This window comes from Eucyclogobius newberryi, unplaced genomic scaffold (genome assembly GCF_026437365.1).
Source record: "Eucyclogobius newberryi isolate DKJ021-1_F unplaced genomic scaffold, fEucNew1.0.hap1 SCAF_12, whole genome shotgun sequence".
Classification (NCBI taxonomy): domain Eukaryota; kingdom Metazoa; phylum Chordata; class Actinopteri; order Gobiiformes; family Gobiidae; genus Eucyclogobius; species Eucyclogobius newberryi.
In genome coordinates, this window is record NW_027315746.1 from 2,206,045 (window position 1) to 2,277,311 (window position 71,267).

The 71,267-nt window shown below is 47.5% G+C and overlaps 3 protein-coding genes across 3 annotated transcripts in view; 1 reads left to right on the plus strand and 2 right to left on the minus strand.

Annotated features, from left to right (window-relative positions):
* Positions 1 to 3,201: 3,201 nt before the first annotated feature.
* On the minus strand, positions 3,202 to 7,422 carry fam110b (family with sequence similarity 110 member B). The gene is made up of 4 exons (XM_072440569.1): positions 7,109 to 7,422; positions 5,611 to 5,999; positions 4,560 to 5,424; positions 3,202 to 4,046 (listed from the first exon to the last, which is right to left on the minus strand). Exons 1-4 carry the CDS (start codon positions 7,232 to 7,234, stop codon positions 4,032 to 4,034), a joined length of 1,395 nt encoding a protein of 464 aa, XP_072296670.1. The 5' UTR covers positions 7,235 to 7,422; the 3' UTR covers positions 3,202 to 4,031.
* A 19,095-nt stretch (positions 7,423 to 26,517) lies between these two features.
* LOC140355921 (tissue factor-like) lies at positions 26,518 to 49,631 on the plus strand. The gene is made up of 7 exons (XM_072440571.1): positions 26,518 to 26,694; positions 35,690 to 35,801; positions 39,141 to 39,230; positions 40,839 to 40,942; positions 41,325 to 41,503; positions 46,376 to 46,538; positions 48,379 to 49,631. Exons 1-7 carry the CDS (start codon positions 26,622 to 26,624, stop codon positions 48,537 to 48,539), a joined length of 882 nt encoding a protein of 293 aa, XP_072296672.1. The 5' UTR covers positions 26,518 to 26,621; the 3' UTR covers positions 48,540 to 49,631.
* Positions 49,632 to 66,065: 16,434 nt separating this feature from the next.
* The window catches only part of LOC140355682 (uncharacterized), a 201,693-nt gene continuing 196,491 nt past the window's right edge, over positions 66,066 to 71,267 (minus strand). Inside the window, exons 4-5 of the mRNA XM_072440341.1 lie at positions 70,918 to 71,267; positions 66,066 to 66,123 (exon numbers count right to left, since the gene is read on the minus strand). The exon at positions 70,918 to 71,267 is cut by the window's right edge and continues 1,053 nt beyond it. Coding sequence (XP_072296442.1) covers positions 66,088 to 66,123; positions 70,918 to 71,267 — 386 coding nt within the window. The 3' untranslated portion in view covers positions 66,066 to 66,087. The remainder of the gene's footprint in view (positions 66,124 to 70,917) is intronic.

Sequence of the window (71,267 nt, forward strand, 5' to 3'; positions counted from 1 at the left end):
GTTAGCATTAGCTCTAAACTTGTGAAAAGCGCCAATTATCTCATAGCTGCAAATGGTTTAAGTGAAATAATTCCGTCTTTCATGTTTATAAGACGTACACTTAAGAAACAGCGACTTTAAGGAACAAACTGAACAAAGATTGTGTTTGTGACGTTCCAGACGGAGGCGGAGCCAGAACTACGCTAAAATAAAAGTCCCTGATTGTGTTTTGCGAAAAGCTCGTTTTTTCTCCGGCCACAGCACAAGATGAGCAGATTCAGCACAGACATTTGACATTCTGAGTTTACGTGAAAATTATTGAGAGAGAAACCCCCAAACCTGAGCAAACGTGTGATTATGGTTCATACAAACAGCATCTGATAAAAGTGCTTCATGTAAAGATCAAACTGTCACTCCAGAGTGTAATAAACACTTTGTATGGAATATTACACAGTTATAACAAAATACAGCTTCTAATAAAGTCTTAGTAATAACAGTAGTAATACATGTGTTTACTGCGGTTAGACTGATTTAGTCCTACACGGGGCTAAACCTCTGGGTTTGAGGGCAAGTGCTGAGCCACTGAGCCACTGAGCACAATGATCACATTTTATTATTTTGGTGGAAAAACTGTTGTCCAAATGTTAATTTGTCTCAAAATGAAACAACTTGTGTTTATTACATAAAGTAAATGACACGATGAAGTGACAGTTTGGATTGTTATCACACAAAGCGGCAGCTCAAGGTCAGTTTAACAGACTCAAACCTTCTGAGCATGAACTGACCACAGACTGACCACAAACTGACCACAGACTGACCACGAACAGCATCTGTGATTCTGTTAAACACACAGCAGACTTTACAGCTCCATAGTTCACGACACAAACTTGCTTTTCAAACACAGCAGTTCAACAGCAGAACGTGGGGCGGGACGTTAGCAAGACGTGGGCGGGGCATGGGCGGGACGCGGGCAGATTGACAGATAGAGTTCAGTTTGTCCGTTTGTAACAGCAGAACACGAGCGGGCCTTTCGCGCGGGCGGGCCTTTCGCGCGGCGGACATCTCACGGACAAAGCACACGTTACACGACCCTTTTGATCTGAATAAAATCTCTTAAAAACGTGACATATTTGAGTCAAATTCACGTTATGCAAATGAGGAACGACAAATCTGATCCTTCAAACTCCATTTCCACATGTTCAGCACAAAACAGCAGCAGCTTCATCAGAAACGGACCAGTTTATGAGTTTATATCGGGGTTTTCAGATCCTGCGCATCGATCATTTTGACACAGATTTTTTTACAGTAAAAATCTGTTTAAATCGAGGTTAATACTTTTAATTGGAGCGGCTCGTTAACGCAGCCTCGTTTGTCCTCGTCCCTGGTTTAGTTTGACCTGCAAATACTGAACGATAATGAAGAAAAAACAATGATTTCTACCGAACACTGAGACGTTTTAAACACGTTTTGAAGGTGTAAAGCCTGTTCTTGATGAAAAACTGAACCGCTTTATTCTCTTTCTTTTTGACATTTTGGTTTAATAACGCCACCGTTTTTTGTCATAAAAGGTCTCTTCGTTTGTGTTTTAGACTCGGTTTAGTCCAGACAAACCCCGGGACGTTAAATCTGATCGTAAACATGAGCCTCGTCTCGTAAAGAGCGTGAACAAAAGCATAAAAACACTTGGAACGACGATATGAATCCGCTTTATAATCATCTACTTTTATGAAAACCTATAAAATACAATGTTTGGGATAAAATGGTATAAAACGTGTGGAAATAACGCGAACAGTCCGAGTCGGCTACAGTTTCACCTCGTGGAGAAAAGATCGAGGGGAAACGGCAAAATATTTGTAGAAATTTCGGCGCTTTTTTTGGCAATTTGAGACGAGCTCGTGCGAGAGTTTGTCCCGGTTTGAGCCGGTAAAACCCGTCTTTGCGTTTACTGCAAAGGATCATGGTCGTTGTAGTTCTCGACGCCGCGACAAATTTGAATTTATTCACACAAAAACGAGCGGCGAACGTGACTGCGGGACTTTGTTTGTGAAATCGCCGTTTCCGTCCTTGAATTGCACTTTTCGCTCCGACACATTTGAGCTTTATTGAAGGTTTAAAGTGATTTATTTTCCCGCGTGACACTTCCATACGAACAAACGAGGTCGACGTTTTAAAAAAATACATGTGCGTACGCAGAGTGTCGTTTATTTTTTTCATATAGAGTCCACGGTTTTAAAGGCCCGGTCCGTGAATGTGAGGAAAGAACTGGAAGGAGACGACCAACTTTGAGTTTTTAAACATTTTCACTCAATTCTGACACTTTTCAACGACGTACGTCTGCGAAAAACGATGATATCAGACACACGATGGCGTCTACTGCACGAATGCGACAAAAGAAGGTGTGAACGTGGCGACTGGAGACGTCAAGATACAGAATATATGCAAAAAAAAGCCGTCAACCGTATTTTCCGGACTATAAGTCTTTTTTCATAGTTTTGGCCGCGGTGCGACTTATATGTGATATTATTCATTATTTTCACACTGACAACCACAAGAGGGCGCTCTAGGCTCTAAGCGACGCAGAAGAAGAATCTGCACTTCCTCTGGAGTTTGTGGAGTTGTTTAGAAGTGACACAGAGGAAGAAGAATTCAATGGATTTAGTGATTTGGGGTAAAACTGATGCTTTGCTAAACTTGTTAGCATGTTCTTTATGCTATAGTTATCTGTTAGCATGTTCTTTATGCTATAGTTATCTGTTAGCATGTTCTTTATGCTATAGTTATCTGAATAACTGTTCATATGTTACGTTAACATACCAGACACTTACCACAGTTCTGTCTGTGCCTCATGTAGCTGAAGGTGTTAGCGTTAGCATACGTCATGTAGCTGAAGGTGTTAGCGTTAGTATACGTCATGTAGCTGGAGGTGTTAGCGTTAGCATACGTCATGTAGCTGAAGGTGTTAGCGTTAGCATACGTCATGTAGCTGAAGGTGTTAGCGTTAGCATACGTCATGTAGCTGAAGGTGTTAGCGTTAGCATACGTCATGTAGCTGAAGGTGTTAGCATTTGTCATGTAGCTGAAGGTGTTAGCGTTAGCATTCGTCATGTAGCTGAAGGTGTTAGCGTTAGCATACGTAATGTAGCTGAAGGTGTTAGCGTTAGCATACGTCATGTAGCTGAAGGTGTTAGCGTTAGCATACGTCATGTAGCTGAAGGTGTTAGCGTTAGCATACGTACACCTCTTCACCATGTTCTCATCTGTTATTATTTTAAACTGCATTTACAGATGAAATGTCTGTTCTAGGTCTCGGATTTTATCAAATAAATTTAACCCAAAAATGTGACTTATACTCCAGTGCGACTTATATGTTTTTTTCTTCTCTATTATGCATTTTTTGGCTGGTGCGACTTATACTCCAGAGAATACAGTATTGACGAAAATGTCTTTTTTGACATTTTGCTTCGATGACGCAAAAGGTCTTTTTTCTTACGTGTTTTAGAGTAAAAAAAATATATACTATTACGTGGGAATTTGAAGGTTATCGGTTCACGTGAAAGTCCAGAATTACAAGAATCATTAACACTTTCCAGCGTTTGATGGTCAAATTTGAGCGGAAGGATGCGCCTGCAAACGCATTAGTGACATGTGGCTCGTTCCGCTCTCTCATTGGTCGGTCTAGAGACTCTCTTGATTTGAAAAAGGTCGCGTCTCCATCCAGTTCTCGGACACATATCTGGTTTGTGAGTTGAATGTTTTGAAGAGACAAACTATGTAACAATCATAGTGCATTTGACTCTTCTCAGTCCCGTGAGTTCCATCGTCCGACGCGCTTCGGCAATAGGTCGTTTCAAGTTTCACACAAGACTTTTTTTTGTCCAAACTTGACATTTCCTCTTGCGTTTTGTTCGTCAGCTTTATTCCTTCGTGCGTTTTATGTTTTGATCGGTCAGCAGTCTTTTCCCCCGTGAGTTCCGACCTGTGCGGCGAGCGGTCGGAAGCCCTCGCGTGATCGTCTACACGTGCGAGACCCTCAGAACCTCTTGCATAACGGTCTAGACGTGCGAGACCTTCATAACGGTCAAGAAGGGCGAGACCTTCATAACGGTCTAGACGTGATAGACCTTCAGAACGGTCTAGACGTGATAGACCTTCATAATGGTCTAGACGTGCGAGACCCTCATAACGGCCTAGACGTGCGAGACCTTCAGAACGCTCTAGACGTGATAGACCTTCATCACGGTCTAGACGTGCGAGACCCTCATAACGGCCTAGACGTGATAGACCTTAATAACGTTCTAGACGTGATAGACCTTCATCACGGTCTAGACGTGCGAGACCTTCAGAACGCTCTAGACGTGCGAGACCTTCAGAACGATCTAGACGTAATAGACCTTCAGAATGGTCTAGACGTGCAAGACCTTCAGAACGGTCTAGACGTGTAAGACCTTCAGAACGGTCTAGACGTGATAGACCTTCATAACGATCTAGGCGTGCGAGACCTTCAGAACGCTCTAGACGTGCGAGACCTTCATAACGATCTAGACGTGCGAGACCTTCAGAACGGTCTAGACGTGCGAGACCTTCTGCGTCTCCTTGGCCTGCTTGATGCTGTACAACCATTTGATCACTCTGGCGTTCCGCTCCACGGCCGAGATCCCGTACGGGACCCTCTCTCCGGCCCCCTCCTCCTCCTCCTCCGCCTCGTCGTCGGCGTCCGAGAGCCCGTCGTTGGAAGACCTCCTCGACCGGTCGCAGTCAGACGAGATCATGGACGCCGACTTGAAGTTCAGCGAGACGATGTCGGAGTTGGCGCGGGCGAAGCTCTCCGGACCCACCGACTCCAGCTCCTCGGGGTCCAGGCCGCAGTAGTTGAAAAAGCGCTCGACGTCGGCGCCGGCTCGCGCGTAGCGATCCGACAGGTCCGACTTGGAGCGGTGCAGGGACGAGCGGCGGGTGGCGGACGAGCCGGACTCATTGTTGGCGTCGGAGGAGTCGGCCGGGTCGCACGGCAGGGACTGCGGAGTCGTGTTGTCGTACGATAAGGGCGACTGCATCGGGCGCGGCGGGGGTAAGGACAGGGAGAGCGCGGGCGGCGGGAGCGACGCCAGGTTGGGTTTGGGCGGGATGGGCGGCGCCGACGAGCTGCTGGAGCGGGCGGCGCGCAGAGGTTTGCCGTTGCAGAGTCTGAGCAGGTCGGAGGAGGAGTGCGAGGTGAGCAGAGGAGGCAGCGGCGAGCACGAGCGCTCGGGGAGGGTGGAGTCAGCGCGGCGCCGGCTCAGGTTCAGGTTGGCGCCCAGCAGAGGACTACAGCGCCCACTGCTGGTGATGGGCAGGACTTTGAGCGAGTGCGAGAAGGAGCGCAGGGAGTGAGAGGTGCCCGGGCTCGGGGCGGAGTCTGACGGCTGCTCGTTCAGGGTCATGGTGGATCTGTAGGTCAGCGGCACGCTGTGGAGAGAAGCAGCTTTAAACCACTGATATCGACACAGCGATATATCGATACTCACTCAGGTATCGATATATCAAAAACTATTGAGGAGCTCTGCACCAGAGGATATAAAGTGTGTGTGGATATAAAGTGTGTGGATATAAAGTGTGTCGATATAAAGTGTGTCGGTATAAAGTGCGCCTCACCCGGACGGGGTCCAGCTGCGTGCCATTCCCCCGGACGACCTCAGCACGGCGCTCTTGGCTCCGCCTCCAAAGCCCTCGGCCCCGGGCCCCGAGTTCAGCAGGTTCTTCAGGATCTCCAGGTTGAGGTTCTCCCGTTTGGCGCCGCCCCCTTTGCCGCAGTGCTCCGCTTTGGCGTTGTTGTTGGAGGCCTTGAAGGGCAGCGCCCCGCCCGGCCCGGCCCCGGGGCCCCCTCGCTCGCGGCGGGACAGCAGCGCCGCCGTGGGTTTGGCCAGCACCGGGGGCTTGATGGGCTCCTGCCTGGCGTTGATGACCTCCTGGCTCTTGACATACTTGGCTTTGTCCGCCTCCAGACGCTCCACGGCGCTCAGACGCTTCGGGTTCGGCTCCACCTGAGGAACGCTCCACACTTTAGATCGCTCGCCGGGACGAGGGCCGCCCAAACACGCCTCGGACGCCATTTTGACGCGACGGAAAAGGAGTGACAACGGCTTCGGGCGTCACAACTACGACCCGACCGATTTATCGTGACACTTCTAACGCGCCAATGTTCGATAGCTCTTAATAAAACCCAGAACTTAACTCCAGCAAACCTGTTTAAGGACAAATATGATGCATTATTTGTGTCGTTATTGGTCTTCAAACGCTCTATTGATGATCTTTAGTTTTAGAGTTTAGAACAAACAAAATGACATCTGCGTCTGCCGTTTCCGCCTGGACTCACTGAGTTTCTGCTCCATCTACTGTCTGCAGAGGGAACTACACCTCTCATGTCCTGGTCTCAGCTCACAGTCGTCCTGATGGTGACTCAGTAGTTCTGTTACTTTTATATTTCATTGTGATAAAAATCCAGACCATTCTTATACTATTAATTGGTTTTATTTTTGTGAATTTGAGTATCTGTTTTTCTAAATTCGATGAGTATTGTTTTATAAGGCGACTCTTCATAACGGAAGTCTGAAAACGCAAACATCAAGTAGTAAATATTAAAGAAGAAACTGTGAATAAAAATGCAAGAAATTGTGTCCAGAAGTGAGTTTAGACCGGTCCAGATAATGACTAAGTCCAGTCCGTACTCCAGTCCCGTCCGTACTCCAGTCCCGTCCGTACTCCAGTCCGGTCGGTCCGCACTCCAGTCCCGTCCGCACTCCAGTCCCGTCCGCACTCCAGTCCCGTCCGCACTCCAGTCCCGTCCGCACTCCAGTCCCGTCCGCACTCCAGTCCCGTCCGCACTCCAGTCCCGTCCGCACTCCAGTCCCGTCCGCACTCCAGTCCCGTCCGCACTCCAGTCCCGTCCGCACTCCAGTCCCGTCCGCACTCCAGTCCCGTCCGCACTCCAGTCCCGTCCGCACTCCAGTCCCGTCCGCACTCCTGTCCCGTCCGCACTCCAGTCCCGTCCGCACTCCAGTCCCGTCCGCACTCCAGTCCCGTCCGCACTCCAGTCCCGTCCGCACTCCAGTCCCGTCCGCACTCCAGTCCCGTCCGCACTCCAGTCCCGTACCGTTCTCCTGAAGTAGTCGGGCCCTTTGTTGAGAATGCGCAGAGGCACCGAGGCGCCGAATGGGGGGGCGGGGCCCGGGGCCTTGTTATCTGCCAGAGAGGGCGGGGCCAAAGTCTCCGTGGGCATGGCAACCAGGTGAGCGGGCGGTGCAGCCGTGGTGCAGGCGGGGGGGTCCAGCAAGGGCGGGGGCACCGGGGGGCCCCCAAAACATGAAGCCTGAAGAGGAGAGAGGGTCCGCGGCGAAACGTGCTCGTCACATGGTCCGAGGCCGGATCTGACTCGTACCCTGCCAACTGTTCACCTGAAGGTTTATTCTGAGCTCTACGTACTTTAAAATGTGTAAAAACGACAAATAAACACGAGCAAAACGTCCACAAATGTGATTATAACACTAAACTCTCCATCATTTTACGCCTTCTTTTACACTTTTCTTGTACTATTTAATTTAGAGGCACTATTCTTAAGAAAGTGCCGTTTATTTGACCTAAATAAACTTGTATTTCACTTTTATGATACTTTTCTAGTTCTTTCAGTTGTGTTCTTTAAAAGGTGCTAAATTGTACAAGGCCAATTCAAGTTTTATATTTTTGATTTTAAAGTGGCTTGTATAATAATTACTCCCCAAAATCAGTGACAATTGCAATGGTTTTTCACTAATAATTGAAAGATTTGATGCAGCAATAATAATAATAATAATGTGTTTTCAGAGTGAATAAGGCACAGATGAAACGCTCTCTCTCCAGCTCAGAACAGCACCTGAAAGACACAAGAGGGAGAGCCAATCAGGAGAGAGCAACGCCGTGACGTCACAGGCCCAGCAACCACACAGTGTTGTCCTGCTCTACAGAGTGTGTGGCTCCTGCTCTACAGAGTGTGTGTCCTGCTCTACAGAGTGTGTGGCTCCTGCTCTACAGAGTGTGTGGCTCCTGCTCTACAGAGTGTGGCTCCTGCTCTACAGAGTGTGTGTCCTGCTCTACAGAGTGTGTGGCTCCTGCTCTACAGAGTGTGTGGCTCCTGCTCTACAGAGTGTGTGTCCTGCTCTACAGAGTGTGTGTCCTGCTCTACAGAGTGTGTGGCTCCTGCTCTACAGACTGTGTGGCTCCTGCTCTACAGACTGTGTGGCTCCTGCTCTACAGAGTGTGTGGCTCCTGCTCTACAGACTGTGTGGCTCCTGCTCTACAGAGTGTGTGGCTCCTGCTCTACAGAGTGTGGCTCCTGCTCTACAGAGAGTGTGCGGCTCCTGCTCTACAGAGTGTGTGTCTTGCTCTACAGAGTGTGTGTCCTGCTCTACAGAGTGTGTGTCCTGCTCTACAGAGTGTGTGGCTCCTGCTCTACAGAGTGTGTGGCTCCTGCTCTACAGAGTGTGTGGCTCCTGCTCTACAGAGTGTGTGTCCTGCTCTACAGAGTGTGTGTCCTGCTCTACAGAGTGTGTGGCTCCTGCTCTACAGAGTGTGTGTCCTGCTCTACAGAGTGTGTGTCCTGCTCTACAGAGTGTGTGGCTCCTGCTCTACAGAGTGTGCGGCTCCTGCTCTACAGAGTGTGTGGCTCCTGCTCTACAGAGTGTGTGTCCTGCTCTACAGAGTGTGTGGCTCCTGCTCTACAGAGTGTGTGTCCTGCTCTACAGAGTGTGTGTCCTGCTCTACAGAGTGTGTGTCCTGCTCTACAGAGTGTGTGTCCTGCTCTACAGAGTGTTCCATAAAGTGCAGATGAGTCACCCACAACATCCACATTTAGGGCTGACTTTACACATATCAAACACTGGGCTGAAGACTGCCAGGAAAATGAGGGCGGAGCCAGCGAGGGGCGGAGCCAGCGAGGGGCGGAGCCAGAGAAGCCTGAGCGCTCATTTCTGGAGCTCAGTGTTCATCGTGTGGCATTTTCTTTGAGCGTTTGAGTACCGTATTTTTCGGACTATAAGTCGCACCTTTTTTCATAATTTTGGCCGGGGTGAGACTTATATTTATACTTATACTTCGGAGCGACTTATACGTGATATTATTTGTTATTTTCACACTTGCAACCACATTTCATACTCCAGTGCGACTTATATATGTTTTTTTATCTCTATTATGCATTTTTTTGCTAGTGCGACTTATACTACAGAAAATACGGTAATAGTTTTTGCACATTATAGAGAAAAAACATCACGATTTAACGACTATTCACGATTATTAACGGTGAAATGTGTCATTTTCTTTCATCCTCGAGGTCTGACTTGTATTATTTACTAAATTAAACTTTCTGAATGACAAAATGTGACAAAAACAGATGAAAAGAAGACTTTACATTTAGGTGTATTTTGGGGTTGAAAATGTTACCAAAAAAACCCTAAAAGTGTCACGATTATTATTATTTCTGGTTCTTATTATTACCGTATTCTCTGGAGTATAAGTCGCACCAGCCAAAAAATACATAATAGAGAAGATTAAAACATATATAAGTCACACTGGAGTATGAAATGTGGTTGCAAGTGTAAAAATAACAAATAATATCACATATAAGTCGCTCTGGAGTATAAGTATATAAGTATAAGTCGCACCCCGGCCAAAACTATGAAAAAAGGTGCGACTTATAGTATATACGGTACATTGTGACCTGAATAACATGTGAAATGCCACTTACGGATCATTACACATACAATAAACATGGAACGCCAAGCTCCGCCCCCCGACAAGTTCCCTCAGAATCGCCACGGCGACAGTTCTTCTTAGAAAAGTAAAGGCGGCAGTAAAGCTATGACGTCTAAAACCAGACAAACCGAGCGCGTAACCGTAGAAACGAGCAGTGGCGCTGGCAACGTTCAGGCAAAATGCAGGTAAATTCCCTGGTAACGCGGCAGGTGTGAACGGGACACGATCTCCAGCTTGGACTCTTTCATTCCGTGGTGGGATTTACGTCCACTTTGAACATCATAAAGACTTTGAACCATTTACTGCACATTCTTCTCCTTCAGGTGTTCAACCTGAACATCAGCGTCAAACACACTCCACCAGAACCAGGTCTAAACCAGGTCTAAACCAGGTCTAAACCAGGTCTAAACCAGGTCTAAACCAGGACTAAACCAGGACTAAACCAGGACTAAACCAGGTCTAAACCAGGTCTAAACAAGGACCAAACCAGGTCTAAACCAGGTCTAAACCAGGACTAAACCAGGACTCAACCAGGACTCAACCAGGACTCAACCAGGTCTAAACCAGGTCTAAACCAGGACTAAACCAGGTCTAAACCAGGTCTAAACCAGGACTAAACCAGGTCTAAACCAGGTCTAAACCAGGACTAAACCAGGACTAAACCAGGACTAAACCAGGTCTAAACCAGGTCTAAACAAGGACCAAACCAGGTCTAAACCAGGTCTAAACCAGGACTAAACCAGGACTCAACCAGGACTCAACCAGGACTCAACCAGGTCTAAACCAGGTCTAAACCAGGACTAAACCAGGTCTAAACCAGGTCTAAACCAGGACTAAACCAGGTCTAAACCAGGTCTAAACCAGGACTAAACCAGGTCTAAACCAGGTCTAAACCAGGTCTAAACCAGGACTAAACCAGGTCTAAACCAGGACTAAACCAGGTCTAAACCAGGACTAAACCAGGTCTAAACCAGGACTAAACCAGGTCTAAACCAGGACTAAACCAGGTCTAAACCAGGTCTAAACCAGGTCTAAACCAGGACTAAACCAGGTCTAAACCAGGACTAAACCAGGACTAAACCAGGTCTAAACCAGGACTAAACGAGGACTCAACCAGGACTCAACCAGGTCTAAACCAGGATTAAACCAGGACTAAACCAGCTCTAAACCAGCTCTAAACCAGCTCTAAACCGGGATTAAACCAGGTCTAAACCAGCTCTAAACCAGGTCTAAACCAGGTCTAAACCAGGACTAAACCAGGTCTAAACCAGGTCTAAACCAGGACTAAACCAGGACTAAACCAGGACTCAACCAGGACTCAACCAGGTCTAAACCAGGATTAAACCAGGACTAAACCAGCTCTAAACCAGGACTAAACCAGGTCTAAACCAGGACTAAACCAGGACTAAACCAGGTCTAAACCAGGACTAAACCAGGACTCAACCAGGACTCAACCAGGTCTAAACCAGGATTAAACCAGGACTAAACCAGCTCTAAACCAGCTCTAAACCGGGATTAAACCAGGTCTAAACCAGCTCTAAACCAGCTCTAAACCAGGACTAAACCAGGACTAAACCAGGACTAAACCAGGTCTAAACCAGGTCTAAACCAGGTCTAAACCAGGACTAAACCAGGACTCAACCAGGTCTAAACCAGGTCTAAACCGGGATTAAACCAGGTCTAAACCAGCTCTAAACCAGCTCTAAACCAGGACTAAACCAGGACTAAACCAGGACTAAACCAGGACTCAACCAGGTCTAAACCAGGTCTAAACCAGGTCTAAACCAGGTCTAAACCAGGACTAAACCAGGACTAAACCAGGACTCAACCAGGATTCAACCAGGTCTAAACTAGGACTCGGCCAGGACTCGGCCAGGACTCGGCCAGGACTCGGCCAGGACTCGGCCAGGACTCGGCCAGGACTAGGACTAAACAAGGACTAAACAAGGACTAAACAAGGACTAAACAAGGACTAAACAAGGACTAAACAAGGACTAAACCAGGACTAAACTAGGACTAAACTAGGACTAAACTAGGACTAAACCAGGTCTAAACCAGGACTAAACTAGAACTAAACTAGGTCCAAACCAGGTCTAAACCAGGTCTAAACCAGGTCTTTCTGGAGTAAATATATTCAGCCTCTTCTAATAGTATAGTATTGGGGTAAAAGTGTCTCCTTGAACAGGCCTAAACGAGACGTCAGAAGGACGAGTATTTAAAGAACTGTTTACAATAGATTTACATTTTCAAGGTTGTAACGTGTTTAACAGCGTCACAGTCTGGTCCTGGTGTAAATGCTCTGTGCCATTCAGTAAACACAGTACAGCCAAAAACACAAGTAAAAAACACAGTACAGCCAAAAACACAGTACAGCCAAAAACAGTTCTTTCATTAAGAGGCTGGTTGTTTGTGTTTGTTATTGTTGGAGTCGTTAGCGAGCGCGTCATGTGATCATGTTCTGTAACTCTGGTGTTACTCTCATGTGCTCAAGGTGTTTCAACGACAAAACAGTTTGTGATGTTTGGAGGCTAACGCCAACTCTGAGGCTAACGCCAACGCCGCCTCTGAGGCTAACACAACTCTGAGGCTAACGCCAACTCTGAGGCTAACGCCAACTCTGAGGCTAACGCAACACTCTGAGGCTAACGCAACTCTGAGGCTAACGCCAACTCTGAGGCTAACGCCACCTTTGAGGCTAACGCCACCTTTGAGGCTAACGCCACCTTTGAGGCTAACGCCACCTTTGAGGCTAACGCCACCTTTGAGGCTAGCGCAACTCTGAGACTAACGCCAACTCTGAGGCTAACGCCACCTTTGAGGCTAGCGCCACCTTTGAGGCTAGCGCCACCTTTGAGGCTAGCGCAACTCTGAGGCTAGCGCAACTCTGAGGCTAGCGCAACTCTGAGGCTAACGCAACTCTGAGGCTAACGCAACTCTGAGGCTAACGCCAACTCTGAGGCTAACGCAACACTCTGAGGCTAACGCAACTCTGAGGCTAACGCAACTCTGAGGCTAACGCAACTCTGAGGCTAACGCCAACTCTGAGGCTAACGCCAACTCTGAGGCTAACGCCAACTCTGAGGCTAACGCAACTCTGAGGCTAACGCCAACTCTGAGGCTAACGCAACTCTGAGGCTAACGCCAACTCTGAGGCTAGCGCCAGCTCTGAGGCTTACGCCAACTCTGAGGCTTACGCCAACTCTGAGGCTAACGCAACTCTGAGGCTAACGCAACTCTGAGGCTAAGGCTAACTCAGACCTGGCTCCTCCCCCTTAGAGTCTCATCCTCCTCCTCAGACCTGGTCCCTCCTCCTCAGACCTGGCTCCTCCCCCTTAGAGTCTCATCCTCCTCCTCAGACCTGGCCCCCCCTCCTCCTCCTCAGACCTGGCCCCCCCTCCTCCTCCTCAGGCCTGGCCCCCCCTCCTCCTCCTCCTCAGGCCTGGCCCCTCCTCCTCCTCAGACCTGGCCCCTCCTCCTCCTCAGACCTGGCCCCTGCTTACAGTTTGAATCCTTTGCTCCTACATTTCCCAGCATGCAGCAGCAGCACAGACGGCCTCAGAGCAGGGGCCCACAGCCGGGGCCAGGCCAGCGCCAACAGGAGCAGCTGCCACAAACACTGCAGTAATGTTGTGTGTGACATCATGAACGAGCGGCAGAAGAAGTACAAGTACACGACAAATACAAAGTAACTGCATTTGAACCTACACCTACACAATACGCCTACACCTACACAATACACCTACACAATATACCTACACCTACACAATACACATACACCTACACAATACACCTACACAATATACCTACACCTACACAATACACATACACCTACACAATACACCTACACAATACACCTACACAATACACCTACACAATACACCTACACCTACACAATACACCTACACAATACACCTACACAATACACCTACACCTACACAATACACCTACACAATACACCTACACAATATACCTACAACGACACAATATACCTACACCTACACAATACACCTACACCTACACCATACACCTACACAATACACCTACACAATACACCTACACAATACACCTACACAATACACCTACACAATACACCTACACAATACAACTACACAATATACCTACAACGACACAATATACCTACACCTACACAATACACCTACACCTACACCATACACCTACACAATACACCTACACAATACACCTACACAATATACCTACAACGACACAATATACCTACACCTACACAATACACCTACACCTACACCATACACCTACACAATACACCTACACAATACACCTACACAATACACCTACACAATACACCTACACCTACACAATACACCTACACAATATACCTACACAATACACCTACACAACTATCAACTAATCTCGAAGAATATAACAAATGATTCACGTCAAATGATGATTTTCAAAACACATTTTTAACAAACTGAAGTCTTCTAGACAATAATACACATAAAATATGTGTATTATTGATGAACATTTGACTTTATTGACATATTGATTGAACAATGCCACTGTCTGTGAGAAAAAGCTCGTTTCATGTGTTTGAGTCTGTGGATCTTTATCCAAACTCAACTAGTCACAATTATTATTCACATCCATTGTTTACATGGAGTTTTAAGCTTCAGAATCAGAAGATTTTTATTGCCATTGAACAAAATTCACAAACAAAAAATAATCATAGTAATAGTAAAAAAGTAAACTAAAATAAGGGCAAGCAAAATAAAAAGTGTAGAATAAATAGACTGTGTACATCATGAAAGAAATATTTAACCAAAATGTCTAAAAGGAATAAACAACTTCTGATATATATATATATATATATATAATTCTCTGGAGGCTTCTCTCTAGAAGCCTCCAGTCTCGCCGCCTCTAATCGATAACACATTCCAAAAGTGTCACTGCACAGAACAAATAATCGTCTGACTTACTAAAACCACCGACAATTCAATCATTTATCAATTTAAAGCAAACAAAACCTGCTCATGCTGCTGCTCGTGCGCTGCTCGTGCTGCTGCTCATGCTGCTGCTCGTGCGCTGCTCATGCTGCTGCTCGTGCGCTGCTCGTGCGCTGCTCATGCTGCTGCTCGTGCGCTGCTCGTGCTGCTGCTCATGCTGCTGCTCGTGCTGCTGCTCATGCTGCTGCTCGTGCGCTGCTCATGCTGCTGCTCGTGCGCTGCTCGTGCGCTGCTCGTGCGCTGCTCGTGCGCTGCTCGTGTGCTGCTGCTCGTGCTGCTGCTTGTGCTGCTGCTTGTGCTGCTCAGTGACGTCTCTTGCGATGGACCGGATTAAAAACACGGGAGCCGTATCTGAGACGCCATATGCCCGACGGGATTTAAACCGACTTGTAATCTGCCCTTTAACGGCGCTAACTTGAGCTAATGCGGCGCTAACCTGAGCTAATGCGGCGCTAACCTGAGCTAATGCGGCGCTAACCTGAGCTAATGCAGCGCTAACCTGAGCTAAGACCAAAAAAAATGTTTGCGTTTCTGGTAATCCGACTGACCTGAATTTCAAAATAAAAAAACAAAACATTTGATCGCATATTTACCGGCCGTACGTTTCGAGAATGTCAAATTGTGAGAGCGAATACAAAAGCTGCGGACAAAAAATCCTCGTCGTAAGATATGAAAATCGCTGCACTTTTGATTGGTTTGGTTTTACCTGCGGGCGTGGCCATGTATACGCAGATTTGATCAGCGTGCAGACCGGCTGGGTCGGCACAAGATACTAGATCATACACTCCTAACTCATTCTGACTTCCGTGAGTTAGGAGTGTATGATCTAGTGCCAACCCACTGGCTGCCATGGCGACAGGCACGCGCCCGGGGCAGCAGCGGTCAAGTATTTTGCGTGATGGGCAAAAAGTGCTCACATCACGTAGTGACTATAAGAAAAATAGTGCAACGCCGACACTGGCCCCTGTCACGGGTTCAATCGCCACGCCGACACTGGCCCCTGTCACGGGTTCAATCGCCACTTTCAAAGTTCCAACTACTGCTGGAAACGCCTTTAGCAAGTGATGCATGTGGTCAATGAGACTCCAGAATACGGCTGGCATCGACCACGCGCGCAGGGCAACAGCGAGGGCCACGGGGCGGGGCCACGGGGCGGGGCCACAGCGAGGACCACTACTAATGTCTCTTTTCCTGTGGTTGGTAGTTTAGATGTAGAGAACTATTCTAGTCAATATCTGCATAACAATAAGACCTTCAATGTGAAGCGCTCACTTCTGAGAAAAGAAAACTGTGCAAAACCTGTGCCAGCATTTTAAAATATTAAAATAATAATAATAATAAATCCGACCGACCCGATTTATTTTTTTTCAATATTACCTGAAACTCACTATTTATTTGATTTGGCCTAATGCACCCGACTCACTGCTTTCCAAACTTCAACTTTACGTAATAAAACCTGAGTCACAAAATAAGATCCAAGAGCCAAGAACACTCCAGAGAAGGAGGAGGAGCCAGCTGATGCAGATGGTGGCTAATCCGTGTTTGCTAATAGCGTTAGCACACGGACAGTTCAAATCAGGCTGAATTAAGGTTAGCTTTATAGCTTGTTAGCCTGTTAGCCCAAAGGATCTTCTTCAAGGAGAACGGTAAAGGAGAAACAAAAGAGTTTTAAGTCTTTCTCCTCTCAGTGAAACAAAAGAGTTTTAAGTCTTTCTCCTCTCAGTGAAACAAAAGAGTTTTAAGTCTTTCTCCTCTCAGTGAAACAAAAGAGTTTTAAGTCTTTCTCCTCTCAGTGAAACAAAAAAGTTTTAAGTCTTTCTCCTCTCAGTGAAACAAAAAAGTTTTAAGTCTTTCTCCTCTCAGTGAAACAAAAGAGTTTTAAGTCTTTCTCCTCTCAGTGAAACAAAAGAACTTCAAAGTGAGAGAAAGACAAAGATTTAGAGCCTCAGAGTCTAAACCTCCCCATTTCCGTTCATTCACCAACTTTCACCAATAAAACAAAACAGCTAGCATGTTGCACTAGCATGTAGCGCTAACATGTTGCACTAGCATGTAGCGCTAACATGTTACACTAGCATGTAGCGCTAACATGTTGCACTAGCATGTAGCGCTAACATGTTGCACTAGCATGTAGCGCTAACATGTTGCACTAGCATGTAGCGCTAACATGTTGCACTAGCATGTAGCGCTAGCCTAAAAAAAATAAAATCCTTCATATAAATAACATTAATAGATATGACATAACATTAGACATCAGACTGTTATAAACGGAGCATGTTTTGATTTCTACGGTAAATATTTTGAAAGGACGTTTGCTATTGGAGGATTTGGATTTGTGTCAATAATATTTTAGAAGTTTGTGATTATGTTCGAGTAATCCATGGGAAGCATGTAGCGCTAACATAGCATGTATTGCTAGCATAGCATGTAGCACTAGCATAGCCTGTAGCACTAGCATAGCATGTAGCAAGTCAAAGGTCACGCACACAAACTCATTCTTTTTACAAACTTTTCTCTTCCTTATTTTAAAATGAGAAGTTTAATTCATTTTTTTCATTTAGTACAAACTAATTTATTCTACTTAATTATAGTTAGTGTTTTCTGCTCGTTTCCATGGAGATTATAGAGTAGTCTGTTTAGTCCAAAGAAAAAAGAAAATACAACTATGATTATTTGTACAATGAACAAGTCATAAGTTTCACCCCCAAAACAGTGACAATATTACTATAAATATATATCTAAAACAAAACTATAAAAGACTTTAACGAACTTCAAACTGTGTCTGAATAAATACAACTCCAGACAACAACAACAACAACTAAAATATAACAAACAATTAAACACAAGTTTGGACTAAAAGCAATAAAAATGACATGTTTACATTTGTCTAAAATATATGAATAAATCTGAAATGAACAGACGTGGTTACCTGCGGCGATGACTCCAAATACTGCGATATCCATACACTGATCCACCAGCGAGTACTGCACTAGTGTGTACTGCACTAGTGTGTACTGTGCTGCACGAGTGTGTACTGTGCTGCACTAGTGTGTACTGTGCTGCATTAGTGTGTACTGCACTAGTGTGTACTGCGCTGCTCTAGTGTGTACTGTGCTGCACTAGTGTGTACTGTGCTGCACTAGTGTGTACTGCACTAGTGTGTACTGCACTAGTGTGTACTGCGCTGCACTAGTGTGTACTGCACTAGTGTGTACTGCGCTGCTCTAGTGTGTACTGCGCTGCACTAGTGTGTACTGTGCTGCACTAGTGTGTACTGTGCTGCACTAGTGTGTACTGTGCTGCACTAGTGTGTACTGCACTAGTGTGTACTGCACTAGTGTGTACTGTGCTGCACGAGTGTGTACTGTGCTGCACTAGTGTGTACTGCACTAGTGTGTACTGCACTAGCGTGTACTGCACTAGTGTGTACTGCACTAGTGTGTACTGTGCTGCACTAGTGTGTACTGTGCTGCACTAGTGTGTACTGCACTAGTGTGTACTGTGCTGCACTAGTGTGTACTGTGCTGCACTAGTGTGTACTGTGCTGCACTAGTGTGTACTGCGCTGCTCTAGTGTGTACTGCGCTGCTCTAGTGTGTACTGCGCTGCTCTAGTGTGTACTGCGCTGCTCTAGTGTGTACTGCGCTGCACTAGTGTGTACTGTGCTGCACTAGTGTGTACTGTGCTGCACTAGTGTGTACTGTGCTGCACTAGTGTGTACTGTGCTGCACTAGTGTGTACTGCGCTGCACTAGTGTGTACTGCACTAGTGTGTACTGCGCTGCTCTAGTGTGTACTGTGCTGCACTAGTGTGTACTGTGCACTAGTGTGTACTGCGCTGCACTAGTGTGTACTGCACTAGTGTGTACTGCACTAGTGTGTACTGTGCTGCACGAGTGTGTACTGTGCTGCACTAGTGTGTACTGCAGTAGTATGTACTGTGCTGCAGTAGTGTGTACTGCACTAGTGTGTACTGCACTAGTGTGTACTGCAGTAGTGTGTACTGCACTAGTGTATACTGCACTAGTGTGTACTGCACTAGTGTGTGCTGCACTAGTGTGTACTGTGCTGCACTAGTGTGTACTGCACTAGTATGTACTGTGCTGCAGTAGTGTGTACTGCACTAGTGTGTACTGCAGTAGTGTGTACTGCAGTAGTGTGTACTGCAGTAGTGTGTACTGCACTAGTGTGTACTGCACTAGTGTGTACTGTGTAAAACATCAGAATTATGTAATGATATTATCTCACTGCTGCTCCTCCCACACTCCAAACAAACTGGATAAAACGACTCAAACAAAAGGATTAAATCTGCTCTTTTAGTTCAGTTTAGACACAATTTATTTTATAAATCGTATTAAACGTCATTAATCTGTATATGTGTTTCAGGTCAGGACCTGGTTTAGTCCTGGTTTAGACCCGGTTTAGACCCCGTTTAGACCCGGTTTTTGTCCCGGTTTTTGTCCCGTTTAGTCCGTGTTTAGTTTCAGGTTCAGTTTCAGGTCTCTTCCCAGTTTAATCTCAGGTTTAGTCCTGGTCTAGTTTCAGGTCTAATTACAGGTCTAGTTTCAAGTCTAGTCCTGGATCAGTCCAGGTCTAGTCTCAGGTCTAGTCTCAGGTCTAGTCTCAGGTCTAGTCTCAGGTCTAGTCTCAGGTCTAGTCTCAGGTCTAGTCTCAGGTTTAGTTTCAGGTTTAGTTTCAGGTCTCGTTTTGGGTTTAGTTTCAGGTCTACTCCTGGTTCAGTCCTGGTTTAGTTTCAGGTCTAGTTTCAGATCCAGTCCTGGTTCAGTACTGGTCTAGTTTCAGGTCTAGTCCTTTATCAGTCCTGGACTAGTTTCAGGTCTAGTCCTGGTTCAGTTTCAGGTCTAGTTTCAGGTCTAGTCCTGGTCTAGTTTCAGGTCTAGTTTCAGGTCTACTCCTGGTTCAGTCCTGGTCTAGTTTCAGGTCTAGCCCTGGTTCAGTCCTGGTTCAGTTTCAGGTCTAGTTTCAGGTCCAGTCCTGGTTCAGTTGCAGGTCTAGTTGCAGGTCTAGTTTCAGGTCCAGTCCTGGTTCAGTTACAGGTCTAGTTTCAGGTCCAGTCCTGATTCAGTTTCAGGTCTAGTTTCAGGTCTAGTCCTGGTCTAGTTTCAGGTCTAGTTTCAGGTCCAGTCCTGGTTCAGTTACAGGTCTAGTTTCAGGTCCAGTCCTGATTCAGTTTCAGGTCTAGTTTCAGGTCTAGTCCTGGTCTAGTTTCAGGTCTAGTTTCAGGTCCAGTCCTGGTCTAGTTTCAGGTCTAGTTTCAGGTCCAGTCCTGGTCTAGTTTCAGGTCTAGTTTCAGGTCCAGTCCTGGTCTAGTTTCAGGTCTAGTTTCAGGTCTACTCCTGGTTCAGTCCTGGTCTAGATTCAGGTCTAGCCCTGGTTCAGTCCTGGTTCAGTTTCAGGTCTAGTTTCAGGTCCAGTCCTGATTCAGTTTCAGGTCTAGTTTCAGGTCTAGTCCTGGTCTAGTTTCAGGTCCAGTCCTGGTTCAGTTACAGGTCTAGTTTCAGGTCCAGTCCTGATTCAGTTTCAGGTCTAGTTTCAGGTCTAGTCCTGGTCTAGTTTCAGGTCTAGTTTCAGGTCCAGTCCTGGTCTAGTTTCAGGTCCAGTCCTGGTCTAGTTTCAGGTCTAGTTTCATGTCTACTCCTGGTTCAGTCCTGGTCTAGATTCAGGTCTAGCCCTGGTTCAGTCATGGTTCAGTTTCAGGTCCAGTCCTGGTTCAGTTACAGGTCTAGTTTCAGGTCCAGTCCTGATTCAGTTTCAGGTCTAGTTTCAGGTCTAGTCCTGGTCTAGTTTCAGGTCTAGTTTCAGGTCCAGTCCTGGTCTAGTTCCAGGTCTAGTTTCAGGTCCAGTCCTGGTCTAGTTTCAGGTCTAGTTTCAGGTCTACTCCTGGTTCAGTCCTGTTCTAGATTCAGGTCTAGCCCTGGTTCAGTCCTGGTTCAGTTTCAGGTCTAGTTTCAGGTCCAGTCCTGGTTCAGTTTCTCTTTCTCTTTTCTCTTTCTTCTCTTTAATCACAACAACTGAAATGACATAATCCATCCATCCTGTGCAGACCAGTGCGCTCTGTCCCTGCAGCGCCCCCTGCTGTGCTCCCGCCTCACGACACCTTCACCCCGCGTCATAATGTCAGATTAAGCGGCAGGTTATTCAAGTCACCCATGTAAACTGTGGCGCGCGCGGCTGATTCTGGGGCTCGTCCGTGTGTCCGGCGCTGGCGTCAACAGCTGACGCGGACAATGCGCTCCGTGGCACGGCGGGGATTGGCGCAGTGCATCGCCGAGCCCCAGCGACGAGCGGACCGCTGTCCCGGGGGCCGTGTGCGCGCCGCGCTCCCGGGGCCTCTCTCCGCCATGTCCCGGGAGCGAAGCGGCCCGCATTCCAGGCACCGCAGCCCGCTTCAGGCGCAGCTGACACGGGCTGCACACGGCTAAGCTGCGGCCGCCACACTGGACCGAACAATAGCCGCGTTTAGAGAGCTCCTCGGGGCGAAAGGACGCGTCGTGCCCCGCGTCGTGCCCGTGCGTACCGCGGGCACGAAGCGCGCAGAGCCGGGGCGCGTGGTGGAGGTGGTCAATGTGGGTTCTTACCTGTTTTCTGTGCCCGGGAAAACAAAGGATGCTGCTGCGGGTTGTCGCCGTTATTCCGCTCGGCCTGACAGCATCCTGTTCCCAGCCTGCACCGCGGTCAAGCGCAGAGTGTGCACGCGCACTTCCGGGAAGCCCTTTCACAATAACATCGGAGGCGCAGAGTCTCATTTCCAAACATTTCGTCACGTGTCACAGAAAAGAGGGAGATCAGAACCGATGCAGTGACGTCATCCACAATTAACAACAAAATATATGTTTTTAATGTGGCAGATTCATGGGTTTTAGTTTCTTGTTTAAAGAAGACATTTTCTCATTCAAAATACATGATTTTTAGTTTTATATAGTTTATCGCTATGGCAACGGCCCTAGTTCTCATCACCAGCGTGTCGACTGTACGTTAAATATAAAACATGTTTAATGAGACAATTCCAAACAGTTGTTTATTAAGATGCAATAACAGCCCCGTTTGACCTGAACACTGTGGTGACCTGAACACTGTGGTGACCTGAACACGGTGTTGACCAGAACACCGTGGTGACCTGAACACTTTGGTGACCTGAACACGGTGTTGACCAGAACACCGTGGTGACCTGAACACTGTGGTGACCTGAACACTGTGGTGACCTGAACACGGTGTTGACCAGAACACCGTGGTGACCTGAACACTGTGGTGACCTGAACACCGTGGTGACCTGAACACTGTGGTGACCTGAACACGGTGTTGACCTGAACACTGTGGTGACCTGAACACTGTGGTGACCTGAACACCGTGGTGACCAGAACACTGTGGTGACCTGAACACCGTGTTGACCTGAACACCATGTTGACCTGAACACTGTGGTGACCTGAACACTGTGGTGACACTGTGGTGACCTGAACACCGTGTTGACCTGAACACTGTGGTGACCTGAACACTGTGGTGACCTGAACACTGTGTTGACCTGAACACTGTGGTGACCTGAACACTGTGGTGACCTGAACACCGTGTTGACCTGAACACTGTGGTGACCTGAACACTGTGTTGACCTGAACACTGTGGTGACCTGAACACTGTGGTGACCTGAACACTGTGGTGACCTGAACACCGTGTTGACCTGAACACTGTGGTGACCTGAACACGGTGTTGACCTGAACACTGTGGTGACCTGAACACTGTGGTGACCTGAACACGGTGTTGACCTGAACACTGTGGTGACCTGAACACTGTGGTGACCTGAACACCGTGTTGACCTGAACACTGTGGTGACCTGAACACTGTGTTGACCTGAACACTGTGGTGACCTGAACACTGTGGTGACCTGAACACTGTGGTGACCTGAACACGGTGTTGACCTGAACACTGTGGTGACCTGAACACTGTGGTGACCTGAACACAGGTTGTGGGATTTCCACATTTGTCTTAATCTAAAGTAAATGTTAAGTTTATGAACGTGACATTGTGTAACGTGTGTGAGCGGCGCTGAAGCTCGTGCTCAGTTAAACATGTGACCGCTCAACACCACACGACATCCGCCCGGAGGAAGCGTCTGGATGAGTGAAACATTGGCTTTCAAACGTCTGAACATTTCTGGATATGTTGAAAAAGTCCATTTATATCATTTTAAATCTCACGTTTGAATAAGTCGCAGATGAAATCACGTGGAATTCACCAAACGCCGTTCCTGAAGGAGAAATCGTGCTTTCGAGATGTTGAACGCGGCTCCATCGCTGACTCACGCGCCAAAAACGTCTCTTCACATCAAACCATTTCATTGTCTCTTAGCAACGGGTGGCCGCCTCCTCCTTTAACTCCTAGTTCCTATCTCCTAGCTCCTCACGGTCACTGCTCTGAGGAAACCAGGTCACACTGTCCCGTCCACAGCCGCCGCGTCGCCACGGCCACAGCCGACTCCTCACGCATTAGTTTATCTGCTGCCACGTGCCGACTTGTGCCGCATTTTGAGAGATTTTTTGAGAGTGTTTCCCGACGTGACTTTCCGAACGTGAATTTCCCGACGTGACTTTCCAGACGTGATGTCACTTCCTGTATGAGTGTCCCTGGTGTGATGTCACTTCCTGTATGAGTGTCCCTGGTGTGATGTCACTTCCTGTATGAGTGTCCCTGGTGTGATGTCACTTCCTGTATGAGTGTCCCTGGTGTGATGTCACTTCCTGTATGAGTGTCAGTGTGATGTCACTTCCTGTATGAGTGTCCCTGGTGTGATGTCACTTCCTGTATGAGTGTCAGTGTGATGTCACTTCCTGTATGAGTGTCCCTGGTGTGATGTCACTTCCTGTATGAGTGTCCCTGGTGTGATGTCACTTCCTGTCGTTTTCTACAGATTTTTCTAAAAAATTTCCACAAATACCTGCTTGATTAGTGTAAAACTATCATTTATATGTACGACAGGTATAAATACACCAGATAAAGTCAGAATTAGAAAACCCGTCTTGGGCCCTTTAAAGTGACAGGTTTGTGAATCATAAGTTTTGAGATTTCTTTCAAAAATAGTGAATCAAATATCATCAAATTCGATCTAGAGAAACTGTGAATCATGTGCTGGTGGTTTTGACTCAGATTCCTCAGAGTTCCTTCCGTCACAAACAGAGAAACTTGATCCAGACCGAGCTGCGTCCTGTTCCTGGACTCAACACGCAGGACACGCAGTGGTTTGGAGTACCTGGTGTACTACAGAAGTATTTGTGACGTGTGTCGTGAGACGGGAAAGACACGCAGTGGTTTGGAGTACCTGGTGTACTACAGAAGTATTTGTGACGTGTGTCGTGAGACGGGAAAGTCACGCAGTGGTTTGGAGTACCTGGTGTACAACAGAAGTATTTGTGAATAAACTGCTCTGTCACAAATGTTTATTTACACATTCTCTCTGAGTGATTCTGTGGCATTTAGAGGGAAACAGAGAAACCAGGACAGGACCAGGACAGGACAGGACAGGACCAGGACAGGACCAGGACAGGACCAGGACAGGACCAGGACCAGGACAGGACCAGGACAGGACCAGGACAGGACAGGACCAGGACAGGACCAGGACAGGACCAGGACAGGACAGGACAGGACAGGACCAGGACAGGACCAGGACAGGACCAGGACAGGACCAGGACCAGGACAGGACCAGGACAGGACCAGGACAGGACAGGACAGGACAGGACCAGGACAGGACCAGGACAGGACCAGGACAGGACCAGGACAGGACAGGACAGGACCAGGACAGGACCAGGACCAGGACAGGACCAGGACAGGACCAGGACAGGACCAGGACCAGGACCAGGACAGGACAGGACAGGACCAGGACCAGGACAGGACCAGGACAGGACCAGGACAGGACCAGGACCAGGACCAGGACAGGACCAGGACCAGGACCAGGACCAGGACAGGACAGGACCAGGACAGGACCAGGACAGGACCAGGACAGGACCAGGACCAGGACCAGGACAGGACAGGACAGGACAGGACCAGGACCAGGACCAGGACCAGGACCAGGACCAGGACCAGGACCAGGACCAGGACCAGGACCAGGACCAGGACAGGACCAGGACCAGGACAGGACCAGGACCAGGACAGGACCAGGACAGGACCAGGACCAGGACCAGGACAGGACCAGGACAGGACCAGGACAGGACCAGGACAGGACAGGACCAGGACAGGACCAGGACCAGGACAGGACAGGACCAGGACAGGACCAGGACAGGACCAGGACCAGGACAGGACCAGGACAGGACCAGGACAGGACCAGGACCAGGACCAGGACCAGGACAGGACAGGACCAGGACAGGACCAGGACCAGGACCAGGACCAGGACCAGGACCAGGACAGGACAGGACCAGGACAGGACCAGGACCAGGACCAGGACCAGGACAGGACCAGGACAGGACCAGGACAAGGACAGATAATGAGACTTTATTGTTAGACTTGAACTCGAGACTTTTAGTCACATTTTAATGACCAAAGAGTTCAATGTTTTGGACCTTTTTACTTTGTAACGACTGAAGCTCGTTCACAGCTTTAGAAATATGTAAAAGATGTTAGAGTTTAAACGTTAGAGTCCAGACGTTAGAGTCCAGACGTTAGAGTCCAGACGTTAGAGTCCAGACGTTAGAGTCCAGACGTTAGAGTCCAGATGTTAGAGTCCAGATGTTAGAGTCCAGATGTTAGAGTCCAGATGTTAGAGTCCAGATGTTAGAGTCCAGACCAGGAGAGGGCGCTGATGAGCAGAATACTTGTTCTCACAGTGAAGGTTTCTTTCCTCCACTTTTATCAGAGTTCAGAGTTTAATTCTGAGTTTAGAGTTTGAAGCACAGGAAGTTCCCATGAACTACACAGTTCCAGCGTAAATAAACACATTTCCCATGATGCTCAGCAGCTTTACGTTCTGAGAATCATTGAGTCATAAAGTGAATCAGAAATTCAATAATTTTCTTCCTCTTATACCTGTTCAGGGTCGTGACTTTGGGCCTTAGGCGGGGCCCACCCTCGACAGGGGCCATGTCGTCACAGGGCCAAGAATGAATCAGAAATAATCATTCCTCATTTTTAACTGAAGCTGGAGGCTTTTTCCTCTGATTCATGTTCACGTCACAAATCTGACAATTCTGAATTTTAAATGTTTTTATAACGTTGCGATTTTATGTCTTTGTTACAAATTTGGTCGGCCCTCTCTCTCTCCCCCCTCTCTCTCTCTCTCTATCTCTCACATTCCAGAAGGTTCTGCTCTGTTTCCCTGGAGCTTTACTCGGATCATGAGTTTCACATTCCTACAACTGTTGTTACTCCTCTCTCTGTGAGTCAGATGCCCTCCCGTCCTCCTGCGTGTGCTCTCTGTGAGTCAGATGCCCTCCCGTACCGCTCCAGCGCAGACTGTGCTTGTGCCTTTGGGCAGGACACTGGAGCGAGTGACTGGCGTGTGAGAGGAGGAGGTGGGCGGGGCAGATAGTAAAGACAGCTTCATGAATGAATAACACTCTGTAAAATGTCTTTGAGCGTCAAGAAAGACACTTTACACCTTTGTGTTATTTTACACACAAGGTTTAGTCCTAGTTTCTGCAGCGTCTCTCCCGAAGCAGCAGCTGTGGTTCTTGTGAAGGGGGAGGGTCTATGTGCACAGGGGGCGTGGCCAGGGGGAGGGTCCCTCTTGCGTTCTGGTTGGGATCTGGGGCCGGACCCCTAACAGAACCCCACATCTCTGCTCGGGACGCTCCTCTCAGACGGGACGCTCCTCTCAGACGGGACGCTCCTCTCAGACGGGACGCTCCTCTCAGACGGGACGCTCCTCTCAGACGTGCAGGACGCTCACACTTGAGGAGCAGAAGATGGAGCTGCTGCTGCTGCTCTGGAGCTTCAGCCTCTGGAGCTCGTGGGCGTGGCCGGCGTCGTCTCTCACAGGTAAAAACTGATCCACAAGAGGCTGAAGATAAGAGCCAGACGGTTACGCAAGAGACGCAAGAGACGCACACAAAGCCTCACAGTCTGGACTTCATTTCATTCAGTGTGTGTCTGAGGCTGGGGACAGAGGACACTTTGTGTTTGTGTCTGAGGCTGAGGACAGAGGCTGAAGACAGAGGACAGAGGACAGTTTGTGTCTGTGTCTGAGGCCGAGGACAGAGGACAGATTGTGTCTGTGTCTGAGGCCGAGGACAGAGGACAGTTTGTGTCTGAGGCTGAGGACAGATGACAGTTTGTGTTTGTGTCTGAGGCTGAGGACAGAGGCTGAGGACAGAGGACAGAGGACAGTTTGTGTCTGAGGCTGAGGACAGAGGCTGAGGACAGTTTGTGTCTGTGTCTGAGGCCGAGGACAGAGGACAGATTGTGTCTGTGTCTGAGGCCGAGGACAGAGGACAGTTTGTGTCTGAGGCTGAGGACAGAGGACAGATTGTGTCTGTGTCTGAGGCCAAGGACAGAGGACAGTTTGTGTCTGAGGCTGAGGACAGATGACAGTTTGTGTTTGTGTCTGAGGCTGAGGACAGAGGCTGAGGACAGAGGACAGAGGACAGTTTGTGTCTGAGGCTGAGGACAGAGGCTGAGGACAGTTTGTGTCTGTGTCTGAGGCCAAGGACAGAGGACAGTTTGTATTTGTGTCTGAGGCTGAGGACAGATGACAGAGGACAAAGGACAGTTTGTGTTTGTGTCTGAGGCTGAGGACAGAGGCTGAGGACAGTTTGTGTCTGTGTCTGAGGCCGAGGACAGAGGACAGTTTGTGTCTGAGGCTGAGGACAGAGGCTGAGGACAGAGGCTGAGGACAGAGGACAGTTTGTGTCTGTGTCTGAGGCTGAGGACAGAGGCTGAGGACAGAGGACAGTTTGTGTCTGTGTCAGAGGCTGAGGACAGAGGACAGTTTGTGTCTGAGGCTGAGGACAGAGGCTGAGGACAGAGGCTGAGGACAGAGGACAGTTTGTGTCTGTGTCTGAGGCTGAGGACAGAGGCTGAGGACCGAGGCTGAGGACAGAGGACAGAGGCTGAGGACAGAGGACAGAGGCTGAGGACAGAGGACAGAGGACAGAGGCTGAGGACAGAGGACAGAGGCTCAATAAAAGAGTCGGAACAGGAGTGAACGTGAAGCAGAAGACGAGAGGAGCTGGGACTGTCCTCAGAACGAGTCCAGGACAAAAGACACAGAAACTATAGATTTTCACGTTCTCGACGGAAATATGACACTTTTTCCGTCCGTCGTCATAGAAACGTAAAAAGTATCTGACATTATTTACCTGGAATTCATTTGTTTTTGCTTTAGTTGTCGTTCCAAACACTTCAAACCGTGAACTCTTAACGTTCCGAGGACGTTAAAGGCTCAGAACTGTAGAAAGTATCAAGTATAAAGTACAAAGTATTAAGTACTTCAACAAGTTTAATGATTAAATATAATAAAATGTGAACAATCCTGTGAGTCCCGCTTCAAACACTGTAAGGTCTTTCAGAGTGAACTTTGACCCGCTTCTCTCACTCAGACTCTGGATCATCAAAGCAAAGTTTATAATCCCATCGTCACATCTGATCGTTTATAATCCCATCGTTACATCTGATCGTTTATAATCCCATCGTTACATCTGATCGTTTATAATCCCATCGTTACATCTGATCGTTTATAATCCCATCGTTACATCTGATCGTTTATAATCCCATCGTTACATCTGATCGTTTATAATCCCATCGTTACATCTGATCGTTTATAATCCCATCGTTACATGATCGTTTATAATCCCATCGTTAAATCTGATCGTTTATAATCCCATCGTTACATCTGATCGTTTATAATCCCATCGTCACATCTGATCGTTTATAATCCCATCGTTACATCTGATCGTTTATAATCCCATCGTTACATCTGATCGTTTATAATCCCATCGTTACATCTGATCGTTTATAATCCCATCGTTACATGATCGTTTATAATCCCATCGTTACATCTGATCGTTTATAATCCCATCGTTACATGATCGTTTATAATCCCATCGTTACATCTGATCGTTTATAATCCCATCGTTACATGATCGTTTATAATCCCATCGTTACATCTGATCGTTTATAATCCCATCGTTACATGATCGTTTATAATCCCATCGTTACATGATCGTTTATAATCCCATCGTTACATGATCGTTTATAATCCCATCGTTACATCTGATCGTTTATAATCCCATCGTTACATGATCGTTTATAATCCCATCGTTACATCTGATCGTTTATAATCCCATCGTTACATCTGATCGTTTATAATCCCATCGTTACATCTGATCGTTTATAATCCCATCGTTACATGATCGTTTATAATCCCATCGTTACATGATCGTTTATAATCCCATTGTTACATCTGATCGTTTATAATCCCATCGTTACATGATCGTTTATAATCCCATTGTTACATGATCGTTTATAATCCCATCGTTACATGATCGTTTATAATCCCATCGTCACATCTGATCGTTTATAATCCCATCGTTACATGATCGTTTATAATCCCATCGTTACATCTGATCGTTTATAATCCCATCGTTACATCTGATCGTTTATAATCCCATCGTTACATGATCGTTTATAATCCCATCGTTACATCTGATCGTTTATAATCCCATCGTTACATGATCGTTTATAATCCCATCGTTACATGATCGTTTATAATCCCATTGTTACATCTGATCGTTTATAATCCCATCGTTACATGATCGTTTATAATCCCATCGTTACATGATCGTTTATAATCCCATCGTTACATGATCGTTTATAATCCCATTGTTACATCTGATCGTTTATAATCCCATCGTTACATCTGATCGTTTATAATCCCATCGTTACATCTGATCGTTTATAATCCCATCGTTACATGATCGTTTATAATCCCATCGTTACATGATCGTTTATAATCCCATCGTTACATCTGATCGTTTATAATCCCATCGTTACATGATCGTTTATAATCCCATCGTTACATCTGATCGTTTATAATCCCATCGTTACATGATCGTTTATAATCCCATCGTTACATCTGATCGTTTATAATCCCATCGTTACATCTGATCGTTTATAATCCCATCGTTACATGATCGTTTATAATCCCATCGTTACATGATCGTTTATAATCCCATCGTTACATGATCGTTTATAATCCCATCGTTACATGATCGTTTATAATCCCATCGTTACATGATCGTTTATAATCCCATCGTTACATCTGATCGTTTATAATCCCATCGTTACATCTGATCGTTTATAATCCCATCGTTACATCTGATCGTTTATAATCCCATCGTTACATGATCGTTTATAATCCCATCGTTACATCTGATCGTTTATAATCCCATCGTTACATGATCGTTTATAATCCCATCGTTACATGATCGTTTATAATCCCATCGTTACATCTGATCGTTTATAATCCCATCGTTACATGATCGTTTATAATCCCATCGTTAATTGATCGTTTATAATCCCATCGTTACATGATCGTTTATAATCCCATCGTTACATCTGATCGTTTATAATCCCATCGTTACATGATCGTTTATAATCCCATCGTTACATCTGATCGTTTATAATCCCATCGTTACATCTGATCGTTTATAATCCCATCGTTACATGATCGTTTATAATCCCATCGTTACATGATCGTTTATAATCCCATCGTTACATGATCGTTTATAATCCCATCGTTACATGATCGTTTATAATCCCATCGTTACATGATCGTTTATAATCCCATCGTTACATCTGATCGTTTATAATCCCATTGTTACATCTGATCGTTTATAATCCCATCGTTACATGATCGTTTATAATCCCATCGTTACATGATCGTTTATAATCCCATTGTTACATCTGATCGTTTATAATCCCATCGTTACATCTGATCGTTTATAATCCCATCGTTACATCTGATCGTTTATAATCCCATCGTTACATGATCGTTTATAATCCCATCGTTACATCTGATCGTTTATAATCCCATCGTTACATCTGATCGTTTATAATCCCATCGTTACATGATCGTTTATAATCCCATCGTTACATGATCGTTTATAATCCCATCGTTACATCTGATCGTTTATAATCCCATCGTTACATCTGATCGTTTATAATCCCATCGTTACATCTGATCGTTTATAATCCCATCGTTACATCTGATCGTTTATAATCCCATCGTTACATCTGATCGTTTATAATCCCATCGTTACATCTGATCGTTTATAATCCCATCGTTACATGATCGTTTATAATCCCATCGTTACATCTGATCGTTTATAATCCCATCGTTACATCTGATCGTTTATAATCCCATCGTTACATCTGATCGTTTATAATCCCATCGTTACATGATCGTTTATAATCCCATCGTTACATCTGATCGTTTATAATCCCATCGTTACATGATCGTTTATAATCCCATCGTTACATGATCGTTTATAATCCCATCGTTACATCTGATCGTTTATAATCCCATCGTTACATCTGATCGTTTATAATCCCATCGTTACATGATCGTTTATAATCCCATCGTTACATGATCGTTTATAATCCCATCGTTACATGATCGTTTATAATCCCATCGTTACATCTGATCGTTTATAATCCCATCGTTACATCTGATCGTTTATAATCCCATCGTTACATGATCGTTTATAATCCCATCGTTACATCTGATCGTTTATAATCCCATCGTTACATCTGATCGTTTATAATCCCATCGTTACATCTGATCGTTTATAATCCCATCGTTACATCTGATCGTTTATAATCCCATCGTTACATCTGATCGTTTATAATCCCATCGTTACATCTGATCGTTTATAATCCCATCGTTACATGATCGTTTATAATCCCATCGTTACATCTGATCGTTTATAATCCCATCGTTACATGATCGTTTATAATCCCATCGTTACATCTGATCGTTTATAATCCCATCGTTACATCTGATCGTTTATAATCCCATCGTTACATGATCGTTTATAATCCCATCGTTACATGATCGTTTATAATCCCATCGTTACATGATCGTTTATAATCCCATCGTTACATGATCGTTTATAATCCCATCGTTACATCTGATCGTTTATAATCCCATCGTTACATCTGATCGTTTATAATCCCATCGTTACATCTGATGCAAAAATATGAGATTCTGTCTTTGGTTGAGCCTGACCCTCTGTGATAAGATAAGATATTCCTTTATTGTCCCACTTGGAGAAATTTCATTGTTGCAACGCAGGAAGATACAGAAGAACAGATCACTTATAGGAAGTCTGAAAAACACTTTCAGTAGAAGATCTCCTATAAATAAATAAAAACTCCCATAGACAAATAAATAAATAAATAAATACCATGTCATGTGTCACGACAGCACATGGATTGCACATGAATTTCACAGTAATTGCACATGAATTGCACATATGACAGAATTGTGAGTGTTCAGGACTAACAGTGTTTGTTATAAAGTCTGACAGCAGCAGAAGGAAAGACTGATGTCATCAGTGTGATGTCATCAATGTGATGTCATCAGTGTGATGTCAGTGTGATGTCATCAGTGTGATGTCAGTGTGATGTCATCAGTGTGATGTCAGTGTGATGTCATCAGTGTGATGTCATCAATGTGATGTCATCAGTGTGATGTCATCAGTGTGATGTCATGTTTTATGGTCTTATTGTGTTGTGTTTATATTGTATATTTGTTTACACTCTGGTTGCTATGGTAACAGCTGTGGATTTACCTCTGCTTATGTCAGATTTGTGCTCGTGTCCAACCAGGAAGTACAATTACAAACTTTACACAAACGGTCAAATGTTTAGTTCTTAAAACTGGCCAACCAGAAGTCTGCACTCTGATAGGTTGACTTTTCAAAGTGGGTGTGGCTATTGTACATCTATATTTTGTGAAATTATGATCAAGAAAATTGACCTTTTCAGCTGTTTTGATTCAGATTACAATGATCAAAACTGTGCTGGCACTGTATGTATTCTCCATAGCAACAGCATAGCAACAGCTGTGTGAGTTCAGGGGGCGGGGCTTTGGAGTGGTTCAGAGCCTCTGGTGAAACGTTGCATCTTGTTCTTACAGCGTCATGACCTCTGCACCTCTGAGCATGACTAACACTGCACATGATCCTAGCTTTTGTTTATTAGAGTTTTGTTTATAAGAGTTTTGTTTATAAGAGTTTTGTTTATAAGAGTTTTGTTCATAAGAGTTTTGTTTATAAGAGTTTTGTTTATAAGAGTTTTGTTTATAAGAGTTTTGTTCATAAGAGTTTTGTTCATAAGAGTTTTGTTCATAAGAGTTTTGTTTATAAGAGTTTTGTTTATAAGAGTTTTGTTTATAAGAGTTTTGTTTATAAGAGTTTTGTTTATAAGAGTTTTGTTCATAAGAGTTTTGTTCATAAGAGTTTTGTTCATAAGAGTTTTGTTTATAAGAGTTTTGTTTATAAGAGTTTTGTTTATAAGAGTTTTGTTTATAAGAGTTTGTTTATAAGAGTTTTGTTTATAAGAGTTTTGTTTATAAGAGTTTTTGTTCATAAGAGTTTTGTTTATAAGAGTTTTGTTTATAAGAGTTTTTGTTTATAAGAGTTTGTTTATAAGAGTTTGTTTATAAGAGTTTTGTTCATAAGAGTTTTGTTTATAAGAGTTTTTGTTTATAAGAGTTTTGTTTATAAGAGTTTTGTTTATAAGAGTTTTGTTTATAAGAGTTTGTTTATAAGAGTTTTGTTTATAAGAGTTTTGTTTCTAAGAGTTTTGTTTATAAGAGTTTTGTTTATAAGAGTTTTGTTTATAAGAGTTTGTTTATAAGAGTTTGTTTATAAGAGTTTTGTTCATAAGAGTTTTGTTTATAAGAGTTTTGTTTATAAGAGTTTTTGTTTATAAGAGTTTTGTTTATAAGAGTTTTGTTTATAAGAGTTTTGTTTATAAGAGTTTGTTTATAAGAGTTTTGTTTATAAGAGTTTTGTTTCTAAGAGTTTTGTTTATAAGAGTTTTGTTTATAAGAGTTTTGTTTATAAGAGTTTGTTTATAAGAGTTTTGTTTATAAGAGTTTGTTTATAAGAGTTTTGTTTATAAGAGTTTTGTTTATAAGAGTTTGTTTATAAGAGTTTTGTTTATAAGAGTTTTGTTTATAAGAGTTTTGTTTATAAGAGTTTTGTTTATAAGAGTTTGTTTATAAGAGTTTTGTTTATAAGAGTTTTGTTTCTAAGAGTTTTGTTTATAAGAGTTTTGTTTATAAGAGTTTGTTTATAAGAGTTTTGTTCATAAGAGTTTTGTTTATAAGAGTTTTGTTTATAAGAGTTTTGTTTATAAGAGTTTTGTTCATAAGAGTTTTGTTCATAAGAGTTTTGTTTATAAGAGTTTTGTTTATAAGAGTTTTGTTTATAAGAGTTTTGTTTATAAGAGTTTTGTTTATAAGAGTTTTGTTTATAAGAGTTTTGTTTATAAGAGTTGTGTTTATAAGAGTTTTGTTTATAAGAGTTTGTTTATAAGAGTTTTGTTTATATTGTTTATAAGAGTTTTGTTTATAAGAGTTTTGTTCATAAGAGTTTTGTTTATAAGAGTTTTGTTTATAAGAGTTTTGTTTATAAGAGTTTTGTTTATAAGAGTTTTGTTCATAAGAGTTTTGTTTATAAGAGTTTTGTTTCTAAGAGTTTTGTTTATAAGAGTTTTGTTTCTAAGAGTTTTGTTTATAAGAGTTTTGTTTATAAGAGTTTTGTTTATAAGAGTTTTGTTCATAAGAGTTTTGTTTATAAGAGTTTTGTTCATAAGAGTTTTGTTTATAAGAGTTTGTTTATAAGAGTTTTGTTCATAAGAGTTTTGTTTATAAGAGTTTTGTTCATAAGAGTTTTGTTTATAAGAGTTTTGTTTATAAGAGTTTTGTTTATAAGAGTTTGTTTATAAGAGTTTTGTTTATAAGAGTTCTTCTATTAAGAGTGTTTTTTAAACTTCCTATAAGTTATCTGTCCTTTCCTTCTGGATCTACTGCGTTGCAACCATGAAATTTCCCCATGTGTGGACAATAAAGGAATATCTTATCTTATTGTAGTAAAAGTACATGAAACTATAGTAAAAGTACAGGAAACTATTGGACTTGGTTCATTTCAAGGACAGAATGTGCCAAACAAGTACAAGTGTTTCCTCATGTTCTGCTGCACCCAACAAGTACTGAACAAACCAGGTCTAAACCAGGTCTAAACCAGATCTAAACAAGGACTAAACCAGGACTAAACCAGGTCTAAACCAGGTCTAAACAAGGACTAAACCAGGACTAAACCAGGTCTAAACCAGGACTAAACCAGGACTAAACCAGGACTAAACCAGGACTAAACCAGGTCTAAACCAGGACTAAACCAGGTCTAAACCAGGACTAAACCAGGACTAAACCAGGACTAAACCAGGTTTACACCAGGTCTAAACCAGGTCTAAACCCGGACTTCTAAACCCGGACTGAACCAGGTCTAAACCAGATCTAAACAAGGACTAAACCAGGACTAAACCAGGTCTAAACCAGGTCTAAACCAGGTCTAAACCAGGACTAAACCAGGACTAAACCAGGTCTAAACCAGGTCTAAACCAGGACTAAACCAGGACAACAGCAGGTTTAGAGTGATATATTTAGATGTGTTTGGGGGCGTGGTCCCATTGTCCACATCTGCGTTGACACAAACTCAGCTGTTCAGTCTTTTCTTGGACTCCAGTCGAGTCCTGAAGAGAAACATAACAGTGATGTTGTCATGGATACGAGGGCTGGGTCACATGACATCACACAGTCGCGTTTATTAAGGTCTGAGCGATTCAAAGTGCCAGGCCTCAAAACAAGACTTCAATGTGGTAAATGTTTTGAAGTTTGTGAAGAAAAGTTGAAGAATGAAGTTGAAATCATATTTATTCTGTGTCTGTTTCCTCTGGTCGTCCTCAGATTCGGAGCCTCCCAAAGCAGAGAACGTCCACTGGGTTTCTCTGGACTTCAAGACCATCCTGAGGTGGTCTGCTCCTGCCTCCAACTACACGTTCACTGTGCTTTTCTCAGAGTAAGTTCTGCTCCTGTATCCTGAACACCAGGGGGCGCTGTGGCCGTGACCAGAGCGTGACCGGGACGTGACCGGGACGTGACCAGGACGTGACCAGGAAGTGACCAGGAAGTGACCAGGAAGTGACCAGGAAGTGACCAGGACGTGACCGGAACGAGACCGGAACGTGACCAGGAGGTGACCGGGACGTGACCAGGACATGACCAGGAAGTGACAAGAATGTGACCAGGACGTGACCAGGACATGACCAGGACGTGACCAGGACATGACCAGGAAGTGACAAGAATGTGACCAGGACGTGACCAGGACTTGACCAGGACGTGACCAGGACATGACCAGGAAGTGACAAGAATGTGACCAGGACGTGATCAGGACATGACCAGAGCGTGACCGGGACGTGACCGGGACGTGACCGGGACGTGACCGGGACATGACCAGGAAGTGACAAGAATGTGACCAGGACGTGACCAGGACTTGACCAGGACGTGACCAGGAAGTAACCAGGAAGTGACCAGGACGTGACCAGGAAGTGACAAGAATGTGACCAGGAGGTGACCAGGAAGTGACCAGGGCGTGACCAGGACGTGACCAGGACTTGACCAGGAAGTGACCAGGACGTGACCAGAACGAGACCGGAACGTGACCAGGAGGTGACCGGGAAGTGACCGGGAAGTGACAAGGAAGTGACCAGGACGTGTCCGGAACGTGACCAGGACGTGACCAGGACGTGACCAGGAAGTGACCAGGAAGTGACCAGGACGTGACCGGAACGAGACCGGAACGTGACCAGGAGGTGACCGGGAAGTGACCAGGATGTGACCTGAACGTGACCAGAACATGACCAGGAAGTGACCAGGAAGTGACCAGGACATGACCAGGAAGTGACAAGAATGTGACAGGACGTGACCAGGAAGTGACCAGGAAGTGACCAGGACATGACCAGGAAGTGACAAGAATGTGACCAGGACGTGACCAGGAAGTGACAGGACGTGACCAGGAAGTGACCAGGAAGTGACCAGGACGTGTCCGGAACGTGACCAGGAAGTGACCAGGAAGTGACAAGAACGTGACCAGGACATGACCAGGAAGTGACCAGGAAGTGACCAGGAAGTGACCAGGACGTGACCAGGACGTGACCAGAACGAGACTGGAACGTGACCAGGAGGTGACCGGGAAGTGACCAGGATGTGACCTGAACGTGACCAGAACGAGACCGGAACGTGAGCAGGACGTGACCAGGAAGTGACCAGGACATGACCAGGAAGTGACAAGAATGTGACCAGGACGTGACCAGGAAGTGACAGGATGTGACCAGGAAGTGACAGGACGTGACCAGGAAGTGACCAGGACATTTCCGAAACGTGACCAGGACGTGACCAGGACGTGACCAGGACATGACCAGGAAGTGACAAGAATGTGACCAGGACGTGACCAGGAAGTGACAGGACGTGACCAGGAAGTGACAGGACGTGACAAGGAAGTGACCAGGAAGTGACCAGGACGTGTCCGGAACGTGACCAGAACATGACCAGGAAGTGACAAGAATGTAACCAGGACGTGACTAGGAAGTAACAGAACGTGACCAGAACGAGACCGGAACATGACCAGGAGGTGACCGGGAAGTGACCGGGAAGTGACCAGGATGTGACCTGAACGGGACCAGAACGAGACCGGAACGTTACCAGGACTAGTTATCGGCCCCTCTGTTATCCCTCTTCACCCTCTTTGGCCCCTCTCTTTCTGCCCCTCTTTTATCGGCCCCTCTGTTATCGGGTCCTCTCTATCGGCCCCTCTGTTATCGGCCCCTCTTCACCCTCTTTGGCCCCTGCACAAACGTATTACACACTTTTACTGGAATGTTCTCTGTTGGATCGTCTGAGAGAGTTTTACTGCCAGTGAAGAGAAGAAGAAGAGAAACAAGAAGAGAGGAGGAGAGAGAGAGAGAGAGGAGGAGAGAGAGAGAGAGAGAGAGGAGGAGAGAGAGAGAGAGGAGAGAGAGAGAGAGGGAGAGAGGAGAGAGAGAGAGGAGGAGAGAGAGGGAGAGAGAGAGAGAGGGAGAGATGTCTCTGCCTCAGGAAACCAACAAATTGAAATTCCTCAACAAAAAACATTATAAACATTCATCGTTCCAATAAAAACAGAGCAAAACCACAAACTTCCTCCTTTTTCTGTTTTTTGTAAATGACTATATGTACGTTCATTACTTTATATTTACATGTATACACATTATACACATATATATGTATATATGTATGTATTTCACTATTACTTCATTTCATCAACAGGAATCTGGACTTGGAAAGAAAAAGTGTTGAAGTGAAAAGCAGTTTAAAGTTTACAACATCAATGGAAAATGTACAAGAATAAAGTTACTTCAAAATACTATAAAATATACAAAGTACAAATAACTCAAGCAAGAGTGAAACAGTATTTGGGAAAAGGACTGTTCCAGTAAAAGAAACTGTAAGAGTAAGTTTTACAAAGTAATGTAAAGTAAAGTGAAGCTAATGTAAAGTACAAGTAAAGTAAACGTAAACGTAAATGTAAAGGAAAGTAAATTTAACATAGGGTAAAGGTAATGTAAAGTAAATTTAAAGTAAATTTAAAGTAAAGTAAATGGAAAGTAAAGTAAACGTGAAGCAAACGTAAAGTAAATGAAAAGTAAATGGAAAGTAAAAGTAAAGTTAATGTAAAGTAAAGTAAATCTAAAGGAAATGTAAAGGAAATGTAAAGGAAAGTAATTATAACGTAAAGTAAATTGAAAGTGAAGTAAATCTAAAGTAAATGTAAAGTAAAGAACCAAAATGTGAAATAAAGCACCACAATTCTGGTGTTTGCAATAAACTAACTCTAAAAATGAGACAAACTAAATCATATCTGAAGGAAACGGGTTCAAATCATTTCAAATGTGTAAACTTTACATATTCTTTGCATATTTGTAAACTTGATTTATGGCGTGCAATCTAGTTCTCCCACATGTCATCATTCCCTGCGTGCTACTGCACACCTGCAGCGTCGTTCCATAGCAGCACGTTTCCATGGTTACGCATGCCTGGTTGATGTGCCCGTGTGTGTTTATAGAGTTCCTTCAGTTACAAACATGACACAGAGAAAGATGAGAGATGATGCAATCTGTCGTGCTAATAAACAAACACATTTGTAAACATAATATCATACATCACATTTGTAAACTTAATATCATACATCACATTTGTAAACATAATATCATATATCACATTTGTAAACTTAATATCACATTTGTAAAGTTGGACTTTAGGCGGAGGGTTTAGAGGCAAAAGAAACACTCACGACAGAGAAACTTCTTCATTTTGGTTCCAGGGAAGACGACGACTGGAACACGATCGACGAGTGTATTCAGATCTCAGACACAGAGTGTGACCTGACCCACGAACTACTGCACAAAGACAGGTACACACACACACACACACACACACACACACACACACACACACACACACACACACACACACACACACACACACACACACACACACACACACACACACACACACACACACACACTCACCTGGTTTAGTCCTGGTTTAGTCCTGATTTAGACCTGATTTAGTCCTGGTTTAGACCTGGTTTAGTCCTGCTTTAGACCTGGTTTAGACCTGGTTTAGTCCTGGTTTAGTCCTGGTTTAGTCCTGGTTTAGTCCTGGTTTAGACCTGGTTTAGACCTGGTTTAGACCTGGTTTAGTCCTGGTTTAGACCTGGTTTAGTCCTGGTTTAGTCCTGGTTTAGTCCTGGTTTAGTCCTGTTTTAGTCCTGGTTTAGTCCTGGTTTAGACCTGGTTTAGTCCTGGTTTAGACCTGGTTTAGACCTGGTTTAGTCCTGGTTTAGTCCTGTTTTAGTCCTGGTTTAGTCCTGGTTTAGACCTGGTTTAGACCTGGTTTAGTCCTGGTTTAGTCCTGTTTTAGTCCTGTTTTAGTCCTGGTTTAGACCTGGTTTAGACCTGGTTTAGTCCTGCTTTAGACCTGGTTTAGACCTGGTTTAGTCCTGGTTTAGTCCTGGTTTAATCCTGGTTTAGTCCTGGTTTAGTCCTGGTTTAGACCTGGTTTAGTCCTGGTTTAGACCTGGTTTAGTCCTGGTTTAGTCCTGGTTTAGTCCTGGTTTAGCCCTGTTTTAGTCCTGGTTTAGTCCTGGTTTAGACCTGGTTTAGTCCTGGTTTAGACCTGGTTTAGACCTGGTTTAGTCCTGGTTTAGTCCTGTTTTAGTCCTGGTTTAGTCCTGGTTTAGACCTGGTTTAGACCTGGTTTAGTCCTGGTTTAGTCCTGTTTTAGTCCTGGTTTAGTCCTGGTTTAGACCTGGTTTAGACCTGGTTTAGTCCTGTTTTAGTCCTGGTTTAGTCCTGGTTTAGTCCTGGTTTAGACCTGGTTTAGACCTGGTTTAGACCTGGTTTAGTCCTGGTTTAGTCCTGTTTTAGTCCTGGTTTAGTCCTGGTTTAGACCTGGTTTAGACCTGGTTTAGACCTGGTTTAGTCCTGTTTTAGTCCTGGTTTAGTCCTGGTTTAGTCCTGGTTTGGACCTGGTTCAGTCCTGGTTTAGTCCTGGTTTAGACCTGGTTTAGACCTGGTTTAGACCTGGTTTAGTCCTGGTTTAGTCCTGTTTTAGTCCTGGTTTAGTCCTGGTTTAGACCTGGTTTAGACCTGGTTTAGACCTGGTTTAGTCCTGGTTTAGTCCTGTTTTAGTCCTGGTTTAGTCCTGGTTTAGACCTGGTTTAGACCTGGTTTAGACCTGGTTTAGTCCTGTTTTAGTCCTGGTTTAGTCCTGGTTTAGTCCTGGTTTGGACCTGGTTCAGTCCTGGTTTAGTCCTGGTTTAGACCTGGTTTAGACCTGGTTTAGACCTGGTTTAGTCCTGGTTTAGTCCTGTTTTAGTCCTGGTTTAGTCCTGGTTTAGACCTGGTTTAGACCTGGTTTAGACCTGGTTTAGACCTGGTTTAGACCTGGTTTAGAGGTCTGGCCTCAGTCGAGTGCCTCATTTGTCTTCTGACCTTCAGCTTCTCTTGCTCCTCAGGACTTTCACTGCAGACGTTCAGACTGAAGGGAGCATGAACAATGACTATGACCTGGAGGAGCTTCCACACACCTACTCTGATCCCTTCAACCCTTACAAACACAGTGAGTGTCAGGCCCCGTGTCGGGAGTCCAACCCACAACCTCCTCACTGAGAGCCACAACCCACAAACCGCTCCTCCACTATTACTTCAGCAGATTAGAAAGATTTATTGTACAAGTTCCTACAAGCGATGAATGAAAGCCTCCTCCTTTTCCTCATTCGCGCTCGCAGAGGAGAGGGTCAGAGGGTCAGAGGGTCAGAGGAGAGGGTCAAAGGGTCAGAGGAGAGGGTCAAAGGGTCAGAGGATCAGAGGGGAGGGTCAGAGGGTCAGAGGAGAGGGTCAGAAGGTCAGAGGAGAAGGTCAGAGGAGAGGGTCAGAGGAGAGGGTGAGAGGGTCAGAGGGTCAGAGAAGAGGGTCAGATGATTCACTGTGTTTTGCCGCAGGCGAGCTGAGTGCAGTGGCGTTCTCCATCCAGAAGGTGGCGGAGCGCTCGGTCACGTTGAACATCTCGGACCCTCTGACAGGGATCCACGGCCCGACCAAGCAGCTGTCCATCCGGGACGTTCTCAAGAAGGACCTGAAGTACAAAGTGTCCTACTACAAGGCCGGCAGCACGGGGAAGGTACGTCCGGCGATCGCCCAGCAAAGCGCGGCCTCGACAACAGGTTCGCTGGTCTGTAGTCTCTCCAGGCGTTCGCTGGTCTGTAGTCTCTCCAAGCATTCACTGGTCCGTAGTCTCTCCAGGCGTTCACTGGTCTGTAGTCTCTCCAGGTGTTCGCTGGTCTGGGGTCTCTCCAAGCGTTCCCTGGTCTGTAGTCTCTCCAAGCGTTCGCTGATCCGTAGTCTCTCCAGGCGTTCGCTGGTCTGTAGTCTCTCCAGGCGTTCAGTGGTCTGTAGTCTCTCCAGGTGTTCCCTGGTCTGTGGTCTCTCCAAGCGTTCGCTGGTCTGTAATCTCTCCAGGCGTTCGCTCGTCTGTAGTCTCTCCAGGCGTTCGCTGGTCTGTGGTCTCTCCAGGCGTTCGCTGGTCTGTAGTCTCTCCAGACGTTCGCTCGTCTGTAGTCTCTCCAGGCGTTCACTGGTCTGTAGTCTCTCCAGGTGTTCGCTGGTCTGTGGTCTCTCCAAGCGTTCGCTGGTCTGTAATCTCTCCAGGCGTTCGCTTTTCTGTAGTCTCTCCAGGCGTTCGTTGGTCTGTGGTCTCTCCAAGCGTTCGCTGGTCTGTAGTCTCTCCAGGCGTTCGCTCGTCTGTAGTCTCTCCAGGCGTTCGCTGGTCTGTGGTCTCTCCAAGCGTTCGCTGGTCTGTAATCTCTCCAGGCGTTCGCTCGTCTGTAGTCTCTCCAGGCGGTCGATTGTATGTAGTCTCTCCAGGTGTTCGCTGGTCCGTAATCTCTCCAGGCGTTCGCTGGTCCGTAATCTCTCCAGGCGTTCGCTGGTCTGTAGTCTCTCCAGGCGTTCACTGGTCTGTAGTCTCTCCAGGTGTTCACTGGTCTGTAGTCTCTCCAAGCGTTCGCTGGTCCGTAGTCTCTCCAGGCATTCGCTGGTCTGTAGTCTCTCCAGGCGTTCGCTGGTCTGTGGTCTCTCCAGGCGTTTGCTGGTCTGTAGTCTCTCCAGGCGTTCGCTGGTCTGTAGTCTGTCCAGGCGTTCGCTGGTCTGTGGTCTCTTCAGGCGTTCGCTGGTCTGTAGTCTCTCCAGGCGTTCGCTGGTCAGTAGTCTCCAGGCGTTCGCTCGTCTGTAGTCTCTCCAGGCGTCCGCTGGTCTGTAGTCTCTCCAGGCGTTCGCTCGTCTGTAGTCTCTCCAGGCGGTCGATTGTATGTAGTCTCTCCAGGCGTTCGCTGGTCTGTAGTCTCTCCAGGCGTTCGCTGGTCAGTAGTCTCTCCAGGCGTTCGCTGGTCTGTAGTCTCTCCAGGCATTCGCTCATCTGTAGTCTCTCCAGGCGGTCGATTGTATGTAGTCTCTCCAGGCGTTCGCTGGTCTGTAGTCTCTCCAGGCGTTCACTGGTCTGTGGTCTCTCCAGGCGTTCGCTGCTCTGTGGTCTCTCCAAGCGTTCGCTGGTCTGTGGTCTCTCCAAGCGTTCGCTGGTCTGTAATCTCTCCAGGCGTTTGCTCGTCTGTAGTCTCTCCAGGCGGTCGATTGTGTGTAGTCTCTCCAGGCGTTCGCTGGTCTGTAGTCTCTCCAGGCGGTCGATTGTATGTAGTCTCTCCAGGCGTTCGCTGGTCTGTAGTCTCTCCAGGCGTTCGCTGGTCTGCAGTCTCTCCAGGCGTTCGCTGGTCTGCAGTCTCTCCAGGCGTTCGCTGGTCTGCAGTCTCTCCAGGCGTTCACTGGTCTGCAGTCTCTCCAGGCGTTCGCTGGTCTGCAGTCTCTCCAGGCGTTCGCTGGTCTGTAGTCTCTCCAGGCGTTCACTGGTCTGCAGTCTCTCCAGGCGTTCGCTGGTCTGTGGTCTCTCCAGGCGTTCACTGGTCTGTAGTCTCTCCAGGCGTTCGCTGGTCTGTAGTCTCTCCAGTCGTTCGCTGGTCTGTGGTCTCTCCAGGCGTTCACTGGTCTGCAGTCTCTCCAGGCGTTCGCTGGTCTGTGGTCTCTCCAGGCGTTCGCTGGTCTGTAGTCTCTCCAGGCGGTCGATTTTATGTAGTCTCTCCAGGCGTTCGCTGGTCTGTAGTCTCTCCAGGCGTTCACTGGTCTGTGGTCTCTCCAGGCGTTCGCTGCTCTGTGTTCTCTCCAAGCGTTCGCTGGTCTGTGGTCTCTCCAAGCGTTCGCTGGTCTGTAATCTCTCCAGGCGTTCGCTCGTCTGTAGTCTCTCCAGGCGGTCGATTGTGTGTAGTCTCTCCAGGCGTTCGCTGGTCTGTAGTCTCTCCAGGCGGTCGATTGTATGTAGTCTCTCCAGGCGTTCGCTGGTCTGTAGTCTCTCCAGGCGTTCGCTGGTCTGCAGTCTCTCCAGGCGTTCGCTGGTCTGCAGTCTCTCCAGGCGTTCGCTGGTCTGCAGTCTCTCCAGGCGTTCACTGGTCTGCAGTCTCTCCAGGCGTTCGCTGGTCTGCAGTCTCTCCAGGCGTTCGCTGGTCTGTAGTCTCTCCAGGCGTTCACTGGTCTGCAGTCTCTCCAGGCGTTCGCTGGTCTGTGGTCTCTCCAGGCGTTCACTGGTCTGTAGTCTCTCCAGGCGTTCGCTGGTCTGTAGTCTCTCCAGGCGTTCGCTGGTCTGTGGTCTCTCCAGGCGTTCACTGGTCTGCAGTCTCTCCAGGCGTTCGCTGGTCTGTGGTCTCTCCAGGCGTTCGCTGGTCTGTAGTCTCTCCAGGCGGTCGATTTTATGTAGTCTCTCCAGGCGTTCGCTGGTCTGTAGTCTCTCCAGGCGTTCACTGGTCTTTGGTCTCTCCAGGCGTTCGCTGCTCTGTGGTCTCTCCAAGCGTTCGCTGGTCTATGGTCTCTCCAAGCGTTCGCTGGTCTGTAATCTCTCCAGGCGTTCGCTCGTCTGTAGTCTCTCCAGGCGGTCGATTTTATGTAGTCTCTCCAGGCGTTCGCTGGTCTGTAGTCTCTCCAGGCGTTCACTGGTCTGTAGTCTCTCCAGGCGTTCGCTGGTCTGTAGTCTCTCCAGGCGTTCGCTGGTCTGTGGTCTCTCCAGGCGTTCACTGGTCTGCAGTCTCTCCAGGCGTTCGCTGGTCTGTGGTCTCTCCAGGCGTTCGCTGGTCTGTAGTCTCTCCAGGCGGTCGATTGTATGTAGTCTCTCCAGGCGTTCGCTGGTCTGTAGTCTCTCCAGGCGTTCACTGATCTGTGGTCTCTCCAGGCGTTCGCTGCTCTGTGGTCTCTCCAAGCGTTCGCTGGTCTGTAATCTCTCCAGGCGTTCGCTCGTCTGTAGTCTCTCCAGGCGGTCGATTTTATGTAGTCTCTCCAGGCGTTCGCTGCTCTGTGGTCTCTCCAAGCGTTCGCTGGTCTGTAATCTCTCCAGGCGTTCGCTCGTCTGTAGTCTCTCCAGGCGGTCGATTTTATGTAGTCTCTCCAGGCGTTCGCTGCTCTGTAGTTGAGCTGTTAGAAGACCATAACTATTGAGCAGACAAAAGCACATCTTCTTTAAGTCATTACAGAGTCATGTTCAGCACAAATAGATCAGAAACTCCACATAATTCTCCCTCTCACAGAATGTCTCCGGATCCTTCCAGAATGTCTCCGGATCCTTCCAGAATGTCTCCGGATCCTTCCAGAATGTCTCTGGATCCTTCTGGGACGTTGCCGTGACGCCGGAGCATGAGAAACATCAGAGTTCCAGGAAACAGCAGATATGAGCGTCATTAGAGTTAATATTAAAATCAAAGTACTCAGGGTCCACAGAGAGTCCCAGGGTCGGGCGTGTGACCCTGTTGTAAGGCATGTGACCCTGTTGTCGGGCGTGTGACCCTGTTGTGGGGCGTGTGACCCTGTTGTCGGGCGCGTGACCCTGTTGTAAGGCGCGTGACCCTGTTGTAAGGCATGTGACCCTGTTGTCGGGCGCGTGACCCTGTTGTCGGGCGTGTGACCCTGTTGTGGGGCGTGTGACCCTGTTGTCAGGCGCGTGACCCTGTTGTCGGGCGCGTGACCCTGTTGTCGGGCGCGTGACCCTGTTGTCGGGCGCGTGACCCTGTTGTCGGGCGCGTGACCCTGTTGTCGGGCGCGTGACCCTGTTGTCGGGCGTGTGACCCTGTTGTCGGGCATGTGACCCTGTTGTCAGGCGCGTGACCCTGTTGTCGGGCGCGTGACCCTGTTGTCGGGCGCGTGACCCTGTTGTCGGGCGCGTGACCCTGTTGTCAGGCGCGTGATCCTGTTGTCGGGCGCGTGACCCTGTTGTCGGGCATGTGACCCTGTTGTCGGGCGCGTGACCCTGTTGTCAGGCATGTGACCCTGTTGTCAGGCGCGTGACCCTGTTGTCGGGCGCGTGACCCTGTTGTCGGGCATGTGACCCTGTTGTCGGGCGCGTGACCCTGTTGTCAGGCATGTGACCCTGTTGTCAGGCGCTTGACCCTGTTGTCGGGCATGTGACCCTGTTGTCGGGCGCGTGACCCTGTTGTCGGGCGCGTGACCCTGTTGTCGGGCATGTGACCCTGTTGTCGGGCGCGTGACCCTGTTGTCGGGCATGTGACCCTGTTGTCGGGCGCGTGACCCTGTTGTCAGGCATGTGACCCTGTTGTCAGGCGCTTGACCCTGTTGTCAGGCGCTTGACTCTGTTGTCGGGTGTGTGACCCTGTTGTCGGGCGTGTGACCCTGTTGTCAGGCATGTGACCCTGTTGTCGGGCGCGTGACCCTGTTGTCAGGCATGTGACCCTGTTGTCAGGCATGTGACCCTGTTGTCGGGCGCGTGACCCTGTTGTCGGGCGCGTGACCCTGTTGTCAGGCATGTGACCCTGTTGTCAAGCGCTTGACCCTGTTGTCAGGCGCTTGACCCTGTTGTCAGGCGCTTGACCCTGTTGTCGGGCGCGTGACCCTGTTGTCAGGCGTGTGACCCCGTTACATTGTTATATAAATGTATTTGTTTTGTCCCCAGAGAGACCTGATCGTGGACTCTAACATGGCCCAGATCCCAAACCTGGATCCCGGACAGAGCTACTGCTTCATGGTGGCAGCGTTTGTCCCGGGCCGTTCCAAGTCTGTCCAGCAGGGGGCGTGGAGCCCTCAGACCTGCACCTCGGGCTCGAGCATTCTGGAAGGTGAGACCCTCCCACACCTGTGCCACGCCTGTGCCACACCTGTGCCACGCCTGTGCTACGCCTGTGCCACGCCTGTGCCACGCCTGTGCCACGCCTGTGCCACGCCTGTGCCACACCTGTGCCACACCTGTGCCACGCCTGTGCCACGCCTGTGCCACACCTGTGCCACAACTACACCGGAATGTTCCGTTTATATGAGAGTGAATTCTGGATCAATTCTGGATCCCTCCATGCTGCTGTTGACTTCTCTGCATGTGAGGGGCGTGGCTAAAGCCTCTATGCCGCGTTTGAACCTCTCTTTATGTCATGCTAATGCTAATGCTAATGTTAGATGCATTATAAGCTGGAAATATCAGATTGTGGCTCTTGACAAAGCGAGTTCCGTGCGGCCACAAACAGGAAACAGCTGTTGCTAACGCGCTACGCTAGCTTTGTTTTGCTAAGAATCCACCAGAGAGACGCTTTCAGACCATCTCGACGCGCTTCCCTCCTCCTCCCCTCCTCCTCCTACCCTCCTCCCCTCCCCCTCCTCCTCCCCTCCTCCTCCTCCTGGTCCTCCCCTCCTCCTCCTCCTGGTCCTCCCCTCCTCCTCCTCCTCCTGGTCCTCCCCTCCTCCTCCTCCTGGTCCTCACACATGTTGTCCAGATGTGCAGACGTCCTCATCTCTCCTCTCCCTCCTCCTCCTCTCTCTCCTCCTCTCCCTCCTCCCCTCCTCCTCCTCCCCTCCCCCTCCTCCTCCCCTCCTCCTCCCCTCCCTCCTCCCCCTCCTCCTCCCCTCCTCCTCCTCCTGGTCCTCCCCTCCTCCTCCTCCTGGTCCTCACACATGTTGTCCAGATGTGCAGACGTCCTGCAGCTTCTCTTCCTGGACTCTCTCGTTAAACGTTCTTCATTAGTTTGTTTTGTTTTAAATCTTTCAGGAACAAAACGTCTTGTTTCGTAATTGCACTGAAACACCTGATTTTTACTCTTGAATCTTTGGTTTGGATGTTTTCTCCACCTTCACAGACGATCTGCTCCGTCCTTGGAACAAAAAATCATTTCATTTTTGAGGTGGATTCTGCGGCTTGTGGAAAAACAATAAAAACATGTTTATGGGTCAGAGTTGCTTCAGAACTTTTTCCATGACGTTTCACTGCGTTTTCCCAAAAGACTGAGACGTTAATAGAGCAGAAAAGCCCAGCGGTGAGAGCACCACATTTCACTCTTGAAAAGTGATCAAAAACCTGCTAAAAATACTTTTACTTAAGTCGCTTTTTATATCTTTATCTTTTAACTCCTGCCTCAGAGCTTTTCCTGCAGGAACACATTTGAGTTCTTCTGTTGTTGACACAAATCTCCCGTATTTAGGCTCTAAACCGGCTGAAAAACGAGCGGTTATTCCGCTCTTTGCGCCGCGTTCCATCAAAGGTCAGAGTTCAGACCTCGGAGCGACGTTTTCTCCACGTTTCTGAGTTGCGCTTGTCAAAAGTCGGGAAAACTGGCGAACAACCAGGAAAGTCTCTCAAATCTGCCAAAACGTGGATCTGAACATTGTTTCAACAGCGTGAGAGAGAGATTCAGCTTTTATTTGCGTTAGCTTCGTGTCGGCGTTAGCGACATTAGCATCGCGGCGTGTTTGTAACAGCAGAGGCTCCGAGACGCCGAGTCGACAAAATCAAAGGGAAACTAAAAACAAACACAATTATCGAGCTGAAAATGGAGCGTCTCATGAATCGTACATGTTATTTTGTTTGTTTGTTTGTTTGTTTGTTTGTGTGTGTGAAACTGAAGGTGTTGTTCGTGGTTACGTTACGTGGTTACGTTACGCAGCGTCTGATGGTGCGTCTTCTCTTCCTCTCAGAGCTGGACATGAGGACCGTCTTCCAGGCCGTCTTCATCCCTCTGGTGCTCCTCATCGTCCTGGTAACGGTGCTGGTGATCTACTGCAGGTTCTGTCGACGGAAACACAAGACCCCAGACTCACCGTCCCAGGGCCCCGCGGCCCACTGCACCGTGGTGTAGCACGTCTGCTTTTACTGTGAAGGGCTTTTACTGTGGAGGGCTTTTACTGTGGAGGACTTTTACTGTGGAGGACTTTTACTGTGGAGGGCTTTTACTGTGGAGGACTTTTACTGTGGAGGGCTTTTACTGTGGAGGGCTTTTACTGTGGAGGATTTTTACTGTGGAGGGCTTTTACTGTGAAGGGCTTTTACTGTGGAGGGCTTTTACTGTGGAGGACTTTTACTGTGGAGGGCTTTTACTGTGAAGGGCTTTTACTGTGGAGGGCTTTTACTGTGGAGGGCTTTTACTGTGGAGGATTTTTACTGTGGAGGGCTTTTACTGTGAAGGGCTTTTACTGTGGAGGATTTTTACTGTGGAGGGCTTTTACTGTGAAGGGCTTTTACTGTGGAGGGCTTTTACTGTGGAGGACTTTTACTGTGGAGGGCTTTTACTGTGAAGGGCTTTTACTGTGGAGGGCTTTTACTGTGGAGGGCTTTTACTGTGGAGGATTTTTACTGTGGAGGGCTTTTACTGTGAAGGGCTTTTACTGTGGAGGACTTTACTGTGGAGGGCTTTTACTGTGAAGGACTTTTACTGTGGAGGGCTTTTACTGTGGAGGGCTTTACTGTGGAGGGCTTTTACTGTGGAGGGCTTTTACTGTGAAGGGCTTTTACTGTGGAGGGCTTTTACTGTGGAGGACTTTTACTGTGGAGGGCTTTTACTGTGAAGGGCTTTTACTGTGGAGGGCTTTTACTGTGGAGGGCTTTTACTGTGGAGGATTTTTACTGTGGAGGGCTTTTACTGTGAAGGGCTTTTACTGTGGAGGATTTTTACTGTGGAGGGCTTTTACTGTGAAGGGCTTTTACTGTGGAGGGCTTTTACTGTGGAGGACTTTTACTGTGGAGGGCTTTTACTGTGAAGGGCTTTTACTGTGGAGGGCTTTTACTGTGGAGGGCTTTTACTGTGGAGGATTTTTACTGTGGAGGGCTTTTACTGTGAAGGGCTTTTACTGTGGAGGACTTTACTGTGGAGGGCTTTTACTGTGAAGGACTTTTACTGTGGAGGGCTTTTACTGTGGAGGGCTTTACTGTGGAGGGCTTTTACTGTGAAGGGCTTTTACTGTGGAGGGCTTTTACTGTGGAGGGCTTTTACTGTGAAGGGCTTTTACTGTGGAGGGCTTTTACTGTGGAGGGCTTTTACTGTGGAGGGCTTTTACTGTGAAGGGCTTTTACTGTGGAGGGCTTTTACTGTGGAGGACTTTACTGTGGAGGGCTTTTACTGTGAAGGGCTTTTACTGTGGAGGGCTTTTACTGTGGAGGGCTTTTACTGTGGAGGGCTTTTACTGTGAAGGGCTTTTACTGTGGAGGGCTTTTACTGTGGAGGACTTTTACTGTGAAGGGCTTTTACTGTGGAGGGCTTTTACTGTGGAGGGCTTTTACTGTGAAGGGCTTTTACTGTGGAGGGCTTTTACTGTGGAGGGCTTTTACTGTGGAGGACTTTTACTGTGAAGGGCTTTTACTGTGGAGGGCTTTTACTGTGAAGGACTTTACTGTGGAGGGCTTTTACTGTGGAGGACTTTTACTGTGGAGGGCTTTTACTGTGGAGGGCTTTTACTGTGGAGGACTTTACTGTGAAGGGCTTTACTCTGAAGGGCTTTACTGTGGAGGACTTTTACTGTGGAGGGCTTTTACTGTGAAGGACTTTACTGTAGAGGGCTTTTACTGTGGAGGACTTTACTGTGGAGGACTTTACTGTGGAGGGCTTTTACTGTGGAGGACTTTACTGTGGAGGACTTTACTGTGAAGGACTTTACTGTGGAGGGCTTTACTGTGGAGGACTTTACTGTGAAGGACTTTACTGTGAAGGGCTTTACTGTACACAAAGAGAACATCCACAGGGCGACTTCAGTTCACAAAGTGAATCTTGTTAGTTTTAAATAGGTCTTTAAAGATAATCGAACACATCTTGACATGTGTCTGAGAGGGTCTCCATCCTGTGGTACTGCCCTGTGGTACTGCCCTGTGGCCCTGTGGTACTGCTCTGTGGTACTGCCCTGTGGTACTGCCCTGTGGTACTGCCCTGTGGTACTGCCCTGTGGTACTGCCCTGTGGTGCTGCCCTGTGGTACTGCCCTGTGGTACTGCCCTGTGGTACTGCTCTGTGGTACTGCCCTGTGGCCCTGTGGTACTGCCCTGTGGCCCTGTGGTGCTGCCCTGTGGTACTGCTCTGTGGTACTGGCCTGTGGCCCTGTGGTACTGCCCTGTGGTACTGCCCTGTGGTACTGCCCTGTGGCCCTGTGGTACTGCCCTGTGGTACTGCCCTGTGGCCCTGTGGTACTGCTCTGTGGTACTGCCCTGTGGTACTGCCCTGTGGCCCTGTGGTACTGCCCTGTGGCCCTGTGGTGCTGCCCTGTGGTACTGCCCTGTGGTACTGCCCTGTGGTACTGCTCTGTGGTACTGCTCTGTGGTACTGCCCTGTGGTACTGCTCTGTGGTACTGCTCTGTGGTACTGCCCTGTGGCCCTGTGGTACTGCCCTGTGGTACTGCCCTGTGGTACTGCCCTGTGGTGCTGCCCTGTGGTACTGCCCTGTGGTACTGCTCTGTGGTACTGCCCTGTGGTACTGCCCTGTGGTACTGCCCTGTGGTGCTGCCCTGTGGTACTGCCCTGTGGTACTGCCCTGTGGTACTGCCCTGTGGTGCTGCCCTGTGGTACTGCCCTGTGGTACTGCCCTGTGGTACTGCCCTGTGGTACTGCCCTGTGGTACTGCCCTGTGGTACTGCCCTGTGGTGCTGCCCTGTGGTACTGTCAGCTGGAGACGATTCCAATTTGAGTTCATGGATTTAAACATTGGTTTAATTGAATCATCTGGAGAGTTTTAAGCAAAGACAAAAACCATCAGCTCTGTCCAGTTCAAACATCTGGACACAAGGGACCAGGACCAGAGCCAGGACCAGGACCAGGACCAGGACCAGGACCAGGACCAGGACCAGGACCAGGACCAGGACCAGAGCCAGGACCAGAGCCAGGACCAGGGTCAGGACCAGGACCAGGACCAGGACCAGGACCAGAGCCAGGACCAGGACCAGGACCAGAACCAGGACCAGAGGCAAGACCAAGACCAGGACCAGGACCAGGACCAGAGCCAGGACCAGGGTCAGGACCAGAGCCAGGACCAGAGCCAGGACCAGGACCAGGACCAGGACCAGGACCAGGACCAGGACCAGAACCAGGACCAGAGGCAAGACCAAGACCAGGACCAGGACCAGGACCAGAGCCAGGACCAGGGTCAGGACCAGAGCCAGGACCAGAGCCAGGACCAGGACCAGGACCAGGACCAGGGTCAGGACCAGAGCCAGGACCAGAGCCAGGACCAGGACCAGGACCAGGACCAGGGTCAGGACCAGAGCCAGGACCAGGACCAGGACCAGGACCAGGGTCAGGACCAGGACCAGAGCCAGGACCAGGACCAGGACCAGGGTCAGGACCAGGACCAGGACCAGAGCCAGGACCAGAGCCAGGACCAGGACCAGGGTCAGGACCAGGACCAGGACCAGGACCAGGACCAGGACCAGGACCAGGACCAGAACCAGGACCAGAGGCAAGACCAAGACCAGGACCAGGACCAGGACCAGGACCAGAGCCAGGACCAGGACCAGGACCAGAGCCAGGACCAGGACCAGGGTCAGGACCAGGACCAGGACCAGAGCCAGGACCAGGACCAGGACCAGGACCAGGACCAGAGCCAGGACCAGGACCAGAGCCAGGACCAAGACCAGGGTCAGGACCAGGACCAGGACCAGGACCAGAGCCAGGACCAGAGCCAGGACCAGGACCAGGACCAGGACCAGGACCAGGACCAGGACCAGAACCAGGACCAGAGGCAAGACCAAGACCAAGACCAGGACCAGGACCAGGACCAGGACCAGGACCAGAGCCAGGACCAGAGCCAGGACCAGGACCAGGACCAGGACCAGGACCAGAGCCAGGACCAGGACCAGGACCAGGACCAGGACCAGGACCAGAACCAGGACCAGAGGCAAGACCAAGACCAGGACCAGGACCAGGACCAGGACCAGGACCAGGACCAGGACCAGGACCAGGACCAGGACCAGGACCAGAGCCAGGACCAGGACCAGAGCCAGGACCAGAGCCAGGACCAGGACCAGGACCAGGACCAGGGTCAAGACCAGGACCAGGACCAGAGCCAGGACCAGGACCAGGACCAGGACCAGGACCAGAGCCAGGACCAGGACCAGGACCAGGACCAGGGTCAGGACCAGGACCAGGACCAGGACCAGGACCAGAGCCAGGACCAGAGCCAGGACCAGGACCAGGACCAGGACCAGGACCAGGACCAGGACCAGGACCAGGACCAGGACCAGGGTCAGGACCAGGACCAGGACCAGGGTCAGGACCAGGACCAGAGCCAGGACCAGGACCAGGACCAGGACCAGGACCAGAGCCAGGACCAGAGCCAGGACCAGAGCCAGGACCAGGACCAGGACCAGGGTCAGGACCAGGACCAGGACCAGAGCCAGGACCAGGACCAGGACCAGGACCAGGGTCAAAACCAGGACCAGGACCAGAGCCAGGACCAGAGCCAGGACCAGAGCCAGGACCAGGACCAGGGTCAGGACCAGGACCAGGACCAGGGTCAGGACCAGGACCAGAGCCAGGACCAGAGCCAGGACCAGGACCAGAGCCAGGACCAGGACCAGAGCCAGAGGCAGGACCAGAGCCAGGACCAGAGGCAGGACCAGGACCAGAGCCAGAGCCAGAGGCAGGACCAGGACCAGGACCAGGACCAGAGGCAAGACCAAGACCAAGACCAAGACCAGGACCAGAGGCAGGACCAGGACCTGGGCCAGGGTCAGAGGCAGGGCCAGAGGCAGGACCAGAGGCAGGACCAGGACCAGGGTCAGGACCAGGACCAGGACCAGACCCAGGACCAGAGCCAGGACCAGAGCCAGGACCAGGACCAGAACCAGGACCAGAGGCAAGACCAAGACCAAGACCAGGACCAGAGGCAGGACGAGGACCTGGGCCAGGGCCAGAGGCAGGGCCAGAGGCAGGACCAGAGGCAGGACCAGGACCAGGACCAGGACCAGGACCAGGACCAGACCCAGGACCAGAGCCAGAGCCAGGACCAGAGCCAGGACCAGGACCAGGACCAAAACCAAAACCAAAACCAAAACCAAAACCAAAACCAAAACCAAAACCAGAACCAGAACCAAAACCAAACATCTGGTCCTGGTCCTGGTCCTGGTCCTGGTCCTGGCTCTGGTCCTGGTCCTGGTCCTGGCTCTGGTCCTGGTCCTGGTCCTGGCTCTGGTCCTGGCTCTGGTCCTGGCTCTGGTCCTGGTCTTGACCCTGGTCCTGGTCCTGGTCCTGGTCCTGGCTCTGGTCCTGCCTCTGGCTCTGGTCCTGGTCCTGGCTCTGGTCCTGGTCCTGGCTCTGGTCCTGGCTCTGGTCCTGGTCCTGACCCTGGTCCTGGTCCTGGTCCTGACCCTGGTCCTGGTCCTGGCTCTGGTCCTGGTCCTGGCTCTGGTCCTGGTCCTGGCTCTGGTCCTGGCTCTGGTCCTGGTCCTGACCCTGGTCCTGGCTCTGGTCCTGGTCCTGGTTCTTTTAATGGCAAAATGCATGTCTATGGCTCCAGGCCCAGCACCAGACGGCTTCGTGAGACTTGGCTAAAGCTAGCGGGCTAAAGCTAGCGGGCTAAAGCTAGCGGGCTAAAGCTAGCTGGCTAAAGCTAGCGGGCTAAAGCTAGCGGGCTAAAGCTAGCTGGCTAAAGCTATTGTAAACAGGAACAGTTTAGAGTCCAGTTTTTCTATATTTGTTTTACATCGCGTTAAAGCTGAGTCTGTGTTCTCTCTCGTCCAATCACCTCGCTCTGCTGCTTAGCCACACCCCCTAAAGCCGCCCCAGAGCCAAACGAGCCGAACCCCTTTGGAGTCAGAACCTCGGAGGCTCCGCTTATGACCCTTTCAACTTCAAACAAAGGGGAACAGAACAGGATAAACACTGTGAACTGAAGCTGAAATGTCCTTTTTAAACGTTTGTTCGCTGTACGTTGAGAAGCGGGTCTTTTAATTTGTTTTGCACTGTACACCGACAAAACATGTGCCACAGCCGCTTTGACCAGCTCATAACGAGAAGAAGTGGTTTGTTTGTGAGCACTTTTTTAGGATTCGTGTGGGAAAAGATCATTTGAATTAAGACAATTGTTCTGGCAGAAGAACGTCAGGGAACCATCTTCTGATATCTGGTCATGTGACCAACCATCTTCTGATATCTGGTCATGTGACCAACCATCTTCTGATATCTGGTCATGTGACCAACCATCTTCTGATATCTGGTCATGTGACCAACCATCTTCTGATATCTGGTCATGTGACCAACCATCTTCTGATATCTGGTCATGTGACCAACCATCTTCTGATATCTGGTCATGTGACCAACCATCTTCTGATATCTGGTCATGTGACCAACCATCTTCTGATATCTGGTCATGTGACTTGCTGTCGTCGTTTTTCGGTGTATTATTTGTGGACTTGCGGGCGAGTTCCCAATGTTTTAAATGTGAGTGACACAAACCACTAATCGTACAGCACTTACGTCAGATTTCATAGAAAACTCATTATTTTTTATAGTATTTTAGTCATTTTGTATCGTCACTGTAAATTACAGAACACTTTGTTATATTTTGTGCCAAAGGTCAAACATATTTCGATGTATTTTCTCTGTAAAACTTCAATAAAATGATTTTGCATAAATGCGCATCGACGCGTTCATCGCACCTGCAGCTTTACCTGGGGATGGTTTGGTTTCCGTGGTTACACTGTGCGGTTTGTAGCGGTAGACTACTGTTTCCAGAATGCATCGCATCTAGGTTGTTGGGACTTCCTGGGTTATTGTACTAAACGTGCTTCAAGACGTAAGACGCTCGTGTCCCGAGTCTTCTTCATACATGGTGTCAGAAGTGGCGAACTTTCAGTCTCCGCGGCGTTTTCGGAGCAGCACTGTGCGAATAACTTGCGGAAGAAGTTTTCGGCAGTTTGTAGAGCGAAAAATGACCGTTGTGCGGGCGAAAGCAGTCACCAGCGCGAACTAACAGGTGTGTGCGCGCGCAGCCCCGTCCACATGTCGGCGGAGGAAGAAGTGCAGAGCGACGGTGCATCAGAAAACTCAGATCCTGAACGCGAGGACGCCAGGGATTCACACAGAGAGATGGCGACCACTGTACAAATAACTCCCCCAGAGACATTTGATTTTTCACGGCCCACAGAGTGGCCAAAGTGGATCAGACGTTTTGAAAGGTTTCGCATTGCAACAGCCCTCGACAGCAAACCAGAGGAATATCAGGTGAATTCACTCCTGTATGCAATGGGAGATGCAGCTGACGACGTTTTGGCTGTTTTACCACTGAGTGATGATAACAAAAAGAACTATGGTGCGGTCAAAGCGGCTTTTGATAAACATTATGTGGGAAAACACAACGTCATTTTTGAAAGAGCGCAATTCAACTCCAGACGTCAACAAGATGGTGAGAGTGCAGAATCTTTCATCACAGCTGTACACAAACTTTTAGAAAATTGTGGATTTGGAATGCTTATAGAGGAACTTATAAGAGACAGAGTTGTAGTTGGCATAAGAGATAAAAGATTGTCAGAGCAACTACAAATGGACTCAGAATTAACACTTGCCAAAGCCATTCAGAAGGTCAGGCAGAGTGAAACTGTAAAGAAACAACAGACAATTTTATACAGCAACGTTGCAGAAGAAAAAGCACTGAACATGGACATTATACGAACAAATATTAAAAGAGGCAAGTCTCAGACATGGCAGAAGAAGGAACAAAATTTAACCAAGCCAAATGAAAAAGAGTGCAGTCGCTGTGGACGAAAGAATAAGCACTCATGGAAAGACTGCCCAGCTAAAGAGGCACAGTGTCGTAAATGTCAGAAAAAAGGACATTTTGCGGTAGCTTGTCGTAGTAGTGAAGCAGCAGGTTTACGTGAAGTAACTGAAAATCTAAGTAATACAGACAGTGAAGAGCTTGTCTTCTTAGGGGAAATAGGAACAAACAGGTCATAACCCTGGGTTCAAAAGGTCAAATTAAATGGGGAAAATGTTGAGTTTAAACTTGACACAGGGGCAGATGTTACATCTATTCCAGAGAGACTGTACAGGCCAGACAGGGACGGAAAGCTGCAGAAGCCTACAAAGAAACTACTAGGGCCAGGCAGTTACCCTCTTAAAGTTAGAGGCTGCTTTGGGGCGCAGTTGGTAGTAAAAGGGCGCACTACGTCACAAGATGTCTATCTGGTGTCAGGTCTAGTACAGCCATTGTTAAGTCGACCAGCATGTGAGGCTTTAGGACTGGTGTACAGAGTAGACACAGTCAGCGAAACTGAAACAGATTTCAGATCAGCTTACCCTGATGTGTTTAAGGGTTTAGGCAAGCTGAAAGAACCGTATCACATAGAGCTAGAGCAGGGTGCCATACCTGTGGCCCTGTCTGCCCCGCGACGTGTCCCCCTTCCCCTCAGAGATGCAGTTAGAACAGAGCTGCTCAGAATGGAAGAAATGGGAGTTATTTCAAAAGTAACTGAGCCAACTGAGTGGTGTTCAGGCATTGTGGTGATTCCTAGGCCGGCAAAGAAGCCCCCCAGAATATGTGTGGACCTCACACCCCTGAACACAGTTGTAAAAAGGGAACGTCACATTCTCCCAGCAGTGGATCAAACATTAGCTATGATGGAAGACGCTAAAGTGTTTACAAAGCTCGATGCTCGTTCCGGATTTTGGCAAATCCCTCTCACGCCAGAGTCAAGGCCTCTCACAACTTTCATTACACCTTTTGGGAGGTTTCATTTCAATAGACTTCCCTTCGGCATAGCATCAGCACCTGAACATTTCCAAAGGAGAATGTCACAGATGCTGGAGGACTTTGATGGTGTGATCTGTCATGCCGATGATGTGATGGTGTACGGCAGGGACAGACGGGAGCACGACCAGAGACTGCATTGTGTGCTTAAAAAGTTTCAAAAAGAAGGCCTCACACTTAACGAGAAGTGTGAGTTTGCAAAAAGTGAAATCATTTTTGTGGGACACAAAGTTTCTGCAAAAGGCATCGAGGCGGATCCAGACAAGGTAAAAGCGATCCAGCAGCTGCCACAGCCCCAAAGTGTGGAGGACGTGCGCCGTCTCTTGGGCATGACTAACTATCTTGCCAAGTTCATGCCGCAGTTGGCCACAGTCACCACACCGCTTAAGGAGCTGCAGAAAGAGAGAAACGAGTGGATTTGGGCACAGCCGCAGGAAACGGCGTTTCAGAGAATAAAAGAAATCTTAAGTTCTCCGGAAGTGCTCGCTCAGTACTCCAATAATGCAGACACAAGAGTAGCTGCGGATGCATCGCCATACGGTATTGGAGCCGTACTCTCTCAGAAACAGTCGGACGGTTCGTGGCGGCCGGTGACCTACATTTCAAGAGGACTAACCGACACAGAGAGACGTTATGCCCAAATAGAAAAGGAGGCACTCGCTGCAACATGGGCATCTGAAAGACTTTCTTCTTACCTCATGGGACTACAGTTCACACTGATTACGGACCACAAGCCTTTGGTCCCTCTTCTGAGCACAAGAGGCCTGGATGACCTACCTCCACGCATCCTGAGATTCCGCCTCAGGCTGCTACGATTCTCATTCAACATTGTCCATGTGCCTGGAAAAAACCTCGTCACCGCTGATGCCCTGTCACGAGCTCCGCTGGCGGGTCCGCCGTCATTAAGTGACCTCCAGTTGGAGAAAGAGGTAGAGGTTTTTGTGGACTGTGTAGTGTCTCAAATCCCAGCCACAGAAAAAATGCTGGTGGAGCTAAAGGCAGCACAGGAAGTAGACAAACTGTGTAAAAAAGTAACTGACTATTGTTTGACAGAGTGGCCAGAAAAATGTAAACTAGATCCAGAAGTAAAAGGGGTCTGGCAACACAGAATGGACTTTCACGTAGGGTCTTCTCATGAAAGGGGAGAGACTTGTGATACCACCTTCAATGAGAGCGGACATTATACAACGTCTGCATGAAGGACACCAGGGCATTTCAAAGTGCAGGGCCAGAGCAAAACAGGCCGTTTGGTGGCCTGGCATCTCAGCACAAATAGGTCAAATGGTGGAAAATTGTGAAACATGTCAAAAACACAGGTTACAGAATCGTGAACCTCTGTTGCCAACACCTGTTCCTGACCTCCCATGGCAGAAGGTCGGCATGGACCTGTTTGAATGGTCAAAGAAGCAGTATCTTCTTCTTGTTGACTTTTTCTCCAGATACATTGAAATAGTTGAACTCAAACACACAACAGCAGAAGTTACTATTAAAGCTGTAAAAGAGACTTTTGCAAGACACAGAGTTTCAGAGACTGTTTTCAGATAATGGGCCGCAGTTTTCGTCAGAGCAGTTCAGACAGTTTGCAAAAGAGTATCAATTCACACATGTTACGAGCAGCCCCAGATACCCCCAAGCAAATGGAGAGGCAGAGCGTGCTGTTCGCACTCTCAAAGACTTGTGGAAAAAGGACAGTGACTACAACAGAGCGCTGCTGGCCTACAGGGCCACTCCACTGGAGCATGGGTTCTCACCAGCGCAGCTGCTCATGGGAAGAAACCTGCGCACCACTCTACCTCAACACACAACCAAGCTGGATCCTACGTGGCCAGATTTACAGACATTTTGTAAAAAGGATGAGGAAAGGAGACGTGAGCAGGCAAAACATTACAACCGTAGACACCGTGCCAGACCACTCCCAAAACTATCATCTGGACAGAAAGTGTGGATTACCACTGAGGAAACCACTGGATCTGTAGTTAGACCTCTCCCAGATCGTATGTGGTAGAGACTGACAGGGGTTTCCTGAGGAGAAACAGAAGGCACCTCAGACCGACAGGGACTATTACTAGTTCAGGTCGTCTGGTGAGACCTCCTGATAGACTGAATTTGTAAAGATTCTAATGTTCACATAAAAGGTTGTTCTAAAGACATGTTAAGGTAAAATACAGCTATGTTCAATACTAATGTGAAAAGAAATGCTTATACTAAAATATGCTGTATATTTATGTTTCTTCGAAATGTTGGTGTTTACTTTAAAGAGTATACCTTAAGCTAAAAGGAGGAGGTGTAGCGGTAGACTACTGTTCCCAGAATGCATCGCATCTAGGTTGTTGGGACTTCCTGGGTTATTGGAATAAATGTGCTTCAAGACGTAAGACGCTCGTGTCCCGAGTCTTCTTCATACACGGTTCAGGTCCATTTTCCTTCAGGTTAAGTGACGCAGCGTCGGCAATTTCGGTGACGTTTCTGTCACTTCCTGGTTTGACATGTCCAGCAAATATGACGTAGAACTGTTACCTAGCAACCTGACTGTTGTTAGTTCTGATAGTTCTGATTTGACGAATAATTCCACCTGACGACGCCTTTATTTTGAAAAATTACGGTTGAAACTGTCATAAAACGGTGAAAGTCTCAAGCAACTTGTCTGCATTTTTTATGGAGTGTCACTTTTTGATGACATCGCAGAGTCTAAAGAATGAACGTACAACTCCAGTAGGTGGCGTAATGTAACACTTGGATAGCAACCAAGAAGAAGAAGAAGAAAAAGACGTACGATTACAGAAGACGTACGACTACAAAAGACGTACGACTACAGAAGACGTACGACTACAGAAGACGTACGACTACAGAAGACGTACGACTACAGAAGACGTACGACTACAGAAGACGTACGACTACAGAAGACGTACGACTACAGAAGACGTACGACTACAGAAGACGTACGACTACAGAAGACGTACGACTACAGAAGACGTACAACTACAGAAGACGTACGACTACAGAAGACGTACTACTATACAAGACGTACGACTACAGAAGACGTACGACTACAGAAGACGTACTACTATACAAGACGTACAACTACAGAAGACGTACAACTACAGAAGACGTACGACTACAGAAGACGTACTACTATACAAGACGTACGACTACAGAAGACGTACGACTACAGAAGACGTACGACTACAGAAGACGTACGACTACAGAAGACGTACGACTACAGAAGACGTACGACTACAGAAGACGTACGACTACAAAAGACGTACGACTACAGAAGACGTACGACTACAGAAGACGTACGACTACAGAAGACGTACGACTACAGAAGACGTACGACTACAGAAGACGTACGACTACAGAAGACGTACGACTACAGAAGACGTACGACTACAGAAGACGTACGACTACAGAAGACGTACGACTACAGAAGACGTACGACTACAGAAGACGTACGACTACAGAAGACGTACGACTACAGAAGACGTACTACTACAGCAGACGTACAACTACAGAAGACGTACAACTACAGAAGACGTACGACTACAGAAGACGTACTACTATACAAGACGTACAACTACAGAAGACGTACAACTACAGCAGACGTACAACTACAGAAGACGTACAACTACAGAAGACGTACGACTACAGAAGACGTACTACTATACAAGACGTACGACTACAGAAGACGTACTACTATACAAGACGTACAACTACAGAAGACGTACGACTACAGAAGACGTACGACTACAGAAGACGTACAACTACAGAAGACGTACACAGTAGGTGAGGATAAGTGCGGTTTTCATTTCGCTGCCAACCGCCATTAAAAGCAACACAAGAACAACAACAAAAAGTCAGAAAATAAAAATGAATAAATAAAAAAAGAAAGAATACAAATTCATAATAATCAGCTCTACTTCCTGCAATTTCCCACTTTTATTTGTCAAATTTCCCTCTCAAGCCACAACTTGACCGATGTAAAACTGTGATAATTAATTACCACGGGGAATTAACGAACGTCATAATTGTGAGAACGTGGACAGAGCAAAGCCGCGAGTTTCCTGAAGTGTGAGCGAGGTCAGGGCGGAGCGTCCTGGGGCTTCAGAGACAAAAGTTCTAATATTTAACGTAAAAAAAAAACCCAAAAAGACTAAATCCACAACGTGCAACACCTCAGACGTCCACTAACAGGCGCCATTTCATTCAGAATCTCCCCCCCCCCCACAAAAGACACAATATCCCAGGACTGAACGCAGCGCTCTCATTGGCTGCCACTCACACCTCCACACTGTAAAACACACACAATAAAGCAGACGAACAGAGGGAGAGGACAATCTTTAATGAACCGTGATTGTTACATTACCGTGACGATGGGCGTGTTCATGAGGGCTTTCTGTAAACTTAGAATGTCTCTAAAGTCTCACAGTGGATCATGCACCAGGAAACGGGAAGCGGGACCGTCCGTCGCCCATTTGATGTGATTGACCTGCAGGAATGTTCCGTAATAGGGCATTAATCTTACATGCTTTTTAAAGGTGTTTTGGAGCGACAGAAACACAAGGGTTTAATGTCACGTTCAGGGCAAAAGCAAAAACAGCTCCACAGAAACACGTATTATTTATGTACGAATCCCATTTGCCATTTGGTGACATCTGGTGGTGAAGGCGCTTCATTGCAATTTGTTGTCTTAAAATGACCTGGTCCTTGAACAGAAAAATGTAAAAAAAAACAACATAAAATTAAAGCCGCAAGCGGCATCCAACGGCCCTCGCGGGCCGCCGGCCTTCCGACTCTGCTCTCTGCATTTTACAGAGATGGCGCTAACGCAATTGTCTAAGAACTAAGACAGCGACACATTGGACATGTACAATGCTGTGCTTAACCAGTGCAAATGAACACAAATGTCGGTCAAATGTGCAGCTCCAGCGCACAGAGACCGTGACACTTGGAATAAAAATATGGATAACTTTTGATGCTCCGCTTGTGTAGATTATTTTTTCCAAATATGAGCTTGATCGAGCTATTGCCCACAGAGGAGTTCATTAAAGTGTGAAGCATAAATGTGAACATTTCAAGGATTTGGCGTTTTTCCCATTTGTGACAGTATATTTGCAGCTCCACGGCACAGAGACCGTAGCACTTAAAATCAAAATATGGATAACTTTTGATGCCCCATTTGTGTAGATGATTTCCCCAAATATGAGCTTGATCGGGCAATCGCCCTGGGAGGAGTTTGTTAAAGTGTGAAGCGTAAAAATGTGGTGATTTGAGCGATTCTACGATTTTCCCATAAGGATAACATGGGATGTTTCTGTCAACGCTACGGTTACGCCGTACAAAATATGACTTTGGCTCTCATACTTGTATGATCAGGATGGCAAATTAGAATTTAGTGCAAAATGTCATGTCATTTGGAAAAACTCTATTGTTTATAGGCCACTCTGAAGGCCAAATAGTCAGAATTCTGGGAAACGTTTGCGGCTCCGTCGCACAGAGACCGTAAAAGTTATCCTTAAAATTTGGATAACTTTAGATGCACCACTTGTCTAGAGGACGTACACCGATTTTGAGGTTGGTGGGCAAAACGCACTAGGAGGAGTTCGTTGAAGTGTAAAACATAAAAATGTGGTAATTTGAGAGATTTTGCGGTTTTCCCATAGGGATAACATGGGAGGTTTCTGTCATCGCTACGACTACGCCGTAAAAATTTAGGCATTTTTGTGATTGGCTTTTGTGATCGGGACGGCAAAATAGAATTTTGGGTAAAGATTAGACAATTTTGGTAAAACTAATTTTTGACCTTCAATGTTAATTTAAAGGTCACTCTGTAGGGGGCGCTATCACTGCCATTTCAATTTTGTCAGCCTAAACTGGTCCAAACTAAAAAGTTTAACAACTGATTCAAATTTGGTCCTAATCGGACTGGTTTTGATCAAATGGGAGCAATTTTTAGATCTGCAATATTCCAAAATAAGTTGTCCAACTTTGCGGCTGCGCCGCACACAGACCGTAAAAGGTATCTCAAAAAATTGAATAACTTTAGATGCCCCACTTGTCCAGAGGACGTCCGCCGATTTTGAAGTCGGTGGGCAAAACGCCCTAGGAGGAGTTCGTCAAAGTTTGACGTGAACAAAATGACACAGCGTATTTTCATTTTCAAAGGAAGATGGCGGCCATAGGGTAAGTCTGGGGGCGTGGCCACAATGATTTTTTTTGTTCGTCCTCACGAGAGGAATGCGTGTCCCGAATTTCGTAGCTTTACGCCAAAGTTGACCTCGGGGCGTCTCCCATAGGCGCAATGTATTTTGACTTTTGTCGGTGGCGCTGTCGCGCCATTTTTTAACGAAAAAAAAAAATGGCCCAGAAAAAAATCTAATTTTTCGCCGATTCTGAATTTTGGGCAAAGTTTGGTGAGTTTTTGAGCATGTTCAGGGGGTCAAATTAGAGATCAAAAAGCAGAAGAACAAGAAAAATAAAAATAATAATATTTTTAGCAAAAACAATATAGCCGTTTCCACTATAACAACAAATTATACATCGTTTGAAAGCTCTAAGCCTTCCCCATGCCGCCATGGGGTGGAATCATCATTACGAGCGCTTACGCGCTCGTCACTCCCCATTCCGTCGGGATGCCCCGCCCACTCCCCATAGACTTCCATTGATTTGAGCAGATACAAGCATGGCCCATGCCTGCGGCATGGACTCTCGCGTACGGGACGATGCCAGGAGGGTTTTTGGAGGAATGCAGCGCTTCGCGCTGCTGTTGTCAACAATTTGTGAATGGGCTACGCCCATTCACAAATTGTTGACTATTTCTGTCATAGCAGGAGTAAGTATGCATGATCCATGCCTTCGGCATGGGCTAGTTCACTGTACTTGCCAGGGGCGACGGGGCACCAAACATGCGGGATGCGCCCGCATGTTTGGTCAGACAGTTGCAACGCTGCCTTCGGCAGCGTTGCGGGAGCAATAGGCCCTCCGCCCTGCTGGGGCTCGGGCCTAAAAATTCGAAAATAACATTTCCGTACATAAAAATTTTATAATAAATTAAAACAATTAATTAAATGGCATTAAACTGGTGGAAAAAATAGCAGCAAAAACATATTTCAGAGACAGAGTGTGTGGAACAATTTGCATAATCACTTAAATAAATACATTAAAAAAATTTATAAATAAATACATAAATAGTTAGATAAATAAAAGGTGAATGAAAACAGTTCAACCAGTGGAAGTTACGTCTTCAGCTCGAGGAGAATCCGTTTATAAAGTTAAAACACAAACTGATTTGTCCCTGTGAGGATAGTATTAGTACACGTTATGGCAGTACAATTTAAAAAAACTAAATATATCGGTAATTGTCAAGTCGGTTTATACTATTAGACCAATTAGTTAAAATGTAAGTTTTGAATTCACTTAAATATGTTTTTAAGCATTTTCTGTTTTTTAGTAAATCTGGTTGGGACAGGAAATGATTAAACTGGTTTAGTCCTGGTTTGGTCCCGTTTAGTCCAGGTTTAGACTCGGTTCAGCTCCTCGTGAAATCTGGGTTTGTCTCTGGTTTAGTCCTGAAACAGCCCGGATTTAGACTTGGTTTTGCTCCAGTGAAATCCTGGTTTAGCCAAAGTTTAATCCCCATTTAGTCCTGGTTCAGTCTTTGTTTGGTCCACGTTTAGTGCACAGTTTTAGTCCAGATTCAGTCCTGGTTTAGACCTAGTTTAGTCCAGGTTTAGTCCCGGTTTAGTCCGGGTTTAGTCCCGGTATAGTCCCGGTTTAGGTCCGGTATAGTCCGGGTTTAGTCCCGGTTTAGTCCCGGTTTAGGCCCGGTATAGTCCCGGTTTAGGTCCGGTTTAGGCCCGGTATAGTCCCGGTTTAGGTCCGGTTTAGTCCCGGTTTAGTCCTGGTTTAGTCCCGGTTTAGTCCCACACTTAGAGCATGAATTATTGGGCAGTGACTCTAAAGTTGAATGTGATGTAAAGTTCTCTCCTTTAGAACACAGCTGAACTATGAGGAGCTACTGAAGTAGGAGGAGCTACTGAAGTAGGAGGAGCTACTGAAGTAGGAGGAGCTACTGAAGTAGGAGGGGCTACTGAAGTAGGAGGAGCTACTGAAGTAGGAGGAGCTACTGAACTATGAGGAGCAGCTGAACTATGAGGAGCACATACAGATATATTTGATTATACTTTTATGTACAGCCGACTTTCTCAGATTCACTCGTTTCACAGGAAAAAGGGGCGTTTCCATGGCGATTTTGGCAGTTTTTATTTTTCTTCTCTATATTTGATGTGCTCTTTGTTTTCGTGAGTAAAAAGCTACGTCTAGAATATTTTTAAGGAATGTTAACTTTAGTTTTAGACCTTTTTTTGGATGAAACTTCGTCTCTTCTTGGACTGGACAGTATTTTGTCAGTATTCATCAGTATTTTGTCAGTATTCATCAGTATTTTGTCAGTATTCATCAGTATTTTGTCAGTATTCATCAGTATTTTGTCAGTATTCATCAGTATTTTGTCAGTATTCATCAGTATTTTGTCATTCCGTTCATTTAAACAAACTTCACAGTAAAATTATTGCCTTGAAGGTTTTTTCGATTATGCGTTTTTTCCACACTTTTCTCTCGCTCTTCACATAAAGGATCTTTTATACATTATTATCTTTGTATTGGTTTCTTCTTCTTGTGATGGAGGTCACTTCAGGTCAATCCCCTGAGACTTTTCTTTGGCCTGAAAACGACAGAATCAGAATGAGAAAAGTGTTATTGCCACAGGAACTCGTCTTAGTGATTCAGTGCAACATAAAACGATGAAAAAACATAGTAATAAAATAATAAAAACTAGATCATGTGCTGAAGCCAGTGCGAGTGTCTGCATTCTTGCGTCAAAGTACTACATGTGTAGTATGTATGTAGTACAGACTTTATTCTTGTTGCTGGAGTCGTTCTTGCCCTGGGGCCGCGGCGCCGTGTGGGTCAAGAGCCGATGGCGTCGATGTCGATGTCGATGTCTCATGTGTGACTTTCATCCATGTTCAGCGTCAAAAACAGAATTCACTTGTTCAACTGGATTTGCTTCTGAGGCACGTCACTGACCAGCAGAGGTTGTTGTTGTTGTTGTTGTTGTTCGGTTGTATCCAAGTGTTGCATCACTGCCCGACTTTATTCTTCAGACTTTATTCCTCAGAGTCCGGCTTTATTCCAGGACTGACTCTTCTTCTCCTTCTTTGATGTTCGGTGCTTTCACCACAGCTTTATTCTTTCGGCTTTGATATTTCCACTGATGTCGTTGCTTGGTAACCGTGCATCTACTAGACTGGGCGAGGACAGGAGACCACGCCCACCTCCAGTTCTTCACTCTGATCACTCTGGTTCCCCAAAAGTAGAACCTCGTCACTCTGACTCACATTTAGAGCCTTTAGTCTGTTTCTATTTCTGCCTCGAGCTCTTTTGTTCCAAAGAATCTTCAGCTTTAACACGATCCTGATCCTTTCAGTTCAGAACATCCTCTGTCCACAACCAGGGTGTTCTCACCAACTCTGGAACCTGGAACCTGCACACCTGCTGGAACCTGCACACCTGCTGGAACCTGCACACCTGCTGGAACCTTCACACACTCTTGGGAACCTTCACACACACTTGGGAACCTTCACACACACTTGGGAACCTTCACACACACTTGGGAACCTTCACACACACTTGGGAACCTTCACACACACTTGGGAACCTCCACACACTTGGGAACCTCCACACACTTGGGAACCTCCACACACTTGGGAACCTCCACACACTTGGGAACCTCCACACACTTGGGAACCTCCACACACTTGGGAACCTCCACACACTTGGGAACCTCCACACACTTGGAACCTCCACACACTTGGAACCTCCACACACTTGGGAACCTCCACACACTTGGAACCTCCACACACTTGGAACCTCCACACACTTGGAACCTCCACACTTGGAACCTCCACACTTGGAACCTCCACACTTGGAACCTCCACACTTGGAACTTTCACACTTGGAACCTGCACACTTGGAACCTGCACACTTGGAACCTGCACACTTGGAACCTGCACACTTGGAACCTGCACACTTGGAACCTGCACACTTGGAACCTTCACATTTGGAACCTTCACACTTGGAACCTTCACATTTGGAACCTTCACACTTGGAACCTGCACATTTGGAACCTGCACACTTGGAACCTGCACATTTGGAACCTGCACACTTGGAACCTTCACACTTCTTGTGAGCAGCGCTGGCTCCTTTCTGTATTTACTTTAACCTTGTTACTTGACACTTTCATGACTTCATAGGATAAACCTTGAGAGACCTTAATTTTCTGCACCTCAGCAGCTCTTATGCTAAACACGCCCCCTGTAGGCAGAGATATGTTCTTCACAGTTACAGCTCTTCAGTTTTGCTCCTTGGTCACACTTCCCATACTCGTGATCTCCTGCACATTTACCACATCTTTGCTTCCCTCTTCAGACCGCTGCTATACGCCCAAAGCGCTGGCACTTAAAGCAACGCAGGGGGCGGCGGGACATATGGCCTGACGCCATAGCTCACGTATCCAAGGAACACCTTACTAGGCAGGTATTAGGCTTAGCAATAGCGTTAGCATTAGGCATTTACTTGAAGTTGAAACGCGTCAAACATCCTACAATCCTAAAAAGCAATAATATATAGTGTCTGCTTTATGACATCATAAGCAGACACTCAATAAAAACATACAGTAGTCAAAATGGGAATGCATTAAAGAAAAACTATTTAAATCTACTAAGAAATAAAAATAGGATAACTATGTACACATATTTACATATGCAGAGCAGAAAGTGAACAATGTGTAAACTCAACTGTTCTTTTCTTCTGTATCTACCTCTGTATCTACCTGCGTTGCATCAATGGAATTTCCCCATGTGGGACAATAAAGGAATATCTTATCTTATCTTATCTTAAATCTGTGTTAAGAAGTGTTCATGAGTCCAACAGCAGAGGGAAAGTGTTCTAGTGGAGGGAGGTTCTGGGCCTGAGGGGAGTGGCCTCCTGCCTGAGGGGAGTGGCCTCCTGCCTGAGGGGAGTGGCCTCTCGTCCCAGAGCCCTGGAGACGTACAGGTCCTGCAGAGATGGAAGTCCACGGCCGATCACCTTCAGCAGAGCTCACAGTGCACTGTAGTCTCTGTTTGTCCCTGTCTGTGGCTCCAGCGTACCACACCGTGCTGGAGGAGGTGAGGGAGGAGGTGATGGAGGAGGTGATGGAGGAGGTGATGGAGGAGGTAATGGAGGAGGTGATGGAGGAGGTAATGAGGATGGAGGTGATGAAGGAGGTGATGGAGGAGGTGATGGAGGAGGTGAGGGAGGAGGTGATGGAGGAGGTGATGGAGGAGGTGATGGAGGAGGAGGAGGTGATGAAGGAGGTGATGGAGCGATGGAGGAGGTGATTGAGCGATGGAGGAGGTGATGGAGGAGGTGATGGAGGAAGAGGTGAGGGGGGAGGTGATGGAGGAGGTGATGGAGGAGGTGATGGTCGTGTAGAACTGCTCCATCATCTGCTTGTCTTTCTTCAGCTGCTGCAGGAAGTTCATCCTCTGCTGGTTCTTCTTGATGAGGAGCTGGTGGTGGCTCCTCCCACTTGAGGTCCTGGTGATGGAGGCTCCCACTTGAGGTCCTGGTGATGGTGGCTCCCACTTGAGGTCCTGGTGATGGAGGCTCCTCCCACTTGAGGTCCTGGTGATGGTGGCTCCCACTTGAGGTCCTGGTGATGGTGGCTCCCACTTGAGGTCCTGGTGATGGTGGCTCCCACTTGAGGTCCTGGTGATGGTGGCTCCCACTTGAGGTCCTGGTGATGGAGGCTCCCACTTGAGGTCCTGGTGATGGAGGCTCCCACTTGAGGTCCTGGTGATGGTGGCTCCTCCCACTTGAGGTCCTGGGTGATGGTGGCTCCCACTTGAGGTCCTGGTGATGGAGGCTCCCACTTGAGGTCCTGGTGATGGAGGCTCCCACTTGAGGTCCTGGTGATGGAGGCTCCCACTTGAGGTCCTGGTGATGGTGGCTCCCACTTGAGGTCCTGGTGATGGAGGCTCCCACTTGAGGTCCTGGTGATGGAGGCTCCCACTTGAGGTCCTGGTGATGGAGGCTCCCACTTGAGGTCCTGGTGATGGTGGCTCCCACTTGAGGTCCTGGTGATGGTGGGGGGGCGGGGCTGGGGGGCTGTGTCTTCTGGACGTTGAACTCCAGGTTGTTCCCGCTGCACCTCCTGTAGACGGACTCATCCCCGTCCCAGATGAGCCCGGTGAGGGTGGTGTCGTGGCGAGGAGGGTGGTGTCGTCATAGCGATGAGGGTGTTGTCGTCATGGTGATGAGGGTGGTGTTGTCATGGTGATGAGGGTGGTGTCGTCATTGCGATGAGGGTGGTGTCGTCATGGTGATGAGGGTGGTGTCGTCATGGCGATGAGGGTGGTGTCGTCATGGCGATGAGGGTGGTGTCGTCATGGCGATGAGGGTGGTGTCGTCATTGCGATGAGGGTGGTGTCGTCATGGCGATGAGGGTGGTGTCGTCATTGCGATGAGGGTGGTGTCGTCATGGCGATGAGGGTGGTGTCGTCATGGCGATGAGGGTGGTGTCGTCATGGTGATGAGGGTGGTGTTGTCATGGTGATGAGGGTGGTGTCGTCATTGCGATGAGGGTGGTGTCGTCATGGTGATGAGGGTGGTGTCGTCATGGCGATGAGGGTGGTGTCGTCATGGCGATGAGGGTGGTGTCGTCATGGCGATGAGGGTGGTGTTGTCATGGTGATGAGGGTGGTGTCGTCATGGCGATGAGGGTGGTGTCGTTGTGGCTGGAGGTTTGTGTACAGGGAGAAGAGCAGGGGGGAAGTACACAGCCCTGTGGAGCTCCTGACGTTCTTCTCCAGCCGCACAAATAAAAGAGTTTTTCATGGAAACATCGTGTTCTGTGTTTTGAGTCTGATTGGTTCTTCATCTCGACAGCATGAGCCATGTGACCATATGAAGTATCATCTCCAACTCCACTTCCTGCTTCACACAAACCTCTTCAAATGTTCTGTTCCAAACAAACATCGGCCCAATATTTCAGCTGGTCCCAAAAACCAACAGGGTTTTAGTTGTTGACAAAGTGAGCCTGGGATAGAGCCATCACTCCTCCTCTGCATCAACATGTTAATGATGTCAGACTTTATCAAATATATATCAATAAAGAGCTTTTATTCACTTTTTCTTTCTGTTTCTGACTCATTTCCAGTGTAAATCACTTTGTGCTGCAGCGTGTCTGATTCATACATTCAATATTGGAATTGTCTTCATCATTTGTTCTAGAACATTCTACATAACTCTAGAGGCACTGAACGATTTAACAACAGGCACATATCTGATGAAACCCTGTGACTCACAGAACCATGGTTACACTCTCTCCCTGAGGGAGGACACTCTCCCCCTGAGGGAGGACACTCCCCCTGAGGGAGGGGAGGACACACTCTCGCTGAGGGAGGACACTCACCCTGAGCGAGGGCCGTGGGGGCCTCACTGGTCTGAGGGGTCTCACAGGTTCAGACGCAGCTCTTCTCTCCAGAGGCTCCAGATCGTCAGCTACATCGGGGCAGGCCACGTACCCGCCCTGCCTGAACACCTCGCCCAGGTCTCCCTCCAGCAGAGCCCCCCTGAGCCCCCCATCCTGCAGCCCGGGAACCCCCCTGCGGCCCGCCTCAGGCCCCCGTCCTCTGGGCCGGACCCCTGTGTGCTCCGCGTCACTGTCCGAGCTGTTACTGGAGCTCCTCGGCTGGTTATTGTTCGCCTCTTTGCACAGCACTTCCTGGTTCCCGTCCAGATCCGTGTCGGGCACTTCCTGGT

Excerpts from the sequence above, each read along its gene's own strand:
- fam110b (XM_072440569.1), bottom strand. The coding sequence starts at position 7,234 with ATGCCCACGGAGACTTTGGCCCCGCCCTCTCTGGCAGATAACAAGGCC. Across the intron at positions 6,000-7,108 it reads CCGACTACTTCAGGAGAACG|GTGGAGCCGAACCCGAAGCG; the intron begins GTACGGGACTGG and ends AGCGTTCCTCAG. Across the intron at positions 5,425-5,610 it reads CGCAGCTGGACCCCGTCCGG|CGTGCCGCTGACCTACAGAT; the intron begins GTGAGGCGCACT and ends TTCTCTCCACAG.
- LOC140355921 (XM_072440571.1), top strand. The coding sequence starts at position 26,622 with ATGGAGCTGCTGCTGCTGCTCTGGAGCTTCAGCCTCTGGAGCTCGTGG. Across the intron at positions 26,695-35,689 it reads GCCGGCGTCGTCTCTCACAG|ATTCGGAGCCTCCCAAAGCA; the intron begins GTAAAAACTGAT and ends GGTCGTCCTCAG. Across the intron at positions 39,231-40,838 it reads GAACTACTGCACAAAGACAG|GACTTTCACTGCAGACGTTC; the intron begins GTACACACACAC and ends CTTGCTCCTCAG.